This window comes from Microtus oregoni, unplaced genomic scaffold (genome assembly GCF_018167655.1).
Source record: "Microtus oregoni isolate MIOR12 unplaced genomic scaffold, Mior012 000016F_ref0000370, whole genome shotgun sequence".
Lineage (NCBI taxonomy): Eukaryota > Metazoa > Chordata > Mammalia > Rodentia > Cricetidae > Microtus > Microtus oregoni.
In genome coordinates this window covers 18,485,343-18,546,463 of record NW_024543075.1, presented here as the reverse complement: position 1 = coordinate 18,546,463, position 61,121 = coordinate 18,485,343, and the positions used below count along the sequence as shown (strand labels likewise).

At 47.9% G+C, this 61,121-nt stretch overlaps 3 protein-coding genes across 9 annotated transcripts in view; 1 reads left to right on the top strand and 2 right to left on the bottom strand.

Moving 5' to 3' along the window:
* The first annotated feature begins 21,716 nt into the window (after window positions 1-21,716).
* Window positions 21,717-37,688, top strand: Rabep2 (rabaptin, RAB GTPase binding effector protein 2). 2 transcript variants are annotated; one of them, XM_041666345.1, is made up of 13 exons: window positions 21,717-22,193; window positions 22,626-22,835; window positions 29,827-29,984; window positions 30,718-30,828; window positions 30,916-31,260; window positions 31,693-31,788; window positions 31,885-31,983; window positions 34,422-34,577; window positions 36,123-36,300; window positions 36,387-36,398; window positions 36,491-36,546; window positions 36,764-36,880; window positions 37,249-37,688. In XM_041666345.1, exons 1-13 carry the CDS (start codon window positions 22,166-22,168, stop codon window positions 37,348-37,350), a joined length of 1,668 nt encoding a protein of 555 aa, XP_041522279.1. In that variant the 5' UTR covers window positions 21,717-22,165; the 3' UTR covers window positions 37,351-37,688. The 2 variants fall into 2 exon arrangements, with proteins under 2 accessions (XP_041522279.1, XP_041522278.1); XM_041666344.1 differs by having other exon boundaries at window positions 21,717-22,226.
* A 105-nt stretch (window positions 37,689-37,793) lies between these two features.
* Atp2a1 (ATPase sarcoplasmic/endoplasmic reticulum Ca2+ transporting 1) lies at window positions 37,794-55,323 on the bottom strand. The gene is made up of 23 exons (XM_041666343.1): window positions 55,015-55,323; window positions 54,697-54,714; window positions 54,254-54,336; window positions 52,858-52,962; window positions 51,652-51,790; window positions 49,984-50,064; window positions 49,203-49,288; window positions 48,745-49,042; window positions 48,441-48,607; window positions 44,931-45,019; window positions 44,583-44,685; window positions 44,238-44,369; window positions 42,207-42,332; window positions 41,888-42,106; window positions 40,414-40,749; window positions 40,072-40,292; window positions 39,772-39,974; window positions 39,492-39,577; window positions 39,278-39,411; window positions 39,018-39,135; window positions 38,751-38,868; window positions 38,440-38,480; window positions 37,794-38,037 (listed from the first exon to the last, which is right to left on the bottom strand). Exons 1-22 carry the CDS (start codon window positions 55,130-55,132, stop codon window positions 38,476-38,478), a joined length of 2,985 nt encoding a protein of 994 aa, XP_041522277.1. The 5' UTR covers window positions 55,133-55,323; the 3' UTR covers window positions 37,794-38,037; window positions 38,440-38,475.
* Window positions 55,324-59,892: 4,569 nt separating this feature from the next.
* Window positions 59,893-61,121, bottom strand: part of Sh2b1 (SH2B adaptor protein 1) — an 8,132-nt gene continuing 6,903 nt past the window's right edge. For 3 of the 6 annotated variants that reach the window (XM_041666690.1, XM_041666688.1, XM_041666689.1), the window contains exon 9: window positions 59,893-60,660. In XM_041666690.1, the coding sequence (XP_041522624.1) occupies window positions 60,284-60,660 (377 nt within the window). In that variant the 3' untranslated portion in view covers window positions 59,893-60,283. Of the gene's footprint in view, window positions 60,661-60,836; window positions 60,937-61,121 lie in introns of all 6 variants that reach the window. The other 3 variants (XM_041666693.1, XM_041666692.1, XM_041666691.1) reach the window with 3 other exon arrangements.

Here is a 61,121-nt window from a genome sequence, read left to right as displayed (position 1 = left end):
GACTCCACAGGTGGCAGGGGCCCTCACTTCCCTTGTTTGAGCTGAGAGGCCAAGAGGGGAGAATGAGGCTTGGGAAGCAGAGGCTTCAACTGCCTAGCTCGCAGCAGCGCTTCTCCCCAGCTATCTCCTCCTTGTCACCCCTCGTAAAAGCCCCAGAAAGACTTCCAGGCCATGTGGGGAGGAAACGAGACCGTTTTGCCTTCGTAGGTCCACCATAGCGCACCGAGCATCTCCTACCCACAGGGCCTTTTTATATGCTTCTTTTCCACTTGGCTGCTTCCTTTCATCATTCCGCTCTCAGTTCAGATATTACTTCCTCAGAAAGGCCTGCCCAGACCTCCCAGGTACTTTTCTGACTTTACATCCTTGTTTTTTTTTTTTTCCTATCTAGCATTTACCCCACCCCCACCTCCCCACCCCCGTTTTAAATTACACTTGCTGTTAGTTAATCTCCTTATCTGCTTCTTGAACTAGAATAGACTGTTCCAGTCTTTTCTTACTGCCCTGGCAACCCAGGACGTCAAGCAAGTGGTGGGAGCCCTGTTTTTAAAGGAAGGACCCATAGCCCTAGGCTCTAGGAGCTAACAGAGATCTTCACTGTCCCTAGTGGAAAAAAGCTGGGAAGAATAAAGAACATCTTTCCTTGAGGTGGGGGAGGTAGCTTGCCTCAAAGCATGAGGACCTGAATTCAAGCCCCAGAATCTTGTATAAAAATGCCAGGCATGATCTGGGGAGATGACTTTGAGGGTAAAGGAGAAAAACCCCAAGTTGGGGGTTCCTCCGCCAATGCAATAAGACAGATCAAACCAAATTAATAAGACCAGATTTGATAAACAGAGCAAAGCAACTCCCAGATCATAAATACCCTGTAGGCATGGTCTCCAGCAGCTCCTGGGGAGGAACTGATTCTTAGCTGGCTTTCCGAGGGCAGGGTATGGAATGGGAGGAGAGGGGCCAAGTTCCCAACAGAACATCTGTACCAGGTTTGGAATGGAGGAGTGAGATTTGAGACTGGAGTGGAGATTCCCAACATTGAGGATCCCAGTTCAATCCCCAGAACCCCCTTAAATGCCAAAGTAATGCCAGCCTTCTCAGAGCAGCCCGACTAGCAAAGCTAGCCTTATTGATGTGCTCTGGGTTTGATTGAGAGATCCTGACTCATGAATAAGGTGAAGAGCAGGGGAGGATGACTCTGGACATCAGGACATCTACACGAATGCATCCTCACATCCTGAATGAAAAAAAAAAAGAAATAAAAAAGGAGGCTATGATTGTCTCTAGGGTACGGTAGAGAAGAAAGTTTATTGTAGATGTGAAGGAAAGCCTAGTCAGAGGCAGAGGCATCTGGGAAAGGCCAGAATGGGCATGACCCTGAGCCAGGTCATGTGAGAGGTGGAAGGGGAGAGCCAGGAGACCAAGAAGCCAAGAGAGTAAAAGATAAAAAGGACCACATAGCAAAAATGGTTGGGTTTTATAGGGAACAAGCTCTGGAGGAAGGACACCCAGGCCCTGGGCTGGTATGCTAGTCAAACCCTGTAACAGGTAGGGACTGGGGGATTCTGGGAAAACCTGATGGTTAAATAGGCACCTCAGCCGTTTGTCCTGGGTTTGAGACCTTTTTGTTGATAATAAATGATAAGGGGTGACATATAATCTACTCTATGACAATCTCCTGCTAGCATTGGGGGCATCATTATTGGGGACCCAAGGAAGCTGGAATTCAGGACAAGGCCAGGAGGAGAGAGAGTTCACTGCCCAAGCTCTGCCTGTGTAACCATCTGAGGCTTCAGAAGTGCAGGCCTCGCGGTAGCAGTCTATGATGCTGGACCCCCTGAGGCTAACCACTTTGGAGCCTTCTGGGATGCAGATTTCAAGGGAGCACCTGTGGCTGGCTGGGGAGTTGCTGGAGTGGTGGACAGTCAGTTTGAAATCAGCTGGGATAGATGGACTAGGGAGCAGAAGGTAAGGTTAAGGAGTTTAGGGGAAATTTTTAGCTTAGGTGTACATTTGAAACTTCCAGACCCAAGGGCCTGGTAGCTGGGGGAGGAGAATCCCGAGACCAGGGAGGGAGGGAGGGAGGGAGAAAGAGAGAGAGAGAGAGAGAGAGACCAGTCTCAGGAATAGGTAGAATAGGTGGGTGGGGAAACAGGCTGTTGATTGACACTACTTATGAGTTTATTTGATCTGCGAGAAGTGCATCCAAGTTGACTTGGTGGGGGGGGGGTCCTTCTGTCTATGTGTTGCTTTTATTGGTTAATGAATAAAGAAACTGTCTTGGCCTGTTGATAGGGAAGAACTTAGGTAGGCGGGGGGGGGGGGGTACTAAACTAAATGCTGGGAGGAAGAGGGATGACTTAGAGAGAAGTCATGGAGCTGCCATGGGAGATAGATGTGCTGAAACTTTGCTAGTTGGCCACGAAGACCTTGTGGTGATGCATAGATTAATGGAGATGGGTTAAATTAAGATGTAGGAGTTAGCCAATAAGAAGCTAGAGCTAATGGGCCAAGCAGCGATTTAGTTAATACAATTTCTGCATGATTATTTCGGTTCTGGGCAGCCGGGATGAACAAGCAGCCCCCTCCAACATTGACTCCCTGAAGCTTACAAGAATTTGTTTAAGTTCATAAAATGAGATAAAAGTTTTGGATATGGAGAAGGTGCCTGAACTGGCCTTGTCCCATAGTCAGACTGATGACTATCTTGACTATCACCATAGAACCTTCATCCGGCGGGCAATGGATGGAGACAGAGACAGAGACCCTCATCGGAGCACTGGACAGAGCTCCCAAGGTCCAGCTGAAGAGTGGAAGGAGGGAGAATATGAGCAAGGAAGTCAGGACCACGAAGGGTTGGTTCACCCACTGAGACAGTATGCCTGAGCTAATGGGAGCTCACCAAAGCCAGCTGGACTGGGACTGAACGAGCATGGGATCAAACTGGACCCTCTGAATGTGGTTGACAAATGGGGAAGACTGAGGGGCCAATGATAATGGCACTGGGATTTGTCTCTACTGCATGTACTGGCATTTTGGGAAAAAGATGAAAAAAAAGCAAGCAGGCTGAGCAAGCCATAAGGAGCAAGTCAGTAAGCAGCACCCCTCCATGGCTTCTGCACCAGCTGTAGCCTCCAGGTTCCTACCCTGCTTGAGTTCCTGTCCTGATTCATTTGATGGTAAACTGTGATGTAGAAGTGTAAGCTAACTAAGCCCTTTCCTTCCCCACTTCCTTTTGGTCATGGTGTTTCATGAGAACAACAGTAACCATTGTACTAGCATACTTGTAGGCAGGACCAATTACAGATGAAAGTGTTTGGAGCTGGGTTGTTTTTTTTTTTTTTTTTTTGGTTTTTTTAAGACAGGGTTTCTCTGTGGTTTGGAGCCTGTCCTGGAACTAGCTCTTGTAGACCAGGCTGGTCTCGAACTCACAGAGATCTGCCTGCCTTTGCCTCCAAGCCAAATGCTGGGATTAAAGGTGTGCACCACCACCGCCCGGCTTGTAGCTGGGTTGTGTTTATGTTTCTCCTTCAGTAGCTTGTACAGTACCTTCCTGTACAAGAGACGCCGGCATGTAAGGGTAAGGATCTACATAGGCACCAGCTTGACTTCTCCACGTTCAGTGAGTTGTGTAGATGTTGTCTTCAGCACAGGGGCCTAGCCATCAGTTTGGGGAGAGAAGCCTATAGTCTTGATCACAACCGAAGTTGTGTGGGATAAGACCTCAATGAGTGTAGCCCAAAAAAGTACTGAAAGCTTCATTTGGTGAGGTCCAGCTGGGACTCTGTCTTCCCTGTTAATTGGTAATTTCATTTAAACAGTATATATATATATATATATATATATATATATATATATATATATATAACAAAGCTTCTACGGTATTAGGTTTTTATACTATCCTTTGAAGGCCCTGAATTTTAGCTGTCTCTTTCCACATTCTCTCCCTCATCCCAGCCTTCATTCCACTCCTCATTTGACTCTCAGGCTCCAGTGCTCCACCATCCATTCATCCACAACTATCTATTATTGTATTTCCCTAGGGAGCTCTATCTGCACACACACACACACACACACACACACACACACACACACACACAGCTTCTGTGGCTCCATATTGTAGTTTAGTTATATTGACTTAACAGTTAATATCTACATATAAGCTAATACATACCCTGCTTGCCTTTCTCGGTCTGGGTTAACCTCACTCAGGATGGTATTTTTCTGATTCCTTACATTTTCCTGTAATTTTTTCTTTTCTTTTTGTTCATTGTGTTGTTGTTTGTTTGTTTTTGTTTTTTGAGTCAGGGTTTCTTTATGTAGCCCTGGCTGTCCTGGAACTAGTTCTATAGGCCAGGCTGGCCTCCAGCTCCCAGAGATCTGCCTTCCTCTGCCTCCCGAGTGCTGGGATTAAAGATGTGTGCACCACCACCTGACTATTATTTTATTTTTTGATGGCTGAGGAATATTCCATTGTGTAAATGCACCACATTTTCTTATCCATTAATCCATTGAGGGACATCTAGGTTGTTCCCAATTTCTGGCTATTATGAATAGAGCAGCAATGAACATGGTTGAGCAAGTGTCTCTGGGGTAGGATGAAGGTATATGTCCTTTGGGTATATGTGCAGGAATGGTATAGCTGGGTCTTGAGGCAGATCAATTCCCATCTTCATGAGAAACTGCCACGCTGATTTCCATACAGGCTGTGCAAGTTTGCACTCCCACAGCAATGGATGATTGCTTCCCTTACCCCACATCCTTGCCAGCATAATCTATCACTTGTTTTATTGATCTTGGCCATTCTGACAGTGTAAGATAAAATTTTGAAGTAGTTTTGATTTGTATTTTCCTAATTATTAGGAATGTTGAACATGTCTTTAAGTGTTTCTCAGCCATTTGAGTTACCTCTTTTGAGGATTCTGTTTAAGATTTGTACTCCATTTTTAATTTGGATTATTTGTTTTCTTGATATCTAGGGGTTTTTTTTTTTAGTTCTTTACGTATTTTGGATATTAGCCCTTTATCAGATATGTAATTTCTAAGTCTTTTCCTGCTCTGTAGGCTGCTGCTTTTTCCTGTGCAGAAGATTAGTGCTGCCAGGAGCAGATGTGTCTCATTGTCATGAAAATTCCTAAGTTCTTAAAACATTTTAAATGCCATATTCTGTTAGTCTTTGGAAGGTTTGAAGAATAACTATTCATCTGAAATATATCTCTGTACATCTAGAAAACCTAACTAACATGACTACAAGCTTGACTATTATAGGTAATTATCTATTAACCTGTATGTCTTAATTATTCATTACAATTTTTTTAAGATTTATTTATTATGTATACAGTGTTCTTTCTGCATGTATGCCTGTAGGCCAGAAGAGGGCACCAGATCTCATTACAGATGGTTGTGACTTACTATGTGGTTGCTGGGAATTGCACTCGGGACCTCTGGAAGAGCAACCAGTGCTCTTAACCTCTGAGCCACCTCTCCAGTCCTATATACATTACAATTTTAAGTGAGCTGCACAAACACAATACCTTAAACAAGATATTTATATAACAAAATTAACCTTAAATTTGTATCAATAAACCAAGATCCATACCAATGCAAAGTATTAATCTCTATATCATATGCCCCTTTAAATGTAAACGAACATTTATAAACAATCATTTAGAGAATTTGGATGTTGTTCTCTTCAAACTGCTTCCTGTTTTTGTTGGGTGAAGTAATTTTAGGGGTTTACAGAGACCTTTCAGGGGGTCTTGTTCCATTGAACAACATTAGTCTGGAAGGAATCCACAGGTTCTCATCCTCTGTGGAAACAAAAGCAGAACCTCTTTTCCAAAGCAGCATATCCTTAGACACAAATTTTGAAGCCAAGATACCTTTAAAATATATATGTTGGTTTTACTTGGCAGCTCCCAGAATCAAATCTCTCTGTACTTAGCTCATTCACAGTCAAAAAGTTCAAAGAAAACAAAATAATATATATAATCCAGACTCTCTGTGTATATTCCATCTTTACATGGCTTATTTTTCTTTACTCCTTTAATCTATGTCTATACTCTGTCTCTTTAAAGACTTTATTTTATTTTTTTAAAACCATTTACTTCCTTTTATAACTGTCTATATTCTTTTTCCTCTCTCTCAAGCCTATGTACATTTATTCAACACTATAACCCATTTGAAGGTCTTTTCCATCTGAATTTGTCTTTATTGCATATCTGTAATAATTTTCTGACTAGGATTGCTTCTTAAAATACTAAGCAGCTTGACTAGGACTAAGGCTGCTTTTGCCACCCAGTCCAACATGGCAGAGGTCTGTTCACCACTGGCTCTGGGACTGCTGGCTGGGAGCCGTCCTCATCACCTCAACTCTGAGTAGCACCGTGAAGCATATAAACCTTTTTTATCTGAGTAATAGCTAAATCTGCCATGCAGCACATTGCATGACCTGGAAATATCTCTGTGTATGGTGGCAGTAATCTGCCATGCTCTTCTGCCTGTGCACTCCTAGCAGACCAGATCCAGCCACTTGCCCAGGCCAGGGTGCTGAGTTACAGGCATGCTCTCAGCTACTTTCCTCCTAACCCTGAGTGGGCATACAAGCACCCAGACCCGAAGTGTGTGGCTTGCCACGCAGGTTAGCCCCAGTCGTTCAGGTGCCATTCTGTTGGCAGGGACTCTTTGTTCATTTCCTGGCCACCCAGACCCAAATTAATCACACAGAAACTGTATTGTGGCAGGCGGATCTCTGTGAGTTCGAGACCAGCCTGGTCTGCAAAAGCTAGTTCCAGGACAGGCTCCAAAACCACAGAGAAACCCTCTCTCGAAAAACAAAAACAAAACAAAACAAAACAAAAAAAAGAAACTGTATTGTTACAACACTGCTTGGCCTATTAGCTCACTCTTCTTATTGACTAGCTTCAATATCTTAAATTAACCCATTTCTATTAATCTGTGTACCTGGTTTTATGTTGGAGTCTTTGATCTATTTGGATTTGCATTTTGTGCAGAAAGATAAATATGAATCTATTTGGATTCCTTTACACACAGATATCTAATTTGACCAGCACCATTTGTTGAAGATGCCCTTTTTTCCCTAGTGTGTATTTCTGGCTTATCACAACTCAGGTATCCATAGATATATAAATTTATGTATGGGTCTTCAATTCAATTCCATTGATTGATATATATATTTTTATGTCAGTACCATGCTGCTTTTATTACTATAGCTCTGCAGTACAGTTTGAGATCAGGGATAGCAATACTTTCAGCATTTCTTTTATTAATTACTCAGGATAATTTTAGCTATCCTGGGTTCTTTGTGTTTCCACATGAAGCTGAAAATTGTCTTTGCAATATCTTTAAAGAATTGTGTTGGAATTTTGATATTGGATTGCATATTTGATTTAGGATTAAAATTCTAGATTGCTTTTGGTAAAATAACCATTTTTACAATATTAATCCTATTAATCAATGAGCATGGGAGATCTTTCCATCTTCTTATGCTGAGAGAAAAGACCTGTATTTGGTTATAGCCATGTTAGTCACAAATTAAGTAAGATATTTACCTCTATAGGGCAAGTTCCAGACCCTTATCTCCCCCCCCGCTTTACATGTCCTTTTATGAGTTTCTTTTCTTTTTTTTTTTTTGGTTTTTCGAGACAGGGTTTCTCTGTGGTTTTGGAGCCTGTCCTGGAACTAGCTCTTTTTTTTTTAAAATATTTATTTATTTATTATGTATAATAATATTCTGTCTGTATGTCTGCCTGCAGGCCAGAAGAGGACACCAGACCTCATTACAGATGGTTGTGAGCCACCATGTGGTTGCCGGGAATTGAACTCAGGACCTTTGGAAGAGCAGACAGTGCTCTTAACCGCTGAGCCATCTCTCCAGCCCTGGAACTAGCTCTTGTAGACCAGGCTGGTCTTGAACTAACAGAGATCTGCCTGCCTCTGCCTCCCAAGTGCTAGGTTTAAAGGCATGCGCCACCACCGCCCAGCTATAAGTTTCTTTTCTGAATTTTGTAACAAGGAAAGCTATAACTATAACTCTCTAGTCTTTAACTACATCAGAGACCTGAGAAGGATATAATATTACATTTAAACAGGAAGTACAGAGCAGGCAATTTCCAAAGCCATAGAAATGACAGAAACAACTGGCTGCCTGGACAGTCACTCAAAGTTCCTCTTTAATGTTGGGTCATCCATCTTTGACTTACAATCCTAGGATGTCTGAAAGATTTCCTGTAAATCAGGAATTTTGAAGGACTGTTTCTCCTTGTCTTCAAATATCATCAGTCATTTTCTTTTGTGTCCTGCTTGTCCAATTTGAACAGCATACTACCAGAAGTTAAAATAAAGGTAGTTTCTTGTTTAATGGCTAGCTTTTGCCACAAAGAAAAAAAAAACTCCATATGGACGTTCCTTGATGGCCATCATCTTCTCTGAAGTAGATTGGTACTGCCAGGAGCAAATGTGTCTCATTGTCATGAAAAGCCTGATTTATTAAATCATCTTAAATGTCATATTCTGTAGGTCTCTGAACTATTTGAAGACCACCTGTCTATCTAAACATAACTGTTCAATCTTAAAAACATATCTAACAAAACTACAAGTTTGATTGTTATAGGTGACTAATTACTAATCTTCATTTCTTTTTTGGTTTTTTTTTGTTTTGTTTTGTTTTGTTTTTCCGAGACAGGATTTCTCTGTAGCTTTGGTGCCTATCCTGGAACTAGCTCTTGTAGACCAGGCTGGCCTTGAACTCACAGAGATCCACCTGCCTCTACCACCACCCGGCTTTTTTTCTTCATTTCTTTGTTATCCTATGTTTGACTATTATAAATAACTGCCTATAAATCTTTAATTTTAAATTATATATTACATTTTAAATGATCTGTATGAAAATAACACTTTAAACAATAGTACAAATATACATATAACAGAATTGACCTTAAATTTGTATCAATAAACCAAAATCCATACCAATGTATTTATTTCTTTTTTTTGTTATCTGCTGAATTCTTTTTTTCCCCTTTTTTATTTATTTATTTATTTATTTATTAAAGATTTCTGTCTCTTCCCCGCCACCGCCTCCAATTTCCCTCCCCTCCCCCAATTGAGTCCCCTCCCCCTCCTCAGCCCGAAAAGCAATCAGGGTTTCCTGTCCTGTAGGAAGTCCAAGCAACCCCCACCTCCATCCAGGTCTAGCAAGTTGAGCATCCAAACTGCCTAGGCTCCCACAAAGCCAGTGCGTGCAGTAGGATCAGAAACCCATTGCCATTGTTCTTGAGTTCTCAGTAGTCCTCATTGTCAGCTATGTTCAGAGAGTCCGGTTTTATCCCAGGCTTTTCCAGACCCAGGCCAGCTGGCCTTGGTGAGTTCCCAGTAGAACATCCCCATTGTCTCAGTGTGTGGGTGCACCCCTTGCGGTCCTGAGTTCCTTGCTCGTGCTCTCTCTCCTTCTGCTCCTGATTTGGACCTTGAGATTTCTGTCCGGTGCTCCAATGTGGGTCTCTGTCTCTGTCTCCTTTCATCGCTTGCTAAAGGTTAATATTCAGGAGGATGCCTATATGTTTTTCTTTGGGTCAATGTATTTATTTCTATATCATATCCCCTTTTTTTCTTTAGAAAGACCTTGACTGTGACCATTAACTACTTCTAATCAACCCCCTTTAAATGAAAATAAACATTTATAAACAATACTTGGGAATTTGGGCATAGTTTTTAGACTACTTCCTGCTGACTGGGGATGCAATTAATCAGGTCCTGTGTGATGTTGAACCCTGGGCCAACAGTTCAGGGGGTCTTGTTTGATCAAACCATATAAGCTTGTATGGAATCCATAGCTTTCTATCCTGGTGGAAAATAAGTAGAATTTCTTTTCCAAAGTAACATGTCCATCGACTTATATTTTGAAGTCATAAAATATATATGTTGGTTTAGCTTAGCAGTCCATACAATGAAATGTCTCTCTGTAGTTAACTCATTCACAGTCAAAACACAATAATATACATAATCCAGGCTCTTTGTATATTTTTCATCTTTACATGACTTTTTTACTGTATTTTTAATTTTTGCCTTTTTGAGACAAAGTTTCTCTGTGTGTCTTTGGCTCTCCTGGGTCTCACTCTGTAGACCAGGCTGGCTTTGTACTCACATAAATCTGCCTGTTTCTCCCTCCCAAGTGCTGGGATTAAAGGCATGTGTCACTGGGCCCAGCTACTTATTTTTTAATAAGGAATTTCTTTATCTTTTTTTCTCTCCTAAGCCTAAGTACAATGTTAAGCATACTGTAAAGTGTTTGGAGGTTTTTGTTGTTGTTTTCCATCTGAATCTGTCTTTACTGCATATCTCTATCTTTCTCTGAATGCATGAGTCTTTAATCTGGTTAGCAATATAGCTAGGATCAAAGCTGTGGCTTTGGTGGCTGACTCCACCCAATTCCTTAGCTTTGTGAGAGTCTAGCTTCATGGAGGAGGCACTTGTGGGAGTCAGATTTATTGCCACAACTCTGTAGAGTTTCTAGGTCTTTGGTACCACCATGAAGCTTGTTGCTGGCTGTTCATGAACATCATTTAAGTGTTTGGTGGCAGAGCCTCTTAAAAGAGCTGTAAGGTTTTTAGCACTAACATTGAGTTAGGAAGCCTCTCTTAAAGGAGCCAAACCTCTGTTCAACACCAGCAGACACAGGCTACCAGAGAAAAGTTTACCAGTGTCTTGGTAACCAGACACAGGTTACCAAGAAGTTGCACTTGACTCTGTTCTTGTCTGTCTAGAATACATTTTTTAAAGCTTTCTCAGGCTTTGCGTGGAAATTCTTGCCAAATGTTTGGGTACCCTTTGTAGACAAAGACTGTACTTTCATTTCTTGTTTGCCCAGACCCAAATAATCACACAGAAACTATATTAATTACAATACTGTTTGACCAATGGCTCAGGTATATCCCTAGCTAGCTCTTACATATTAAATTAACACATTTATATTAATTTACATATCACCACCAGGGCGTGGCTTACAGGTAATATTTTGGAAGCTTCCTTCTTTGGCAACTACATGGCACATCTTTGACTCTGCCTAATCTCAATATATTTCTGTTCAGATTTCCTACCTGGCTTTACTTTGCTAAGCCATTGGCCAAAAGAGCTTTATTCATCAACCAAGAAAAGCAACACATATACATAAGCATATCCCACATCACCCTTGCTATTGACATGAGGCTTCTAGCACATTTCCTACCAATAGCTGTTCAATTTAATCATTGCCTTGTATTAAAAGGCCTGATAAACCTGTATGGGATCTGATATGTGTTATATACAAGGGATAATTTTTATTCCTAATTATTTCTTATAATTGGATAAATAACAAAGTTAATTTTGACACAGCTGGAATAAGTTTAGTAGTTTCAATATGTAAAACAACTCTTTCTGTGTATTGATTGTCGGTAACTCTCTTAAGTGATTCCAGAAAATCTAGTAATACCATGGATATAGCATATAATCCTGACTTTTCAATAGAATCATAAGGACTTTGAGCCATTTTACTGAAATTTCCTGAATTATAACCTGCCTTTCCTGATTTATTTACATCAGTACAGAATGTGAGGGCGCCAGAAATTGGTGTTCCTCTTAATATGAAGATGGATCCAATTAGTTCTTTGTATAAGCTGAACTCTCTTGCTTTAGGGATATTTGTTGGTATTCTCTTCCAAGAAATTACTGCAAGCTCTTTGCCAATGTTTCTGTCCATAATGAGGAAATTTCAGCATTAATAAAAGGTACCACAATTTCTGCTGGGTCTACTGCTGCTAACTGACAAAGTCTCAATTTTCCTTTCAAAATCAATTCAGAAACCTTTTCTACGTAGGTCTTTAACTTTTTAAATTCATTAGATATTATCTTCTCTCTGTATAAGAATTTTTATAGGAGCCAGGCAGTGGTGGTGCACATCTTTAATCCCAGCACTCAGGAAGCAGAGGCAGGAGGATCTCTGTGAGTCTGAGGACAGCCTGGTCTACAAGATCTAGTTTCTGGACAAGCTCCAAAGCTACAGAGAAACCTGTTTTGAAAGAAAATGAAACAAACCAAATTCCTACAGAAGAAAGGTAAAATAATAAAGCTCTGGATCCAAACAATTCACATGTATATCCTGTATTTTCTTTTTTACCAAAGTCAACTCTCTCAGCCTCAGATGATAATTTTCTTGGACTATTAAAGTCCTTATTACCTTGTAATGTTTGAAATTAATTACTTAGTTCATGAGTTGTCAATCTAACTGTGGACCGTAGCCAGTTAATATCTCTCAGCAATTTTTGAAAATCATTACAAGATCGTAATTGATTTCTCCTGATCTGTACTTTCTGTGGTTGAATTTTTTTTTATATTTATTATTTGTTGTTATCGTATGTAGTTGTATTTGGTCTAGTTCCGTCTTATTTAGACAAAAAGGGGAGATGTAGGGATGTGGTTGAATTTTTAAACAATCTATCTTATATCCTAGGTAATTAATAGAATCGCCTCTTTTTATTTTTTCAGGAGCAATTTGTTATCCCCAGTAGGGCAAAATTTTCTTTTCTTCTTCAAACATTTTCTCTAAGGTATCTGCATTTGAATCACCTAATAAGATGTCACCCATATAATAGATATTATTGATTGAGGAAAGTGTTTATGAATTATTTCCAATGGTGGTTGTACAAAGTATTGATACAAGGTAGGGCTGTTTAATATTCCTTGTGGAAGAATTTTCCACTGATGTCTTTTAGCAGACTGGGACTGTGAAGGCAAATTTTTATCTACCCATTTCTTGTAAAGTTATTGTTTAAAAAATCAGTCTTTTAAATCAATCACTATAAGCCGGGCGGTGGTGGCGCACGCCTTTAATCCCAGCACTTGGGAGGCAGAGGCAGGCGGATCTCTGTGAGTTCAAAACCAACCTGGTCTACAAGAGCTAGTTCCAGGACAGGCTCCAAAACCACAGAGAAACCCTGTCTCGAAAAACCAAAAAAAAAAAAAAATCAATCACTATAATAGACCATCATTTAGGTAATAGAGAAGGCAAGGGAATTCCAGGATGTAAAGAGCCCATTGGCTGAATCACCTTATTAATAGTTCTTAGATCTGTACCATTCTTGATTTTCCAAATTTCTTTTTAAATACAAATATAGGAAAATTCCAAGGACTGGTAAATTCTTCAAGATACTGAACAGCTGTTCTAATGCCTGTAATTTTTCTGATGTCAAAGGCCATTATTCCACCCAGATGGATTTGTCAGTTGTTGGTACCTTTCAAAGATCATCAGCTATTGTGTCCTACTTATGTACAACCCGAATTGTCAGTAACTCTTCTTAATTATACTTTCTAATATTTTTAACAAGAGCATATGTTAGTTTTTGGTTTGTTTCTGAGATCAGAGGAATGCTAATCTGGGTTTTACATTGCTGTAATGAATAACATCACCATAAATTTATTGCTATCTTAGCCATGTATGGTTTTAATTTTCCTACCTGTCATTCTGGCTCTATACACGCAATCCATCTTGCATTAAGTTTTATCTGAGATAAAATTCCAACTCCTAGAAACTGAATATTTACCTCCCAAAGAGGACAATTTATATGCCAAGATTTTGGTGCAATATTGTGACATCTGCACCTGTGTCTATCAAACCCTCAATTTCAATGTCATTTATCTGTATTTTTAACTTTGGTCTTTGATAATTCATTGAAGTTTGCCAAAATACTTCTTTCATGGTCTTTCCTGAAAATTTTGTTTTTTCAAATGAAGTGTGTTCTGTCATCTAAAACAGTATGCTTTTCTACAACAGGCATTAAACCTTCTGAGTTTCCCCAATGTTGACAGGAAATGATTAAGCCAAACTTGACACAGGGGCCTATGAGAGGTATCCTAAGGCATTTCCCAATTGCAAAGGGTTACCTTGCTTTTCCCATGTTGATCTGCATTCATTAATTCAATTCCAGCCTTTGTCACTTCTTCTGCATATTCCAGAAGGCTGGGGCCTTCTACTTGGACTATCTCTAGAAAAAAACATTGTTCCTAGGAACACCTTTCTTATAATCCCTGTTCAGATGACCTGGATTACCACAATTAAAATATCTACCCTTTTGATTTTTTCTAAAAATTTTAGAAACCACTTTTCCTATACAAGTAACTTCATAAGTGTGAAGTCCAATATCAGCTGTATTTCAGATCTATTCATTTATTGGTGCTGATCTTGCCTTGAAAGACCTAATCACCCTTTACATTCTGAATTAGCATATTCAAAAGTCAAAGATTTGATTAATGTTTAACTTCTGGATCTGATATTGTTCTACTTACAACTGAAGTCAATCTTTGTAAAAATAAAATCAATGAAGACTTCTTTTGGGCCTTGTATAATTTTAGTAAATGACTTAGTCATATTTCATGATTCTTCGATCTTGTCCCAAGCATTTAAAGCTGCTCTACAATATAATGCAAAGGTATGATTATCAAATGTAATCTGCCTTTGCAAATCAGCAAACTGGGCCTCACCATGAAACTGTTCTTAGGAGATTTCTATACCTGTAGCCCTACTTTGTTGTTCTACAACCCTAACTTCATCTCTTCACCATGTTTTCCACTGTAACTAAGGACCAGCTTCTAATACTGCTGTAACTAAATGTTTCCAGTCTTGTGGAATAATTCTGTTCCAAGTGGTCAATGATTTAGCATCTACTTCACAAAAGGTGAATACATACTATATGAAACAACTTCTTCCTTAAATCTCCTCATATCTAACATTTCTATAGAATCCCAGCGAACTATGAATAGCATTAACTCTTTTTTTGACTTCTGGTAGAATTCCGAGATAAAATCTTCTGGCCCTGGACTTTTTGTTTTGTTGTTTGGTTGTTTGGTTTGTTGTTTGGTTTTGGTTGGAAGACTTTTCATTAGTGTTTCTATTTTACTAGGGGTTACAGTTCTAATTAAATTGCTTATTCAATCTTGATTTAACTTAGGTAGGTATGTGTTGAGAAAATTGTCCCTTTTAGATTTTCCAATTTGGTGAAATAACAGATTTTAAAGTATATCCTTATGGTTCTCTGGATTTCCTCTGTGTGTATTGTTATGTCCCCATATTCATCTCTACATTTTGTCAATTTGAATCCTCTCTCTATCTTTAGTTAATTTTATAAGAGTTTGTCAATCTTATTGATTTTCTTAAAGAATCAATTCTTTGTTTTATTGATTCCTTGTTTTTTGTTGTTTGTTTCTTCCTATTTTATTGATTTCACCCCTGAGTTTGATTAGTTCTTACTGTCTACTCCTCTTTTGGGTGTCATTTCTTCTTCTTTTTTTTCTAGAACTTTCAGGTATACTCTGTTAGTATGAGATATCTCCAGTTTTGTTTTTTTTTTGTGTGTGTGTGTGTAAGCATTTAGTGCTATGAGCTTGCCTCTTAGAACCATGTTATTGTGTCCTGTAAGTTTGTGTATTTATATTTATTCAATTCTAGAATGTAAAGTCTTTAATTTCTTTCTTAATTCCTGCCTTGATTTTCATCCAGTAGTGATTTGCCCAGTTTCCATGAGTTTGTAAGTTTTCCATTGTTCCTGTTGTGGTTGATATGTATGTAGCTGTAGCTTTAATCATGATGGTCAGATAAGATACAGGATGTTATTTCAATTTTCTTGTATCTGTTGAGTCTTGCTTTGTGTCTGAGTATGTGGACAATTTTGGAGAAAGTTCCATGAGCTGCTTAGCAGAGTTATATTCTTTTGTTAGGGGCTCCCAGCAGGTATCACAGTCAGCAAAGAAACAATTCTCAAAGAGGAGAGAATAATAGCTCAGTTCAGTTTGACTTCATCAAACTGGATCAAACGTCTAAAAACTCTGATGCCAAGTAAGGAAGAGTTTGGAATAAATATTCTGGGGACTTTGGGTGAGGTCTGTCTCTACAGAAAGCAAAAGTTTACCCGGTCACTAACAATACCGACTCTCAACTTTCTGGGTAGAATACAGAGGTATTTTATCTTCTCCATTGAAGAGACACCTCTAGGTGTCTAACATTCCTGGTTTCCTTAGTGCTTTTCTGAGAATATAAGGACCTTCCGCCCTCTGCGTTTTCTGTTTGGATGAATGTTCTGTAAATTTATGCAAGGTTCTTTCATTGATAATATCAGTCATCTCTAGCATTTTTCTGTTTAGTTTTTGTCTGGATGGCCTGTCTGTTGGTGAGAGTGGGGTATTGAAGTTTTCTCTATCAGTGTGCAAGGGGTCAGTATGCGATGAACTGGATACCTTGTGTTTTGTGAACACTTGTTAAGAATTGCGATGTTCTCCTGGTGAATTTTTTTCCTTTGATGAGTATGTAATGTCCTTTCCTATCTTCTCTTATTAGTTTTGGTTTAAAGATATTAAAGTGGTTACACCAGCTTGCTTTTTAGACTCATTTTCTTGGACATAATTTTTTCCATCCCTTTACCCTGGGGTGATGTCTAACCTTGACATTAAGGTGTGTTTCTTGGATGTAGCAGCAAGATGCATCCTGTTTTCACGTTCATTCTGTTAATCTATGCCTTTTTATTAGGAAATTAAGATCACTGCTATTGAAAGATATCAATGAGCAGCGTTTTTTTGATTCCTGTTGTTTTGTTGGTTGTGTATGTATGCATGTGTGTGTTTTCCGTTTTGAATTGTTGGTCTGGGATTATTTATTCCTTTTGTTTCCTTGGGTGTGGTTAACTTCTTTATGTTGGAGTTTTCCTTTTTTGCTTTCTGTAGGCCTGGATTGGTAGATAGTTATTGCTTAAATTTGGTTTTTTATCATGGAATACCTTATTTTCTCCATCTATTGTGATTGAAAGCTTTCTTTGATGTAGTAGTCTTGGCTGTCATCTGTGGTCTCATAAGAGTCTATAGAATCCTTTTGGCTTTAGTCTCCACTGAGAAGTAAATATTATTCTGCTAGGTCTGCCATTACATGTTACTTGTTTTTTTTCCCTTATGGCTTTTAATGTTCTTTCTTTGTTTGTATGCTTGAAGTTTTGATTGTGAGCCAAGGGGAATTTCTTTTCTTGTGCAGTCTATTTGGTGTTCTTACACTTCCTGTGCTTTGATAGAGATTTCCTTCTTCAGGTTAGGAAAATATTTTTCTATGGTTTTGTTGGAAATAATTTTTGAGGGCTGGAGCAATGGCTGAATAGTTAAGATCACTGGCTGCTCTTGCAGAGGACCCAGATTCATTCCCAGCGCCCACATGGAGGCACACAACTGTCTGTAACTCTGATTTCAGAAGATCTGACTCCCTCTTCTTATCTCCTTGGGCACTAGATATGGTTCATATATGTACATGCAGGCAAAAGCACACATATAAAGTAAAAAAAAAAATTAAAAAGCCTAAACTGTGGTGCAGATGCTTTCATCCCAGCACTCAGGAGCCAGAGGTAGGCAGATCTCTGAGCTCTAGAACTCAAGGCCAACCTGGTCTACAGAGTGAATTAGTTCTGCTGTGGGATAATGCTCTTATACACCGTAAAACTCTTATTGGTTTAATAAAACGCTGATTGGCCAATAGCCAGGCAGGAAATATAGTTGGGGCAACCAGACTAGGAGAATTCTGGGAATAGGAAAGGCAGAGACACAGTCACCAGCCAGACACAAAGGAAGCAAGATGAGAATGCCTCACTAAGAAAAGGTACCAAGCCATATGGCTAAACATAGATAAGAATTATGGGTTAATCTAAGTTGTAAGAGGCCAAGCAGTTTATTATTAGTATAAGCCTCTGTGTGTTTCTTAGGGACTGAACAGCTGTGGGACTGGACAGGACAGACACTTCCATCTACAGAGTTCTAGAACAGCCAGGGCTACACAGAGAAACCTTGTCTCATGAAAACAAACAAACAAAAACCTCTTCATGATCTTTCTACTTCCTCTACTCCTTTATTCTTAGATTTAGTCTTTTTATAGTGTCACAGATTCCCTGGACGTTTTGCACCAGAATTTTTTTTTTTTTTAGATTTAACATTTTCTTTGACTGACGTATCCATTTCTTCTAATACATCTCTAATGCCTGAGATTTTCTCTTCTGTCTCTTGTATTCTGTTGGTGAAGCTTGTCTCTGAGGTTCCTGTTCAAGTTCCTAAATTTTCATTTTCAGATTTCCCTCAGTTTAAGTTTTATTTATTAATTCTACTTCCACTTGCATTTCTGGAACTGATTTGTTTCCTTCCACTGTTTGTTTGTGTTTTCATAGATTCCTTTAAGAGATTTATTCATTTATTATTTAAGGACCTCTATCATATTCATAGACTGTCTTAAGGTCTTTGTTTTGTACTTCAGCTATGTTGCCATTTTTTTCAAGGCCCACTATGGTAGGGCTGCTGGACTCTGATGGAGTCACATTGTCCTAGCTGCTAGTAATTGTATTTTTTTAATTATTCATTTTTATTTTTTCTGCATTGGTGTTTTGCCTGTATTTATGTCTGTGTGGGGGTATCAAGATTTTGGAATTAGAAACAGTTGTTAGATGCCATGTGTGCGCTGGGAACTGAACCCTGGTACTCTGGAAGAGCACTCAGTACTCTCAATTGCTGAGCCATCTCTCCAGCCCAATTGTATTTTTAATGATTGTATCTAGGCATCTGTGTTTGGGAAGAATGTAATTCTAGATACTGATATCTGGTTGTGTGTGTGTGTGTGTGTGTGTGTGTGTTTTTATTTTCCAGACAGGGTTTCTCTGTAGCTTTTTGGTTCCTGTCCTGGAACTAGCTCTTGTAGACCAGGCTGGCCTCAAACTCACAGAGATCCACCTGCCTCTGCCTCCTGAGTACTGGATTAAAGGCGTGCGCCACCACCGCCCGGCTCTAATATCTGGTTTTGTCTTTGTTGGGAGGGCATTTTATTCCTTGGTTTCTGTTGCCTCCTCTGATTCTTAGAAGGTTGTGGTGTGTGTGTGTATGTGTGCGTGTGTGTGTGTGTGTGTGTGTGTTGCCTGGTGGGTAATTTTCTGGGCTCCTACTAGGTGTGGCCTCTGGGGATTCTGGGTAAAATGTGTTTCTATGGATTGGGAGCTGACAATGAGGAATGGAGATGGACTAGGAGGGCTGAGTGGGTACACAGGACTGAAGAAAGCAGGGTGTTCCAGAAGATCTGTTTAGCCCCTGGCAATGGGGACCGGCAGTGAGGAAAAGTCACAACAGGTAGTCTGGCGATGAGACTGGGGGAACGGAGCTGGAGGAAAGGAGGGATGAGGATCTGCAGTCAGCCTACCAGTTTCCCTGGCCAGAGTGGCCTGCAGGTTCCCCGGGAATGCCTGCTGGAGTTGAGGGCTGGGATAACAGGATGAGGGGGGAAGGAAGTTTAGAGGGGAAGATCTGTGAGATCCACTGGAGATGGGAGAAGCAGGAAGGGGAAGCTGCAGTAGGCAGGTGGCCTGCTACAAAGCTGGGGATGAGGCTGGGAGTGGAGCTGGAGGAGAGGAGGGAGCAGGAAATATAGCCCAACTACTTCTCTCTCTCTCTCTCTCTCTCTCTCTCTCTCTCTCTCTATATATATATATATATATATATATATATATTTTTTTTTTTTTTTTTAAAGTTGGGTCTGATATAGCTCATGTTGGCCTCAAACTTGCTATATTCTGAGAGTGACCTTGCTATACTCTGAGAGTGACCTTGCTATATTCTGAGAGTGACCTTGCTATACTCTGAGAGTGACCTTGCTATATTCTGAGAGTGACCTTGCTATACTCTGAGAGTGACCTTGCTATATTCTGAGAGTGACCTTGGGTTTTTGAATCCTCTGATTCTCAGTCTCCCAAGAGGTAGACTTAATTCTTCGTTGTTGTAGTTCTTATGGGTTTGGGCTGTTTTTGTTGAAGGTGGTGGTCTTTGGTTTTTTACTTTTTGAGGCAGTGTCTTATTCTGTAGCCCAGGCTGTTTTAGAACTCATTATGTAGCCCAAGATAGCTTCAAACACAGCAATTCTCCTGCCTCTGTTTCCCATGTGCTTAGATTGTAGAATAAGGCAACAGACCTTGCACTGTTTTTTGGCTCGTTTGGATTTTTTTGAGACAGTCTTATGTAGTAACTCAGGCTGACCCCAGACTCTCTAAATAGTTCATCATGACCTTGGAATCTGGATCCTCACACCCCCATCTTTCAAGTGCTGGGCTTACAGGCCTGAGCTACTAAACTTTGGGGCTTAGGGAGTGTTGTTTTTGAGACAGGATCCTGCTATGTAGCACAGGCTGGATCAGAACTTCCGATTCTCCTGTGGCAGCTTTCCAAGTGGGATCTTACATTCCTACACCACTATATCTGCTGGCAAATTTCCTTTAACATGAAATAGTTTAATTTTTTTTTTGAGGCAGTGACTATGTAGCTCTGGCTAGCCTGGAACACTCTTAATGTAGATCAGGTTAGACTGGGATTCAAAGAAATCTACCTGGCTCTCAAAGATTAGATGAGAGGCCTCTCAGCCATGTCTGGCTTTTCTGCGGGTGCTGATGCTATGCACCCAGGACTTCTGGCTTTCGCAGCAAGTGCTTCTACCCACTGAGCTGTCTCCCCAACCGCTCAAGCTGCCTTCCTTAAAGACTGCCACGCCCTTTCCCCTGGAATGGCTGCACCGTTCCACACTCCCACTATCTGTACTCCACATCTTCAGCAGCATTTGATGTCATTACTCTTCTATTCCGAGGGGACTCTAGCGATATCTCGCTTTATCTTCATTTGCATTTCTGTAATCACCAGTGATTAAAAAAAAATTGCTCAGTCCCTTTTCATGAGAATCTTTGCCACCTGTGACATCAGTGAACAAGGGTGTGCCCCTCTAACATTTTTAACCTAGACTAGTCTAAGCCAGGACAAGACTTGATTCGTGCGTTAGCAGGATCACTTCGGCTACATTTAAAATTAGCTAAAGGGGCCAATGTGGCAGTGTAAGGCAGTGCAAAGGTTCCTCTATCTTGTATTCTTGCTGAGGCTATTTTAGGTCTTACTAGAATTTGATTTCCTTGATGGGAAGCCCTGTGGAAAGTTAATCAACACTATTTTAGGAACCCAAGGCCAAGATGCCCCCAGTTAACTTAGCTTCAGTTAAACTGCCTGCTTGTGCAAGTCCCCCTAGCTAACTGCTTATCTTAGATTCTGTCAAATCAATTGTTTGTTTAACCCCCCCCCCCCTGCAGCTGCAGGCACTCTTGCTCTAAACGCTTGGAACGCTTGGTACTACCCGTGGGTCCTGAGTGTAGTCCCAGCCTGCCGGAGTAGACTTTCTTTGGGCTAAATCCACCAGTAGGTACATTGGGAGGAGGGATGAGAGTTATCTTGTCAGTTGAGGAGAGGTGATGGGTTTTACGACTAGCGTTGACGCTGGAGAACTGAAGAAACTAGCCTGGTATAAGTACAGCGGCGTTACTTTACTGGACTTCGAAGGAGGTCACAAAGAGTCAAGGACTTACAGGTTCAAGCGCCCTTTATACAAAACCGGTTTGGAGGCAGGGGAATCCAGTCTCCGTACTTATTTTTGAAGTGCTGTGACTCTCCAAGGCGAGAGAGAGGTCACACATAATGAGAGATTGACCTAGACCCAGGCTGCAGAGGAAAGATTTACAGCTCTGGGAGTGGAGAAGGGGATTTGCAGGAAGCCGTATGAAATGGGGGTGGAGACACGCAGGTTTTGCACCTCTGCCACCGACTGCGCCAGGCTTCAGAACGCCGACCCAGCCCTGGCCCGCGGGGCGGAGGTGCTGGGAGGGCTGGGCAGCGTTTCGCTGTAACGCGATCCGGGCTACGGCGGAAGGGCGGCCGAGCGGAGGGAAGGGGGAGGCCGCGCGCCGCGTCCTCCAGGGCTACGGCCGGGCGTTCCAGGACGTAGGCTCCAGTGGAGCAGTGACAGACACGCGGGCTTCAGAGAAGACTGCCGCAGATCCCGAGCCGTCGTGCTTCCTGAGAGCGAGGACGCGCGGGAACGCGGACGCGCGGCCCGAGAGAGAGAGGCGGGACCCGAGCCCCGCAGCCACTCGAACGCCTTCGGCACGGCTCGGCAATACCCCCACCACCTCCACCACCGCGGCCCCTCAGCCCCCGATCCGGAAACAGCCGAGCGGATCCGGAAACAGCCGAGCGGACCCGGAAGCGGGAGTGCCATCACCAGGGAGTGCGGGAATCCGCTGTTTGGGCTGAGACGATGGCAGCAGCTGCACCGGCAGCCCTAGGTGAGGACCGGCGGCGCCGGCGGCCAGTGGTCGGTGCGTGAGGGCGCCGCCGAGCACGTGGGGAGTAGGGGGCTGGGGGCGGGGCCTAATGCGGCGGCGGGCGGCAGCCGGCCAGCGCGGAGGCTTGGGAAGGGGGCGGGGCACACCAAAGACCCAGGGTGGGCGGGGTCTGTGTCGTGGGCGGGGCCTGAGGGTCTGGCAGGTAAGAAGTGGGGGAGGAGCGGAAGAGGGGGCGGGGCCACTGGAAGGGATTGGATTGTAGTGCGGTACACTACAGTACACTGCGGGAGGCGGGAAGGGGCTGGGCCAGGTGAGTGGGTTGAGACCAGTGCAGATGGAGTCTGGGACTGGGTGACCGGACTGCTGGGTCTTCTGAGGTGCTAAGAGACCTACGAACCATGGGAAGAAAGGTTGGTCCCTGTCCCCCCACAGCGTCGAATCCCCAGCCCCAAGATGGGCAAAAGGATGCATCCGAGTCCAGTGAGCTCGGACGGCTTCGTGCTGAATTGGCGGGTGCCCTGGCAGAAATGGAAACCATGAAGGCTGTAGCGGAGGTGAGCGAGAGCACCAAGGCAGAGGCGGTGGCTGCGGTGCAGAGACAGTGTCAAGAGGAGGTGGCTTCCCTGCAGGCCATCCTGAAAGGTGAGGAAGCCGCCCCCAAACACACCCACCTTCCAGACTATCAACCTCCATCCCTCTAACACAAGATGCAGGATGAGAAATTCAGGTGAGCTTCATGTCGCTTAGCAGAGAGAAGTCTGTGTCCCAGTCTGAGGAGAAACACAAGTGTTGTCATCAACTCTTGTCAGTCACCGCTAAGTGTAGCACTCATTTTTACCCATTCCCTCACGGTTGTCATTTCTCGTCCTTGATGATGTCAAATCAGCCCTGAATACGAGCCAGAAACTTGTCATTTCCCTCAGCCTGTTCTCAAGATCTTGAGTTTTGTCCTGTGGTTTCCTTCCTTCCGAAGGCCCCCCCCCCACCCCCACCCCAGCACCCTATACAAACACATGCTTCTCCTTCCTTCTCTTCCTCTGCCTCATGGCCTCTGGATTGATAGACAGCAGCTTTCCTGGTTCCAGGTCTCCCACCTTTCCCTATTCTCTGCCCTTCTCTGAGCAGAGACTAGAGTCTCTTCAAGGATGGCAGATCTGCCCTTCTTCTGTGTCCTGGCAGCAGCATTGCTTTAGCCAGCTCTATTGAGCTACTGCCCCAGCCTGACAGATCTCCCTCTGTGGTCTGCCCTTGACCTTGGCTTCCATAGTAAACTGCCTAAAATTTCCATCTCACCTTACCAGGCATGGAGGTTTATTGTAATCCCAGCTCTGGTGGTTGGAGATTGACATATCCCTAGGAGCTTGCTGGCCAGACAGTCTAGCTGAGATGGAGAGCTCCAAGGTCAGCAAGAAACCCTCTCTCAAAAGGAAGGCAGAGAGCAACTAAGGGAAATACCTGATATTGCCCTCTGGCTTGTGTGAGTGTGCACACCGTGAGCATTGCGGCCTGGACAGAAAGTATCCTGGCTGTCCGGGGCCAAGGAATACCACAGTCACTGTAAGCAGAGCAATTTACAGCTCTGCTCCAGGGAAAGGTTTCCCCAGTGCAAGTGTAACAACTCTTCGCTGGCAGGGGAAGGTTTCTGCAGGGAAATTTGTTTGTTTGTTTGTTTTTGCATTTTCGAGACAGGGTTTCTCCCGTAGCTTTTGGTTCCTGTCCTGGAACTAGCTCTTGTAGATCCTCCTGCCTCTGCCTCCCGAGTGCTGGGATTAAAGGCTTGCGCCTGGCTTGCAGAGAAGTTTTTACAGCTCTGCTAGCTAAGAGGCAAAAATGTTACAGCAATGCTCTGTGCTCCGAAAGATCCCAGAGTGTAACAACTCTGCTCCTCTAGGGGAAAGTTTCCCCGGAAAAAGTGTTACAGCAATGAGCTGTGCTCCAAAAGTTGTTACAGTTCTGCTCAGATCCCGGAATGTAACAACTGTACTCTGCTAAGGGAAAGTTCTGGGTGAAAGTGTTACAGTTCAGCTCAGATCCAGGAGTATAACAACTCTGCTCCCTAGGGGAACATTTCCCGAGTGAAAGTGTTACAGCAATGCTCTGCTCCGAAAGTTGTTACAGTTCTGCTCAGATCCGGGACGTTTCCCTGGTGAAAGTATTATAGTTCAGCTCAGATTCCAGAGTGTTGCAACTCTGCCCAGCTATGGGAAACTTTCTCCAGTGAAAGTATTACAGTTCCCCTCTCAGGAAAGTTGTTACAGCTGGGCTCCGCTTCAGGGAAAATGTCACACTGCACAGCAGACCTCACTCGAGGTTTATTGGGAAGGAAGAATCCAGGAGGTTATATGCCTGGGTGAGAACAGTAGCAAACTGAACAGGGTATAGACGTTACATAGGATTTCTTGCAGGGGTGGGGGGATGGGGGGCTTTCCAGGGTGCCTTGGGACTGGTGGATTTTTGTGGCCTGATTCAGCCCAAGCTCAGGCATTGGTGGGATTTCAACCCCTGGTCCTGGGGTAAAGACAGAGTTAGGGTGTTTCTCCTTGACCCAGGTCTCCAGGTCTAGACAGAGGCAGGGCATTTTTTCCCCTTGGCTCCTTTTTACCCTACACGCACACCAAAGAAAAAGGTGTATCCTAAATTATAACAATGGCTTCTCTTTATTGAGCACGGACCATATTCCAGACACAGAGCTAAATGCTCTATAAAGTATTCTTTTTATTTTATTTTATTTTTATTCATTAATTAGGCTTTGGGTTTTCAAGATAGAGTTTATCTATATAGCCTTGGCTGTCCTGGAACTCGCTTTGTAGACCAGGCTAGCCTCAAACTCACAGAGATTCACCTGTTTCTGCCTCCTGCGTGCTGGGATTAAAGGATTGCGCCACCACCACCTGACTCATTAATTTTATGAGACAAGGCTCAAGCTGGCTTCAAACTGTATGTGAACTTCCACATTTTTTCAATTTAGAATTAGGCGTGTGTATGTGTGTGTGTGTGTGCGTGTGCGTGTGTGTGTGTGTGTGAAAGAGGGAGCCGTGGGGCTGTCATGAATGCTGTGCTACTCATGTTGGCCCATAGGACACCTTTATAGATTCAGTTCTCTCCATCCACCTTTATGTGAGTTCTAGATACTGAACTTGGATCATTGGGCTTTCATGACAAGCCCCTTTAACAGCTGAACTATCTTGATGGCCTTAAACTTGTGATCTTCATCCTGCATGTGCTGGGATTAAAGCATGCAGCACCACCCCTGGTTTTATGCAGTATGGGACTCTGACCCAGGGTCTATTTGTGCCAGGGGAGCACACCACTCACCAAGCCTCATCCCCAGCCCCATTTTTTTTTTTTTTGTTTTGTTTGGTTTTGGTTTTTGTTCTATTTTTTGTTTTTGTTTTTTAAAAACAAGGTTACTCTGTAGCTTTTTGGTACTTGTCCTGGAACTAGCTCTTGTAGACCAGGCTGGCCTTGAACTCACAGAGATCCCACCCCCCCATCCCCCCCACCTCCCCCACCCCCCACCCCCACCTCTGCCTCCCAAGTGCTGGGATTAAAGGCGTGTGCCACCACCGCCCGGCTGGTTTTGGTTTTTGAGGACAGGATTTTGCTGTAGCTTTGGAGCATGTCCTGGAACTAGCTCTTGTAGACCAGGCTGGCCTCGAACTCACAGAGAGTTGCCTATATCTGCCTCCCGAGTGCTGGGATTAAAGGCATGTGCAACCATCGCCCAGCCCCAGCCCTATTTTTTTTGTTTTTGTTTTTGTTTTTTTTCCATCAGGATCTTACACTGTAACCTAAGCTAGACTAGGACTCATTTTCTAGTATAGCCTCGAATTCAAAGTAACCTGTAGTATGAGACTGCTTATTCATTTCCTTGCTGCCCAGACTCCCAAAATAACCATACAGAAACTGTATTAATTAAATCACTGCTTGGCCTATTAGCTCTAACTTCTTTTTTTTAAAAAAAAATATTTATTTATTTATTGTGTATACATACAACATTCTGCCTCCATGTATGTCTACATGCCAGAAGAGGGCGCCAGATCTCATTACAGATGTTTGTGAAGCACCATGTGGTTGCTGGGAATTGAACTCATGACCTCTGGAAGAGCAGCCAGTGCTCTTAACCATTGAGCCATCTCTCCAGCCCCTAGCTCTAACTTCTTATTGACTAGCTTTTACATCTTAAGCCACTTCCATTATTTTATATTTTACCATGAGGATCATGGCCTACTAGCAAGGTTCCAACCATATCTGTCTCCGGCAACTCCATGGCTTCTCCCTGACTCTGCCTCCTTTCTCCCAGCATTCAGTTCAGTTTTCTCTGCCTAGCTCTATTCTACCCTATCATGGGCTCAAGACAATTCCTTTATTAACCAGTGGTATTCACAGCATACAAAGGGGAATCCCATATTAGTAACCTTCCTGCTTCAGCCTCCTAGGTACTAGAGTTTTGGATATGAGCTACCATCCTTGGCTATGTTTAATCTTTTTTAAAAAATATTTATTTATTTATTATGTATACAATATTCTGTCTGTGTGCATGTCTGCAGGCCAGAAGAGGGCACCAGACCTCTTTACAGATGGTTGTGAGCCACCTTTCCAGCCTGGCTATGTTTAATCTTAACAAACTCTTTGAAGCAGGGGTTATTATCTGACTGTTTACAGGAAAAGCATAGAATCACAAACAGGTTCACTTGCATGCCTGTGAGTGAGTGATACAGCCACATAGCAGCAAATTTTAACCCATACAGTTTGTCAACTTTCTTTTATTTTCTTTCTTTCTTTCTTTCTTCCTTTCTTTCTTTCTTTCTTTTGGTTTTTTGAGACAGGGTTTCTCTGTAGCTTTGGAGCCTGTGTCCTGGAACTAGCTCTTGTAGACCAGGCTGGCCTTGAACTCACAGAGATCCGCCTGCCTCTGCCTCCCAAGTGCTGGGAATAAAAGTGTGCGCCGCCACCACCACCTGGCATAACTTTAGTACATGTTAAGATAAAACTTGGACTGGAGATAGCTCTGCAGGTAAAGCGTGATGGTTTGAGTAGAATTCCCAGAACCCACAGGGTGGAAGGAGAAAGTCAGCTCCCCAGGTTGTACTCTGACCTCTACCCCTTACAGCAGAAACCAGAGAACCTGCCTGAACATGGTAGAAGGCCAGAACCTAGCCCTGAATATTATCCTTCTAACTACCACATGTAATTTGGCACATGATTACATGCAATTACATAATAATTTAAAATTTTTTATTGTATTTATTGTGTGTGTGTGTGTGTGTGTCTGTGATGGAGTACTTGTGGGAATTGATTCCTTTTACCAAGTGGATCCCAGAGATGGACCTCAGATTTTCAGGCATGCTAGTGCATGCCTTTAGTTCCAGTACTCAGGAGGCAGAGCCAGGGGGATATCTCTGAGTTCCAAGCCATCCTGGTCTATATAGTGAATTCCAGGGCTGCACAGTCAGACACTATTTCAAAAAAAATAAACACTGGGAAGTCATGGTAATGCACACCTGTATTCCCAGCATGATAAAACACGCCTGTAGTACCAGCATGATAGCGCACACCTCTGATAGCACACACCTGTAATCCCAGCATAGTAAAACATGCCTGTAATCCAAGCATGATAAAACACGCCTGTAGTACCAGCATGGTAACGCACACCTCTGATAGCACACACCTGTAATCACAGCATGGTAACACACACCTGTAATCCCAGCATGGTAACCCACACCTGTAATCTCAGAATGGTAACTCACACCTCGGTAGCACACACCTGTAACCCCAGCATGGTAACACATGCCTGTAATCCCAGCACGTAGAAAACAGAGTCTGAACTGTCTCAAGTTTCAGGCCTGCTTTGAAAAAAGCAAAATAAATGAATAAACAACTGAGGAAAGACAAAATATTAATGTCTGTTTAACACCCCTTCTACTAGCAATCTAGAGCTTAATTTCCAAACCCCTTAGCTTGGCATTCAAAGCCTTAAGAGCCATGTCCATCACTTTTGCACCCTTCCCTGAATCCTTTGTGTACCCTTACATTTGGGCCAGACACACCAGCCCATGGTGATCCTGTCACCCTATCTTCCCTTCCTGGCCAGGCTCACAAGGCACTGTTCCTTCCTTTGGGATCCATATTTGGGGAGTAGGCCTTCTCACCCCACATCCTTACCACTTGCCTCTGTCTTCTGAATACTGGGGTTAAAGGGTGTATCACCATGCCCAGCTCTCTGCTACCATAATTGGTTCTTCAGTGGTACAGTTTACCCCTGTGCATAAGTCGCAGAGAAAGTGACAACTTCCATAATAAGAATTCTAGCTCACATGGGGGCTGGAGAGATGGCTCAGAGGTTAAGAGCACTGGCTGTACTTCCAGAGGTCCTGAGTTCAATTCCCAGTAACCATATGGTAGCTCACAACCATCTTAATGATATCTGGTGCCCGCTTCCTCTTCTGACCTGCAGGCAGACATGCAAACAGAACATCATATATTAAATAAATAAATAATTTTTTAAAAAAAATTCCAAATTGCTGGGTGGTATCACCTTTAATCCCAGACTCAGGAGGCAGAGGCAGGTGGATCTCTGTGAGTTCGAGGCCAGCCTGGTCTACAGAGTGAGTTCTAGGACAGTCAGAGCTACACAAAGAAACCCTACCTAATAAATAAGTTAATTAATTACTATTCCAGCTCATACTGCAGTCTACCTGCAGCGCCTTGGACTGTATTTGGCTTATCTTAGAGTCCAGGTCCTGTTTTAGCCACAATATCAAGATAATGTCACACTGTGCTTGAGAAAGGGAACTGGGCATTTGGGGACCGTAGATACACCCATCAGCCTGCTGGTGGCTATTTGGAAATTGTCAGTGACCATTCTGCTCAACTTGGTTATCTTTTGCTTGGTTTTGTTTATTGAGACAGATTTTCTCTGTAACTTTGAAGCCTGTCCTGAAACTCACTCTGTAGACCAGGCTGGCCTCGAATTCACAGAGATCCGCCTGCCTCTGCCTCCCGAGTGCTGGGTTTAAAGACCTGCACCACCACGGCGCTGCCCAATTTGTCAGTCTTCCAAGACATCATTTATCCAGCTCTCCCTTCACGCTGACCTGCACACTACACCTGTCTGTGGCTTCCACCATGCCAAAGAATCTATTCCTTTGTCAAGGTACCTCCTGGCAAAATGGAGGACTCATATTTGAGACAGTTTATGTCTTATGAATGATTTGAAAGAAATACTTTCAATTTTTTTTTCTGCATATACAAAACAGTCTCCTATGAAGTGACTTTTCAGCTTGGGATTTTGGGGATTTGGGTTTGTTATGTTTGCTGTGCTGGAATGGCAGGGGGCTCAGTTTTTGGTCTTAGCCCTTATGATATTTTGCTTCCTTTGTTTTTACTAATAGGCCTCATACTTGCCTGGTTTTAGTAAAAATATCCTGGGGCCAGTTCCGCAGCTGGACTGTATCTGAGCAGCACACGGTATGCCAAATGATTGACACTTTACTCGTCATCCTGACACTTGCTCCTGAGGACTAGTGCACAGAGGTGCTGCGGTCTTGCCCGGCTCCATTACCATGGTAACTGCTGCAGCTGCTCACCTGGGAGAGGGCAGGCACCAAGCACCCATCCTTCCTGCCCACAGACTCCATCAGCAGCTACGAGACCCAGATTGCAGCTCTGAAACAGGAGCGGCAGCGGCAGCAGCAGGACTCTGAGGAGAAGGATCGAGAGCTGGGCCACCTCAAACAGCTGCTGGCCCGGGCCCACCCCCTGGACTCCTTGGAGAAGCAAATGGAAAAGGTTGGGGTGGGATGGACTGCCCTATCCCTGGGGGTTGGGACAGTAGTGATTGTTGGTATCTCATTGCCTGTCACTGGACACAGTAACGACTCCAGGTAGAACACAGAATGCTTAGCAGGATCCTTGCTAGACGTGACCAAGGTTATTTACCTCTAGAAACAAGGTCAGATCCACATTCCAGTCAGCAAGGAGTTATAAAGCAAGGCACATCTTCCTGTAAGGAGCTGGCCTGTAAATTCACATACTGCACATGTGCTTACATCCCATTAGCTAGAACTAAGTTGTGTGATAGCCTTTAGCTCCAGAGCAGCCAAGAGATGCAGGCGATGCTAGAGAACCAAGACCACGTGCCCCGTTAAAAACCGGAGGTCCTGCTGGGCGGTGGTGGCGCACACCTTTAATCCCAGCACTCGGGAGGCAGAGGCAGGCGGATCTCTGTGAGTTCGAGGCCAGCCTGGTCTACAAGAGCTAGTTCCAGGACAGGAACCAAAAAGCTACGGAGAAACCCTGTCTCGAAAATTAAAAAAAAACAAAACAAACCGGAGGTCCTGTAATATTAAAAGGTGCATGTCGGGACGAAGCTAGTCTTGGCCTCGGCCCCTTTCCCTGGGAGTACTTAGCGCGGGTGTTCTGGAGTCTTGCTGGTGGGCATAACCTTCAGGGAGGATTAGAACAGTTGGTGGCTCTCACTCGAGAGGGAGGGGCTGTCACTGCCCAATGCCCATCCCTCCAGGCTCACGAAGACTCCGAGAAGCTTCGGGAGATTGTATTACCCATGGAGCAGGAGATTGCAGAGCTGAAAGGAAAGCTGCTGCGGGCGGAAGAGCTGATCCAAGAGATCCAGGTGAGGAGAAGAGGGGACGTCGGGTTCTGAGGGAAGGGGGGTGCCCGAGACCCTGGCTTTCAGCCTCTTCCCTGCAATGTTCCCTAGAGACGACCAAGGCAGCCGGCCTCCCTGCACGGCTCCACCGAGCTGCTTCCGCTGTCAAGGAACCCCTCACCTCCACTGGAAGCCTTGGAGGAGCCAGGTGGAGACGCAGGCTCAGCTGCGGAGGCCTTTGCCCACAACTGTGACGACAGTGCCTCCATCTCTTCCTTCTCCCTCGGTGGGGCAGCCAGTACTGCCTCCCTGCGAGGCTCCCAGGGCCTAAGCCCTGAACAGGAAGAGACGGCTTCTCTGGTGTCCACTGGCACTCTGGTTCCTGAGGGTATCTACCTACCCCCTCCTGGGTACCAGCTTGTTCCAGATAGCCAGTGGGAGCAGCTGCAGGTAGAGGTGAGTGGACTGAGCTAGGGCCTGTGGATGTACCTACCTCCCGCGGTTATGTATGGTGCTTGCACTAAAGCTGCAGTGGAGAGGCCAGTAAGAGAGAGAAAGGTCTCCTCCCAGCAGGGGAAGTTGGGCGTAGCGTGAGTAGGGATGCTATAGAAAATAATGTTATGGTGAGAAATGCCCAGAACAAAACTGAAAAGGGGCGGGGTGTGGCTCAGGGGTGGAGCGCTTCTAGCCTGTGTAAGTCCCCAACAGTGGGGAAGAAAAGAAGAAATTGTAAGTAGCCCAGAAGATGGCAGCAGATATGGCAAGAAGTAAAAGGTATCTTTCCACTTTAGAGAAGCAGCAGGACCTACTGAGGGATGGAGGGGGAGAGTAGGAATGAACCCCTGCCAGCAGAGCTGAAAAAATAAGTCTGAGGTATGGGTCTGGCAGGGGAAGCAGCTACAGAAGGACCTGGAGAGTGTCAGCCGGGAGCGGGACGAGCTGCAGGAGGGCCTGAGACGGAGCAATGAGGACTGTGCCAAGCAAGTAAGTTCAGCCTCATTTCTGGAACCCACAGGACCCTCTGGCCACCTGCCGCCCCCGCCCCAACATCCCTCTCATTTTACCCTCTTTCCTCCTTAGATGCAGGTGCTCCTAGCCCAGGTCCAGAACTCAGAGCAGCTGCTTCGAACTCTGCAGGGGACCGTGAGCCAGGCCCAAGAACGCGTGCAGCTGCAGATGGTGAGTGCCGCATCGAGGCTGAGAGGTCAGGACCACTGGGGGCGCTAGAGGGCGTGGGAAGCCAAGCGTCAGCCCTGCCCCCATCCAGCTGCTCTCACTAGGTGAGTGAAGACATTGAGGGCGGCCTGGCTGTGGCCAGAGCTGTGTAATTTTGAACTAACCCCACCACCTTGGAGTGTACTGGTTACCATTTGTAAACTGAGCTAATGCCATCGAGTCTGCAGAATCAGGAGGACTGAAAACAGATCAGCACTGATCAGTTCCACCCCGAAGTGTGTGAGTGGCCAGGTGTCCTGCTTTTAAAGAGAAGCCAGAGATCTGGAAATGTATATATTGCCTCCCAGTTTTAAAGTTGGCAACTACTTGAGGCTGGAGAGATGACTCAGTGGTTAAGAGCACTAGCTATTCTTCCATAGGCCCTGAGATCAGTTCCCAGCAACCACATGGTGGCTCATAAACATCTATAGTGGGATCTGATGTCCTCTTCTGACATAAAGGCATTCATAAAGATAGAACTCTCATACATAAGTCAATCTTTAATAAAATGAAATAAAGTTGGCAGTTACGTCGGCGCTTAAAAAAGCATGCTTCAGGGGCTAGCGAGATGGCTCAAGTGGGTAGAAGCACTTGCCACAAAGCCTGATGACCTGAGTTTGACATCCGGGACCCATATGGAATGAGAACTGATTTAGCAGGTTGTCCTCTGATCTCCACACATGCTTGTGAATGCACATTCTTTTTTTTTTTTAATGTGTACAGTGTTCTGCCTGCATGTATGCCTGCAAGGCAGGAGAGAGTACCAGATCTCACTATAGATGGTTATGAGCTATCGTGTGGTTGCTGAGAATTGAACTCAGGACCTCTAGAAGGGCAGCCAGTGCTCTTAACCTCTGAGCCATCTCTTCAGTCCTGTATGTACATGCACATTCTAAATCAGGTGTGATCCCAGCACACAGGAGTTTGAGACAGGAGGATCATGAGTTTGAGGTTAGCCCGGACTATAGCAAGATGATACACTACACAATACACACACATATGTGTGTGTGCACACATATGTACAAACACCTAATGCATGGGCACCAACACACACGCACATATAGTATAGTAAAAATAAATTTTAAAAACACGTTGTGCTTGTCTGGCATGCACAGAGCCCTGGGTTCAGTCCCTAGCACCATGTAAACTGATTACATACTCCTGCATGTAATCCCAGCACTCAGGAGACGGAGGCAGAGGGGCCTGGAGAAATAGCTCATGGTTAAGGACGTTTGCTTGTCTTCCAGAAGACATGGGTTCAGTACCTTCATGGTGGCTCTCTTCTATAACCCAGTTCCAGGGTATCCAGTGCCCTCCTGTGGCCTCAGGTGCCAGGACACACATGATACACACACCACATGAAGGCGAACGTTCATGCTTATAAATTTCTTTTAAAGAAGTTTGGAGTCGGGGGCTGGAGAGATGACTTAGTGGTTAAGAGCCCTGACTGTTCTTCCAGAGGTTCTGAGTTCAATTCCTAGCAACCACATGGTGGCTCATCACCACCTGTAATAAGATCTGGTGCCCTCTTATGGCCTGCAAGGACTCATGCAGGCAGAACACTGCATACATAATAAATAAATATTCAAAAAAAAAGTTTAAAGTCATCCTTGACTGCCACAAGTTTGAGGCCAGCCTGGGCTTTAAAAGCAGGAACATGTGTTGTGGGCAGGTATAGCACTCAGAAGGCCGAGACAGAAGGATCACTAGTTCAGGCCAGCCTTGACACATAGTGAGACTCTGTCTAAAGAAGGAAGGGGGCAGCTGGAGAGATGGCTTAGTGGCTAAAAGCACTGACTGCTTCTTTCACGGGACCCAGATTTAGTTCTCAGCACCCATGTGGTAGCTCACAACCATCTGTAAGTACAGTTCCGAGAGATCTGACATCCCCTTCTGGACGGGACCCAGGTTTAGTTCTCAGCACCCATGTGGTAGCTCACAACCATCTGTAAGTACAGTTCCGAGAGATCTGACATCCCCTTCTGGCCTCCATGGGCCCCATGTGGTGTGTGGCTGCACATGAATACATAGGCAAATGCTCATACACTTGAAATAAATCTTTTTTTTTTAAATGCCATCTAAATGAAATACCCACAGTGGGCTATGGCTGCTGGTGTCAGCAGGGACAGAATCTGAAGAGGTTAGAGCCAGAGAGAGCAATAGTTTCTGCCTAGGCCAGTCAGTAACAGCACACACCATTAATCCCTTGAGGCCAGCCTGGACTACAGAGCAAGTTCCAGGACAGCCAGGGCTATACAGAGAAACCTTCTGTCTTGAAAAGAGGAGCGGGGGAAGGTCAGGAGGCCAGGACTTTCCAGATATCAGGCTACCAGGGGCTCTGGGTTTAGCTGCAGGGACTAGAGACAGTCCTCTGATCGCCTTATACTTTGGTATGTCGCCAGGCAGAGTTGGCCACTTCTCACAAGTGCCTGTACCATGAGGTTAAAAGACTGAACGAAGAAAACCAAGGGCTTCGGGCCGAGCAGCTGCCATCCTCCACCCTCCAGGGCCCAGAGCAGTGGGAGAACGAGGGCGAGGCCCTGCCCAGCTCCATACAGGTAAACGGCACCAGAGCACCTGATGCCAGCCTGCGGCTGTCTCCTCCCAAGGACCCTGGCCCTCGTGTATTAGCTGTGTCTAAGACTCGTTTTCTTCATCTGATAAATGGAACCACACCAGCTTTCCACGGTTGGCATGAAAATAAAGAATTAAAAGTGTTGGCCACAAGGAAGGGAACGGCGATTATGATTGCCATTTTTTACCACACCCCATGCTGCTCGCACTGCCCTCACTGCAAGGGGTTAACTGCAGCCCCAAGCAGGCTGGACAGTATTGTACCACTAAAGCAGACCTTGAACCCTTGATGTTGTTTGTTGGGTTTTTTTTTTTTTTTTATTTTTCGAGACAGGGTTTCTCTGTAGCTTTTTGGTTCTAGAATCACAGGCCCTGCCGCACCAGGTGCTGTTTGCTTTTTTTTTTTTTTTTTGAGACAGGTTTTCTCTGTAGCTTTGGAGCCTGTCCTGGAGCTATCTCTTGTAGACCAGGCTGGCCTCGAACTCACAGAGATCCACCTGCCTCTACCTTCTGAGTGCTAGGATTAAAGGCGTCCACCTCTGCCACCACTGCCTGACTACTGTTTGCTATTTTTAAGTGACCTTGGGTCTTTAAGATTAAAAGTCTTTGAACCTGTCCTCCGTGTTGGTCTGTGTTGATTTTAGTTTATAAACAATTTGTTCATGAACTAAAGGTCACCTGGTTGTTCTCTCTACCCTGAAGATTATCGCTAGTGTTCACTTTCACTTCAGTGAAACTGCCCCACAGTCTTTGATTTTCAATTTCTCCATTTCCTGGGGTTTTTTTTATTTTTGTTTTTTTTTGTTTTGTTTGTTTGTTTGGGGGTTTTTTGGTGTTTTGAGACAGGGTTTCTCTGTGTTGCTTTGGAGCCGGTCCTGGAACTCAGACCAGGCTGGCCTCAAACTCACAGAGCTCCACCTGCCTTTGCCTCCCTAGTGCTGGAATTAAAGACGTGCACCACCAGCACCCTGGCACCATCCTCGGGTTTTTTTTGTTTTGTTTTGTTTTGTTTTCTAGACAGGGTTTCTCTGTGGTTTTGGTGCCTGTCCTGGAACTAGCTCTTGTAGACCAGGCTGGTCTCGAACTCACAGAGATCTGCCTGCCTCTGCCTCCCAAGTGCTGGGATTAAAGGCGTGCGCCACCACCGCCCAGCAGGACCTCTGGTTTTTATACAGCACTGGAGATCAAACCTTGGGCTTATGCCTGCTAGATGAGCACCCATCAACTGAGCCAGACCCCCCGGCCCTCCCTGCTCTCCTTTTATTGTAGTTTTCATCATGTACATAATGGAGAACTTGAGTCGATTGGAAGCTTATAGGTATTCTGGAACTTTCCACAGTTGTTGGAAGTCCTCCGTAGCATGAGCAGTCGTGATCTCCCATTTCTTCATCTCACTGTATCTCTGCAGCTTGCTCACCGCTCTGACTGTGGTGTTTGGCTCCTCCCTCCCGTCCCTACACTCTCCATACAGCCAGCAGTCCCTGCCGTCCTCTCTGCCCTTTGCCCAGCAGACCCCTTGTGTCTTGCAGGAGCTTCATCTGCTGGTGCGGCAAACCCGGCAACAGGCACAAGCCAGGCAACAGGCACAGGAGCATGAGGCCGAGCGCCTGCGCATTGAAATCGTGAAGCTGCGGGAGGCGCTAGACGAGGAGACAGCAGCCAGGGCCAGCCTGGAGGGACAGCTGAGGGTGCAACGAGAAGAGACAGGTAGGGTCCCCTGAGTCAGGCATGGGCGTCAGGAGGTACAGTGGAGATCCAGCTTTGACCCCTCTCTCTCTGTCTTACCCCCGCAGATGTGCTACAGGGTGAGTAAGGGTCAATGCCTTGTGGAGGGCTGTGCCAGCAGGGCTGGGACCACTGAGCCTGACTTCAGTCTCCCTGCTCCTTGACTTCCCAGCCTCCCTGTGCAGCCTGAGGACAGAGACAGAGCGGGTCCAGCAAGAGCAGCGCAAGGTGAGTGGCACCCGGTGCCATGGCTTGGCTAATGCAGCTGTGTGGTTATGCCACCCGCACAGCCTTCCTGTCTCCCTCAGACCAGGAAGCCCAGAGGAGGCCAGAGTCTGGTGGTATTGAAGGGACACCAGTGAGGGTCATCCCGTGGCTCTGGCCGTCCACCCTCTCGCTTAGCCAAAGAAGAGTCAGGCCCCAGCTCCGCATCTTGTCCCTGCAGGCCCAGCTCACAGACCTCCTCTCTGAGCAGAGGGCCAAGGCACTGCGGCTGCAAGCCGAGCTGGAGACCAGTGAACAGGTGCAAAGGGACTTTGTACGGCTATCCCAGGCCCTACAGGTATGTCCTGGCCTTTCCTACCTGGTTGGTTTGCTATGGGTGACTTGTCCTGGGTCTCACAAGGGCAGCCCCCAATTAGGAGAGGTCCTTTTTCTAGACCTGGCGTGATCTTTCCCCCTAAGCTGTTGCTCAAAAACATGGAAGTTCTCTTGCACACCTCAGCTGCATGACAGCTTCATGTTGTCAGTCACACGAATGGCCAACAATACCCAGACTTCCTTAGGCCAAGCTCCTGGGTGGGACCTGTTCTTTCCCTTGACCCCATCTGAACACATTGCCTCTGCAGAGCTGACCCCTGAGAGGCTGGCTGGTCAGCCAGGGGCTGTTTCCTTGGTGGGGCTTCCCATATCTCCCACCCAACCACACAGGTACGCCTGGAGCGGATTCGCCAAGCAGAGACTCTGGAGCAAGTACACAGCATCCTGGATGAGGCACCCCTCAGGGATATCAAGGACATCAAGGACTCCTGAGGGGCCAGGCAAGAAGCTTCCGTGCTGGGGAAGCCCCCTCTTTCTCTACCAGAACTGTGAGACAAGGACAGGTCTCAGAATGGAGCCCACCCACTCCAGGTCTGGATGGTGGTGTTACCAGGGCCGCTACTTCCAGCCATGGTGGCTGGACCTGCTCTCAGGGATGACACCTGGATGAGGGTCCCAAGCCTCCTTCCAGAACCAAAGTACAGGCTGAGCCCTGTAGCTTTCAGGCTACCATGCTGCCTCATGGATCCTGCCTATCTGCCCTGCCACCTCTAGCCAGAAGCCTGTCCGGGTCTGAGGCACGCTTAGCTTGTGGCTAGACGCTGTTGTCATCAGCGGATTCCTCACTCAGAGACCCTGGGACACGCAGCTGCTTTCTGGACTGTACGACACTAAGGTATCTGTCCACAGGCACCGGAAATATACAGAGGCAAGGGCAGACTTTTCTGTCATTTATTTTGAATAAATAGGCAGCGCGGCTCGGTCAGCCGCCTTGTCCCTGCAAGCCCCATGAGGCTGGGAGGGGAGTTACAAGGTTCAGAGGGTCAGGGAACTTTGTTTATAAACAGAATTGGGGGAGAAAAAGGGTCTGTGTCTCAGCTCTGGCTGAAGATGCATTGCTATGAGGGTGGGGGCGGCAGGGCGAAAGGGCTGTTTACTTCCTTCTTTCATCTTCTGGATCTGGAAGAAGAAAGGAAGGGGATGGAGCAGGCGTGCACACGAGGGGGAGCTGTGTCTCCTTGTGCCTTGTGCATCTCCATCACACTCACCTGGAGGGGCCTGTGGCCCCCTTCCCTACTCACCTGTGTGTGCCAGACCCTAGCCCGCCCCCAGCCACCACCACCCCAGCAGCAGAGACAGCCAGCGCAACGCAGCGCAGCCCAGCAGACTGGAAGGCCAGGATGCAGCCTCACAGCTGCCAGTGCCCACAGGAAGGGCATGGCCCTCCTGTGGAAGCGGGCAGTGGCAACAGCAGCAGTGGCTCCAGGGAGAGCTGTGAGCGCAAGTGACCGCAGGGGTGCGCGTGGGCTGGTGGGCGAGCGGCAGGGTACAGCAGCTGGGGCAAGGTGTGTAGGGAAATACCTGTGACACGTTCAAAGACATGGAGGAGGGGGACGGTTATCCTATGGCCAGAGAGGACAGAGAGAGGCCGTTATCAAGGGGGAAGGAGGCCCACGGGGCCAGAGGGCTGAGCAGGCTGGGGGAAAACCCGGCCAGTCATGGAATGGGACAGAGCTTGGGCTGCCCTCCCTGGGGACACTGGTCCTGCCAGGGCCTAAGAGAACTTACCCACCTGCAAAGGAAGAAGGTGTGAGGTGTGGCGCGTATTCGCAGCGCAAGAGGGCAGGGGCTCTGCTCAGGACTGGGTACCAGGGAAAAGGGGTGTCTCTTACCCTCCAGATAGTTCCGAGCAATGAACTTGAGAAGCTCGTCTAGCCCGATGACTGGAAGTGAGATCTTGAGGACCATGAGCCACTGGGTAAAGTCCAGGGCCCGGAGCTTGAAGATCATCTGGGGTGGAGACAACAGTCATCAGGAAAGACAAAGGGTTTTCTCAGAAAGAAAAGAAAAACCAGGGTGCTGTGAACTGCCCTCCTCTATGGTCACAAGTTCTGCTTGGGCTCCCTAGAGTCGGGGAGGGGTGGTAACAGAAGGCTCACCGGCAGGGGGTCAACATAGAGGATGAGGAAGTGGAGGGACATGGACAGGCAGATGGAACCCAGCAGCCAGATGTTCACCCAGGGCGGCATCCGCAGCAGGGACTGGTTCTCAGACAGGCTGTGGCAAAGGCCAGGCACATGGAAGGACAGGGATACACAGAAAGATGTGGTGAGGCAGAGTGGCGGGAGAAGAGAGGTGGAGGGCAAGAGAACAGCCTCGGGAAGGCGTAGCAGGGTCCACCCAAGTGGACAGGACCTACCTGTTGAGAGCATTGCACATTTCAATAGTCACCAACACCGACAGGGCCATGGTCATGGGCTCAGGGGCCTCGAAGACTTCACAGTCCAAGCCATCGAATTCAGGGTTGTGCTCAGTGCACTGCATGAAGTGAGTCTGTAAAGGAAGAGACAGAAGTCTGAGATCCACAACAGCCTTCAGGATGCCTCCCAGTCCCCATTGCTCCATCTTCTTACCAGCTGATGGTAGGTGACGTGAGGCCCATCGTCTGCATACAAGAACCACCAGGCAGCTGCTCCCACAGTGGCTGCACCCACATAGCCTGTGTTGGGGAGAAGAGGGGGGCTGGGGTCAGGGCTGAGGAGGTGGGAGGTATCAGGCGGGCCTTACACAGCTGGAGACAGCTGGCTAAGGAAGGGGGGGCCCCTTTGAGCAGCTTGACTTGGGAGAAGCTGGGATCAGGGACAAGGTCAGTCCCAAGGGCTCAGAAGGGTTGTTGAGTCCCTTTCTACTCACCCCCAATTGCCATGTAGCGGAAGAAGAGCCAGCCGCTGATGAGAGGTTCCTTGGGACTCCTGGGGGGACGGTCCATGATGTCCAGGTCAGGTGGGTTGAAGCCCAGAGCAGTAGCAGGGAGCCCATCGGTCACCAGGTTCACCCATAGCAGCTGCACAGGGATCAGGGCCTCAGGCAGCCCCAGGGCGGCTGTCAGGAAGATGCTGCCAGAGGAAGGAGGTCATACGTTGGTCCTGCTCCAAGTCCCATGATCGCCCCTTTCAGCCCTGTTTTTTCTGGATGCCCGCCCCCGCTACTTACCAGACCACCTCGCCCACGTTGGAGGAAATGAGGTAGCGGATGAACTGCTTCATGTTGTTGTAGATGGCGCGGCCCTCCTCCACAGCAGCCACGATGGTGGAGAAGTTATCATCAGCCAGCACCATCTCGGAGGCTGTCTTAGCCACAGCAGTTCCAGAGCCCATGGCAATGCCAATCTCAGCCTTTTTCAGGGCAGGGGCATCATTGACACCATCCCCTGTCTGAAGGCGAAAGGAGAAAGAGAGAAACTCAAAATTCCAGACGCCTTATGTTCCCCTCCCCAAGACTCCATGCATGGGGACACTCAGAGCTTTGGCCCAGATGGCCTCTGGAACTTCTTACCATGGCTGTGATCTCATCATAGGACTGCAGGTACTCCACAATCTTGGACTTGTGTGACGGCTCCACACGGGCGAAGCAGCAGGCGCGTCTGCAGGCTTCCCGCTGCTCAGCCAGGGGCAGATCGTCAAACTCACGGCCAGTGTAGGCACGGTCTGTCACCTCCTCGTTCTCCGAAAAGATGCCAATTCGTCGGCAGATGGCAATGGCTGTCCCCTTGTTGTCCCCGGTGATCATGATCACTCGGATCCCAGCATCGCGGCACAGCTGGATAGAGCCTGTGACTTCCTTGCGGGGTGGATCCAGCATGCCCACAACACCAACAAATGTCAGGTCCATCTGGAAAAGGCGGTAACAGGACAAAGAGGTATTGAGGACAAATAGGAGGAAGTTCAGAGGGAGATAGGCAGCAACACTGAGAAAACCAGAGCATGCTGCCTTGAGGCCTGGTGTTAAGACATCAGCAGGGCCTTGGAAGCACAGGCAGGAGACATTTCTCCTTCCTTAACTCCTGCCTATCCTGGCAATGCCAAGGCCTGCTGCAAAAAGGAGAGCTGAAGCTGGGCATGGTTGGTAACCTGTGATTCCAGCGCCCAGGAGGTAAAGAGAAGATCATGAGTGAGTTCCGGGACAGGCTACATAAGAAGACACTGTCTCAACAAGAAGAAAAAAGGAGGACAAGAAAAGAAAAAGAAGGCCGGGCGGTGGTGGCGCACGCCTTTAATCCCAGCACTCGGGAGGCAGAGGCAGGTGGATCTCTGTGAGTTCGAGACCAGCCTGGTCTACAAGAGCTAGTTTCAGGACAGGCTCCAAAACCACAGAGAAACCCTGTCTCAAAAAAAAAACAAAAAAAAAAACAAAAGAAAAAAAAAAGAAAAGAAAAAGAAAAACTACATGGTAGCATCTCCTTTTAGCAAACCTGTCGCTGGCCCATCACATCTGAGCACATCCCCAGTAGCTGGCAGGCCAGAGTCTCCACCCCACCCCCATAAATGCAGACAGTGAGCTTTTGGGGTTGTTGAGAGTCCACAGCAAGAGAGAAGCCTATATCGGGAAGTGCATTCATTGCCTGAAACGCTGCACAGGTGACAAAGAGTCCCCTCTGGTAAGTACCAGCTCTGCTCCACAGAGTACAGTTAACACGGGCTGTGGCTGCAGATGCAGCTAGGGCACCACACACCTGTCTGCCCTGGGTGCCCGTCCCAGCCCCTCACAAAGACAGTACTGGGCTAAGTGGTTCTCTTCTCTTGACTTCTGTTTTCGCGGTTGTTTGTGTGGTGGAAGCTGGCCTACCTCCATCTCCTGAGGGCTGGGTTAGATCCGATTCATAAAACTGTCACACCTTAGTGTCCCGTGAGCTGGGGATTCATAGTACACAACTATCGACTAGATGCAGGATGGTGGCAGGGAAGATGGAGCCATCGGGAAACTCACCTCGACACAATTCCCCAATGAAAAGAGACCTTTGCCAGCTCACCTCGTACTCCATGAACTTGGCTGAGTCATCTAGAACCATCTCCTCTCGTTTAGGGGGGGTGTCCCGGGTGGCTAGGGCCAGGCAGCGTAGGGTGTCTCGACCGGTCCCCCACTCCTTGATCACTGACATGATCTTTTCCTTCACCGGGCCTGTCAGTGGCACACGGGTTGTGCCAACACGCACATAGTTACAGCGGTCGATGACCCCCTCAGGGGCACCCTAGAAAACCAGAACAGCATGAGAGACCCTTGCTGCCTTCTCGAATACAGAGGGCAGGCACAGGAAAGAGCCCCAACGTTAGAGAGAGAAGGCTTCTGACCTTGACAAACATCTTGTTTCCTACAGCAGCCCGAGAAGACTTAGCTGGGGAACAGTAAACAGACATAGACTTCCTGTCGCGGGAGAATTCCAGGGTGAATTCCTTCTTCATCAGTTGGCGGATCACCTGGGAGGTAAAAACCAGACCCCTTTAAAACAGTCCGAAAGGATCTGGATGTCAGAGTAGAGACTGTGTCAGCCTGAGACTACAGCAAAGCCTGGCACCCACGTGACAAACAGAAACTCCAGAGCTGGTGTGCTCCACTGCCACCGTGGGCCATTGGATTTTCAGTTTTGTAGTACTGAGGATACAACTCATGGCTCTCACATGCTAGGCAAGTGCTCAACCACCAAGCCACACAAAGTTCGGGCGTCCAGCTTAAAGCACAACAGAAACAGAGTGGCCTTGCATGCTGCTACCCAATAGAACCCTCGGGGACCGAAGAAATGTAGTCTGCACCACCCGATGTGGTGCCCGTGGGAAACAGCCAGTATGACCAAGGCTCTTTTTGAAACAGGGTCTCTCGCTATAGTTCAGGTTGGTATTGAGCTTACAGTAATTCTCCTGCCTCTGCTTCCCAAGTACCTCTAATTTGAATATAAATAACACATAGCCTAGTGCCCAGCATGCAGTGAAAACTAAATGAGAGCCACAGCCAAGATGAGCTATGCCTGTAATCCCAGCACTTGCAGACTAACGCTGGAGCACTGCTGTGAGCTCAAGACCAGTCTGGGCTGTGCACAAGGCTTTATCCCAAAAAAAGAAAAAAGAGGAGGAGAAGGAGAAGAAGAGCCTTTATTTACCAACTACACTGTGGATGGGACCAAGGCTTTACTTAGTGGTAAAGCACAAACCTAGCATGTGAGGAGCTGGGGCTCAGTCCCAGCACTATATACAAATAAACCTAAGAGCTAGGGGGGTGGCAGTGAAAGAGCATTTGCCCAGCAGGCGTGAAGCCTCAAACTCAATCCTTAACACTGAAAAAAAAATTAGTTTTACCTTTTTGTTATTATTAAATAAAGCAGATGCTCAGTGGGTAAAAGCACTTGCCACGCAAACCTGATGACCATACAAGCCTGAGTTTGATTCTGAAACCCATGATGAAAAACAAGAACCAACTCCCCAACATACAGTACACTCAGCGCCCCGTTACACATCACACGCCCTCACCACGCACAAAGACATAATAAACAAAGCAGCAGTGTGTAGTTTGCACATACAGAGAGGAAAAATTTAAAGAAGCAATAAAAAAAAATTTTTAAGCCAGGCGGTGGTGCCACACACCTTTAATCCCAGCATTTGGGATTAAAGTCAGAGGCAGGCGGATCTCTGTGAGTTCGGGGCCAGCCTGGTCTGTAAGAGCTAGTTCCAGGACAGGCTCCAAAGCTACAGAGAAACCCTGTCTTGAGAAACAAAAAAAAAAAAAAAAGAAAAAGAAAAAAGAAAGAAAGAAATATTTGTGTAGCACATGTAAGTTTCTGGGTTGCACTTCCTATAGGAAGAGATGAAGGAAAGCCAGCCATGATGACACTGTTAATGTCAGCAGTGGGGAAACTGAGGCAGCAGGATGTCGAGAAAGAGCGATATAAGTAACTAATACTCAGAAACCAGCAAGTGTTCACAGCTAGAGCCCACTGAGTGGCAGCGCCGGCTTTGTCCCCCGGAGAAGACCTCAACTCGTGGGATCAATGGCTGCACAGTCCAGACCCCCGAACAAGACCTGAGATCTGATGGAAACCAAAGCACTATAGCTAAACTCAGGGCCAACCCTGCAGGCGACACCATGGTTTCTGTCCAGCTCTGCCCAACCTTGGGTCACAAAAGAAAATGACCTCCCACGATATTATGGCCGGACAACAGAAACCATATCACTATGGAGAGGAGGAGTTTTACCAGCATTCAGCCTGGCTTGGAAAAGCTGTGGGTGAAGCCACCGCCAACCTAGTTGGGGTCCCTGCACAAACACAAGGCTCTGTCTGGCTGGGTCTGGCTGGATCTGGGTTCCAGGCCTGCGGAGGGCACCCAACTCACCGAGTTGCAGGCATTAGCCCGCTCCACTTTCGAGAGGCTTCTCACTTCAGTGTTGAACACATTCATCTTCTCCACCAAGGTAGTGAGGGCTGTCTCCGTGGCCTCGCCTACCTTCTCGTAAACACCTTTGGTCTAAAATAAACAGAGGAGGATGAGGAAGTGTGTCCTGGATCTCCCGTCCTCACCCAACACCCCCATCTTCATCTGGATGGAACAAGAAGAAGCCAACTGCTTCCTTCCCTAGAATGTATGTTCGCTTCCTAAGACCCCTTCCTCCTGGAATGCCCAGGAAGCACAGACCGAGCCACAGGAATAGAAGGGGTAACTTTGTGGGTGGAAGGTTACCTCATTAAAGTCCAAGGAGGAGTCATTGCAGAGGGCACAGATGGTGGCCAGCTCCACCAGCCCATCATACTGCCCTGCTCGGATTGGCTTATCATTCTTCAAACTGGCAGCAAGGTAGGAAGGAAGGCAGGAGAGAAACGGTGGAGAACAGAATGTGAGATGCAGACAGCACAGAGAAACAGACAGGTATCGGAAAGGAGAGGAGATGGCGATGAACTTGGAAGATTGGATGGGAGAGAACAGGTTGGGAAAGAAGGGAGTGAAAAGGAAGGGGGGACTTGCAGGAGATCCCAAGTGAGGGAGGTAGGGGTACGCACACGGCACGGGGGAGACTCCTGGAAGACTTACACCTCTCCTTCAGGAGCATACGTGGAGCCAGTGATGGAGAACTCATTCAGCGAGCAGACATCCCCATCCACCCGGTCAATAATGAACATCTGTGGGGGAGAAGGACCACACGATATTCCACATCCACATCCCTGAGAGCAGGCGTCCTCAAGTTCAGACTAAGTGAATGCCCCAGCACTACCCCCCCCCCCCCCCAGTTCTCTTCTTGATCTGTGCTGGTCCCTGTCACTCCAGGGTTTTACAGTGATTCCATGTTCCTTATCAGTGGCCTTACAAAACACTTATTGAGGGCTATGCTAGGCTTTCTCCAGATCAGTTCACAGATGTGTACAGCAGGATGTGGTGGGGACTGGGCCAATGAACCCGCGAGCAGCGGCTCCATCTTCATCTCCAGCAATGGTGCTGCAGCTTCCTGACTCCTTTTCCTATGACATTGTCATTTTTATAGGGAGACAGGAGCCACGTCCTGCAAGACTGTGTTCTAGCTGTGAAGCCTGTGTGTTAGAGAGAAGCGAAGGACATGATGCTCAGGACAGCGACTCACTCTGCCTACATGGTCCACTTCATCTCGATCCCACCTCAAATTCTTTGTTCTTCTGAGCATGATTTTTTAATTTTTATTCATTTACTTATTTTTGTTCAATTTTTGGGGGGAGTGGGGTTTTTTTATGTTGTTGGTTTTTTTGGTTTGGTTTGGTTTTTGGTTTTTCAACACAGGGTATCCAGTGTAGCCCTTGCTGTCCTGGCTCTGTTCCAGGCCAGCCTCGAACTCAGAACTCAGAGATCCACCTGCTTCTGTCTCCCACATGCTGGGATTAGAGGCATGTGCCACCACTGCTCAGCATTCACTTACTTTTGCAAACAAGATCTCACTATGGGGCCCAGGTTCTCCTGGAACTCATAAGGCTGGTTTTAAACTCCTGGCAATCCTCCTGTGTCAGGCATGATTACTTACACCAGGCATTGATCCATTCAATCATTCATTCCTCCGGTGCTGGGGCTAAGACAGGGTCTCGTGCATGCTAGGCTAGCGCTCTGCCACTGAGCTGTGTCTTCAGCCCGACAGAAAAGTCATTCTATATTAGAGTCACAATATTCCACAGATCTCTGCTTAGGACAGGTAGGGCCATCAGTGGCTAAAACCTAAAAGAGCCCAGGAAGCTAAGCACGGTAGCATAGGTCTGCAATCACAGCTCTTGAAAGTTGGAGGCAAGAGAATCAGGAGTTCAATGCCAGCCTCAGCCTGGACTACATGAGAGAGAGGTGGACATTCTTAGAGGACAAATAAATAAATAAAAAATTAAAAAATTCAAATAGGCCTCTTTTTTTTCCTGACATGTAGCATTTCCTTCTAGTTATGAACACAGTGGACAGATCACATCAGAATTAGTACCACCTGTGGCTTTGGGTTAAATGGGGTGGTACAGGCCTGTAGGCCCAGTTATTGGGGGCCAAAAGTGGGAGGATCACTTGAAACCAGCAGGTCAAGACAACCTTGGAAGACAAACCAACCCCAAGTGATTCTGATGGGATGCTGGCATCTACAAAACTTAATTCAGCCATTTCTCCTTAAAAACAACATGAAAAAATCTTAAACAAAAAAACAAAACTCTAAACCCAGGCTGTGGCTTTATAGGACAGGACCACAGACACCTGTCTGTCACCCTGGCTTTCCTGAGTCCTCATACTGGGTGGCACTCAGACACTAGACCCACTGCAGGGGCTTGTTCTGAATAAAGAAACAGATAGTGCTAAATTAAAAATATTTTGATAGCTGTATTTCAATCTTATCTGTTTTTCCAGTTTTAAGAAAGAATACTGGCTGGGTATTATGACACACGCCTTTAGTCCCAGCACTCAGGAGGCAGAGGCAGGAAAGCTCTGTGAGTCTGAGGCCAGCCTGGACCACAGAGCAAGTTCCAGGCCAGCCAAGGCCACATAAAGAGACCCTGCCTTGAAAAAGGGAAGGGCTGACTGGCTGTTTAGGGGCCAGTTAAGTGGCTCAGTGGGTAGAGGCACTTGCCACCAAGCCAGATGACCTGAGTTCAATCCCCGAAACGTGCATGGTGAGAGGAGAGAATGAATACACACTCACTCTCTCTGAAATAAATAATAAATACTTTTAAACTTCCTAAAGAGATGCTGCTCAGGACCAGTACAGCCAGGCTGGCTGGCCCCGTCATGAAGTGGCCACTTGCGGAGTATGAGCCACACAACAGAAGCTACAGAGCCGTGGGTTCTTGAGTTTGGAACTCAATTCTGCTACTAATTTTTTTTTTTTTTCGTCAAAATCTCACAGTTCCTTGAACTCCTCAGTGGAAGTAATCTTTGTATCCCAACTTCCCAAGTAGTTGAGACTCCAGACTCCATGAGGCAGGGCCTCGTTGGCCTTAAAGTACACAGCCAAGACAGGCCTCACATTCATAATGTCCCCACCTTCACCTCTTGAGTACAAGGATAGCAGACAGACACCACTATGTTTGGCTCCGCTGTTTATAAACTTGGTATCTTTTGGTAAACCCCTAAATCTCCCTAAGCCTTGGTTTACTTTCTGGAAAGGTGAGGTTAAAGAGAAATGTCCCTGAATTGGCTAGTGTAGAGGATCAGAGAGAAACACAGCCCAGGGGTGAGGACTGGGATGTTCCTGTTGTCATCATTGTTGTTGTTGACCTGACACAATTAGAGTTACCTGGGAAGAGAGACTGCCTCCTTCAGATTAGCATAGGGACATTTTCTCAACTAATGATTGATGTGCAAAGGCCTAAGCCACCATAGGCAGGTGATCCTGGGGTGTATAAGAAAGCAGGCTATGCCAGGCGGTGGTGATGTCACCTTTAATCCCAGCACTCAGAAGACAGAGGCAGGTGGATCTCTGTGAGTTCAAGGCCAGCCTGGTCTATGGAGCAAGTTCCAGGACAGGCTCCAAAGCTACACAGAGAAACCCTATCTCGAAAAAAATCAAAGAAAAAAAAAGGGAAAAGAGAGAGAGACAGAAACAGAGAGAGAGAGAGAGAGAGAGAGAGAGAGAGAGAGAGAGCGCAGACTAAGCAAAGCAGAGGGAGCAAGCCAGTAAGCAGCCTTCCTCTGCTCCTCCGTGGTCTTTGCTTCAGGTTCCTTAGCTTGAGTTTCTGCCTTGGCTTCCCTCAGTGATGCACTGAAGCTACAGAGGAAACGAAGCGTCTCCTCCCAGAGTTGCTTTTGGTCATGCTGTTTATCAGGGCAACAGAAAGCAGGCTGGCAAGCTGCTTCCTCCATGGTTCTGGTCTCTGATCCTGCTTGAGTTCCTGTCCTGGCTTCCCTCACTGATGGACGGTGATAGGGACACACCAGCCAACTCAACCCTCTCCTCCCCAAGGTGGTTTTAGCGAGGGTTTTATGACAGAAAGAGAAAGCAAACTAACATGGCTCTTGGCTTGATCTAAGGGTGGCACTCAATCTCCCTTAGAGTAGTTCCCAGGCCACACCAGTACAGAAGCCGGCTCCTGTCGCCCCGCCTGTGCATCTCCTCACCTTGCAGACCGACATCTGGTTGGTGGTGAGGGTCCCTGTTTTGTCAGAACAGATGACAGAGGTACAGCCCAGGGTCTCCACAGAGGGCAAGCTCCTCACGATGGCGTTCTTCTTTGCCATCCGGCGGGTACCCAAGGCCAAGCAGGTGGTGATGACAGCAGGAAGCCCTATGGGGATAGAGCTGGTGTAAGCAAACCAGGAGGAGGGAGACCAAGTGTGGCTGCTACATCACAGCCACCAAAGCTATCGGGACCTTCTCCATGGCCCGTCAGTGTTACTTTATCTTGAAACATTGTTGCCTTACCTTCTGGGATGGCTGCCACAGCCAAAGCCACAGCAATCTTGAAGTAGTAAATGGCCCCCCGGAACCAGGAGCCCCCATGGACAGGGTCGTTGAAGTGACCAATGTTGATAAGCCAGACAGCCACACAGATGAGGGAGATGACCTTGGACAGCTGCTCCCCGAACTCGTCAAGCTTCTGCTGCAGCGGGGTCTTGTCCTGCTCAGTAGCAGCCATCTGGTCTCGGATCTTGCCAATCTCAGTACTCACACCAGTGGTGGCCACAATACCCACGGCTTTGCCGGCTGCAATGTTGGTACCCTGAGAAGGTGAGGAAGGAGCAGGGTCAGGCAAGAGATGTTCCTTATGCCACAGGCTAGGGGCCTCATCTCTTCTTCCGCTGCCATGATTCCCTCCACACCCAAGCTCCTCTGACTGATCATGTGACTGCTTACTGAGAAGTGGTCATGTGACTGCTTACTGAGAAGAGCATGTTCTTCTTGTCCTGGTTGACGGCTCGGGGGTCAGGGACAGGATCTGTGTGCTTGATGACAGATACAGACTCTCCTATGGAGGAAGGACCAGAGCGTTTTCAGATGACATCATGTCTCTGTCCCTAACATTCTGACAGTCCGCAATCAGCGTGCAAACACTCTGGCAGTCTTGCCTCTAGAGGAAGGTGACTGGGCAAGTGGGAAGTCCATTGCCTCTAGAGTTAAAAGACACCGACCAGGCCTAGTGTGTGACTTCGATCGCTTCACTTCCATCTGTTCCCCATGTCCCGGTGAAAACCAAACAAACCAGCGGCTGTGAGGCATTTATCACCTGCACAGCCCATTCCTAAGGGCCGACCAGTGTGGAGTCCTCACCCAGGACAAAGGCTTAGGCCCTCCTGCTGTGGGTCCAGTTTACACTGTCTCCCTCCCAGAGTTTAAAGGGTCCAAAGCCCCCACCCTATCTTAGAATCCCTCATTTGAGGACTTCTCAGGATGCTGGGGAGGACAGGACAATTTGCGGTAGGGGGCGAGTTCCTGTGTCCACGCAGAAGGTGTAGGGCAAAGACTATACGGAAATAGTCACAGACATCCTCTCTCATGCCCCTTGTGACAGAATGGAGACTGAGCCACACAGATGATGTGTGGCTCTCTCAGAACTAAAGAGAGGCCCTACTGCGGATGCCCTTCTTCATCCACTGGAAACCTTCCCTCTGGCTGCCAGTCTGGCTCCTCCCTCGCTATGCCTTCCCATCTGCGCCAGCCTACCTGTCAAGATGGACTGGTCGACCCGGAGGGTGGTGGATTTGATGGAGAGGATGCGGATATCTGCCGGGACTTTGTCCCCCACTGTAGAGAGAGGAGCAAGCTCAGCGGGGAATGGAGCTTCCTTCCTTCCTTCCCAGTCTCTCCCTCCCTCACACCATCCATCCTTCAGTCCCTACAGTATTCGGCTGCTCATAGACCTTCAGCACAAGACTCCCCACTCCGTCCCCACCCCAGAGATACTATCCTGGTGTTCCCCCACTAAATGCTTCTCTTCCCACTGGCTGCAAGCCTGCGAAGGGAGGCTCCCAAGATTCCTGGAGTGTAGTGTGTGCTCATTAAATGTATTCTTGGTAACTGAGATGAAAACTGGGGACAAGCCAGCTAAAACTGAGAAAGGGAAACAAGAGAAAGGTAAAGAAGGACACAGAATGATGTAACTCAGAGAAAAAGAGGGTGACTGGGAGGATCGGAGAGCAAGGTGGATGCTGGGAAAATCCAGGCCAAGCGAGACCGAGAGTGGGGCATGAAGAATGGTCGGGAGGAGTGTGAGGGTGCATTCCTGACCGTGGGAAGTGGGAAGTCAGACTGTGAAAGCACCCTGGCAGGGGCTGAGGAAGACTCTGCCAGACTAGAGACCCTTTAAGGGACAGATGCGCACCTCCTCGGGCCTCGGCCTAAAGCCACCTTGGTCTCAAGGGTGGAACTGGGGCGAAGTTCACTCGCTTTCCTTTCTCTTGGTTTCTAAGGTCCCTCCGCCAGTACCAGAGGAAGCAGGAGGAGGGAGGGGGTCAGCAACGGAGTCAGGCAGACACCCTTGTCACCGAAGCCTGAGTGGTATTTATAGACATTCATGGCACTGACCCCAAACTGTCACCATAGCAGGACTGCCCTGGGACAGGGCTATGGGGCCTCCAGACCACCAGCTCTCCACCCTGGGCTTCTCCTGGTGGTAACATGGTATAGAGGGTGACATGGTACGACATACACATTCACCAAACTAGGTGCCTAAGGAGGTGGAAAGGCCTGCTAGGGGCAAATATAAAAAGCGCTGAAGGGGGCAGAATCCCAGTAATCTTAGCTAGCCAGCCCCACCCCTCCCTGAGTCGGCATTAAGTGTCCCTGAGGGGGCAGGGCCCTCCTTGAGCGCCCTCCTCTCAGGTCCCGTGCTCTAAGCTGGTGGAGGACTAGGAGTTACCTTACATGGTGGTGGGAGTAGTCGTCCACCCCCCTCCCACTCCACCCCCACTCCCTTCTACTCCCATTCCTTCCCCCTTTGAGAAGCCTCAAGGGCACTAAGGGGTCAAGACTGAAAGCTGACCAAGCTTGTGGTGGGTGGAAGGAGAGGGGAGCCAGGCTCGGGAAGGGGTGGAGATGGGGCCATTGGCAGGGATTGGCTTCCACCTGTCGCTTGCAAGTGTTGGCCGAGGGGAGGGGGGACGGGGGTCTGTCTGCTGCCTCAGGGACAGGACTAGCTGTTCCTATTGAGACTCTAGCAGGGAGGGGTGCTGTGGCCTGAATGTCCTGGAGTGACCCCTGAGGAGTCCAGGAAGGAGAAGCAAAGACACCACCATCCTCAGAGATCCAGGATCGGGGCTGTCAGGTCCCCTGTTCTCTTCTTGGCCTCAGACCCAAGGCTGCTCCCCTTGAAGCACCCATTCCAGCCCTTACCAGCCACCTCGACGATATCCCCAGGGACGATGTCCCTAGCCTTGATCCTTTGCACTGACTTTCGGTCAGCCCGATAGACCTTCCCCATCTCAGGTTCATACTCTTTAAGTGCCTCGATGGCGTTCTCTGCATTCCGTTCCTGAGGAGGACAGCAGACGAGAGCAGAGTCAGAGAGGGAGGAAGGTCCTGGACCCGCAGGAGGCTGGTCTGGGTCATGCAGGAAGGGTGAGGGACATGCAGATGGAGGAACCGGAATTGGGATCCTAGCAGAGAGAAGGACATTGCAGAAAAGACTGGCTCATGCAGGTCCAGTGAGCACAAGAGGTAAACAGAGGAACCCGTCAGCACAGCAGGGATGTGTCTGTTCTAGAAAACATCGCCAGTGGCTAAAAACAGGGTTTGGACCAAGAAGAAAGGAATTTGTAAAAGCAAAAACAAAACAACATCAACAACAAAACAAACAAACACAGAAAGCAAGGGACAAGGAAAGTAAACCGGCAATGTCAGAGTAAGAAAGAAATCAAACTAGTATTTATTGAGTGCCTACTATGGGCCATGAACCTTCATGTTCTTTTTCAATTGCATCAAGCCTGAGGAACACAGTTATTAGTCTTGTTTCCTTTTCTCTCTCTCTCTCTCTCTCTCTCTCTCTCTCTCTCTTTCTTTTCTTTTCTTTTCTTTTCAAAATGGGCTCACTATGTAGCCCTGCCTGGCCTGGGATTCTCTATGTAGACCAGGCTAGCTTAAAACTCAGACATCCACCAGCCTCTACCCCTGCAACTGTGGGATTAAAGGCGGTGTATCACCGTATCTGACCTCACCCCCTTTTCATCCTTCCTTCTTGTAGTAGGATTACAAGTGTGTTCAACCTTGCATAGCTTTTGTTTTCTTTTAAAGACAGAATTTCACACTGTAGTCCAGGCTAGCCTAGGACTCCTGCGTCTGCCTCTGGAGTGCTGTAGGTGTGTGCCAGCACACCTAGCTTACTATTCCTAGTTTACAGGTGAGGAAACAGGCTTCAGAAATGGAGAATTTCCTCGGGGTCACGCAGTAAACATGAGTTTTTCTGGCTTATTCCCAACTGAATGAAAAGACCAGAGGAGTGGGCACAGTCAGGGGAGATGATGGAGAAGGAGGGGATGGGAAGGAGGTCTGGCCCCTTGCCCAGTGCTGAGACCCAAGCGGGGAGAAGGAGTCAGAACTAACCTGCCAAACCCCCACGATAGCATTGGCAATGAGGATCAAGAGAATGACAAAAGGTTCCACAAAGGCGGTGACAGTTTCTTCGCCTTCCTCGAACCAGGCCAGCACCTGAGAGGGAAGGGGGAACCACAAAGGCCCCAGTGACTAAAGAAAGAAATGGGAAGGCTTTTGAAGAACGCTGCAGAGCTCAGATGATGTATAGGAGTGTAAGGACTCTGCAGCACTCTGAACACACATTCCCAGCCATCCTTGTGATGCTGTGCAAATAGGCAGTGCAGACACACACGCGTGTGCACGCACACACACACTAACCGGGAAAGCTTTCAGGTATCCCTGACCAAACTGTTGGCTTGTAAGCAAACCTTCCCAGGACACCCAGGGTCAACTACCCCTTCAGCCATATCCATCCCACAGGGACCCAAGCCCAATAGGAAAATCTCTATGGTCCTCGAAGGGCCCAGCCCACATACAGCCCTCCCTTAGCAAGGCATGGAAGCTCCAATTTCATGAGAGAACAGGAGGGGAGTAGGGTTACAGGCCTCCAGCACCCACCCCACCCCAGCTGTTGCCACTGCCAGGCAGCAGCCACAGGCAAATGTCAAGGAGCAAATCTGAGGAGAGAGAAGGGAGGCTGCCAGCTTAGACGCAAGGGTGCGTGGGGCCTCCATGGATGCTTTATGCTTTTTGCCTCCTAGGCTTTGTTTTCCAGCTAAGATGCTAAAGAAATTCTAAAATGCAAGATGGACTGCTGGACCAGTGGGTGACAGGAGCCAGCAGCAGGGGCTGTGAACACTGGAGATGTTCCCAAGGAGATGGGATATAGCAAAGGCTCTGAGGGGTTGGTGACACCAAGAGGTAAGGATGAATCAGGCTGGGTAAAGAGAAGTAGGCGCCACGTGCCAGCCCCTAATGGAAGCAGGATGTGGTAAAGTGTGGAGACAGTTGAGGGATGGGTGTGTAGAGGGTCGAAGGTTACCACTGTACCAGCAACACCTTCCCCACTTCTCCAAGCAAGCCTTTCTTTTGGCCAATCAGCATCACAAGCTGGAGAGGGCGGGGCAGGACTGGAGAAGCAGAGTGAGGACCAACCAGGACAGGCAGGGAGTGCTAGTGGCCCCCACAGTGGATGCTGCATCCCACATCGAAGCTAGGAGCCCTGTGCTTAGGGGGTAACCTGAGCCCTTGAAGCCCTTGAAGCAGGGAGGGTTCGGGTTAGGGAGGGTGGCTTAGCTTCAGTGTTTTGGCTGAGAACGCTCTCAGGGCTTAAAATAAAACTTCTCTGCAGGGGAGGAAGCAAATCAGCACCCCGCCCCCAGTTCCAGCCTGGAAAATAGGGTGTTCAGGGCTTGGCCCAGGGCATCTAGGATGGTCAGAGCCCCCAAATGCCCTCGGCACTCACGAAGGAGATGCAGGCCGCCAGGAGAAGAATCCGCACCAGCAGGTCTTCAAACTGCTCCACCACTAACTCCCACAGGGACTTGCCTGGGGGAGGGCGAGAAGAGAAGTCCCAGGGCTTACAATCTAAAATTGATGAGCGTCTATGGCTCTGGATGGGCTTTGGTCCAGAGTCTAGTCTGCCCTGAACCTCTAGGCTGATCGGCAGCCTCGCTTGATGTGAGAGAAAGATGAAACAGCCAAAAAGGCTCTTCAGATCTGTGGCAATTGTTCAAGGCTGGGAAGTCTCAAGGAAAAAGCATCTGGAGATGTCTGACACTGAGCTCTAGGGAAGAGATCTGCCTTTTGGGTAATGCTGCGGGTCTCAGAAAGGAGAAGGCAGGGAGCTGGGGATGGGGCACACACCAGGGGTGTCTTTAGCAGGGGCTCAAGGCTCAGATAACTTACCTTCCTCAGCAGGGAGCTCTATTCAGGGGGGAAAAAGAAAAGGACAAATTTAGTAGGGGTTCAGCCTCATGTCCCCCACAGCCAGAACTTCGCGGCTAAGAGACTCAGGCTATCAAAATGGCATCTGAAGTTCAAGGTCACCCAGTAAAACCTCCCCAAACTCCAGATGGCAAAACTGTTTTCTTTAGTATCCTGCCCCTCCTGCAAGAAGCCAACAACTGCCCCGCTCATCCATGTAGACCCCGGAGGAAGCAGTTCCCACTAGCGGGGGTGGGAGGGCAGCCATGCTCGCCTCTCCTCTGAGGGTTTAAAACTTACCATTGGGGCCGTATTTTTCCAGATGCCGCTTAACTTGGTCTGGGGTAAGGCCTGTGGTCTCGCTCACCCCAAAAAAGGACAAACATTCCTCTGTGGACTTGGAGTGTGCGGCCTCCATTGTGCTCCCTTCTTGGGGCCCAGGGGGCGATGTATTCCTTCTTAGGGGCCTCTCACTGGAGGGGGAACGTCTTCCGTGTGTCCACCTGCCTGTTGATCTGGGCTCCTTCCTTTTTCTCGCCTGCCCCCCCCAGATTCTTCCTCCTTCCACAAAGTTCTGACCCCAGTCCCACTTGCAGCAGCCGGCCACCCCCCCAGCCCCCAGCTGGTCCTTATGAGGGAGTGGGGGGGCCAGGCTCCCCCTTCCCCCAGATCAGGGATTGGCTGGCTGAGACCCCAGCAGGAGGGGTCAGAAGAGAGAGAGATTTCTGCTGACAGAGAAGAACAGTGGGCCTGCAGCCTGGGATGTCACTCATAAGGGTGGCCCCAACCCCAGGGAAGGGGGGGGCAGGGAATAAAGCCATTTTTCTGTTATCTGCTACTGACCCTGCCCCCCAGGTGCCTCAGCTTCCCCAGTTACATTAAATGCCCAACTCCAAGCTCACCCTGAGCACACCCCTCTGCCCTCAGGTCTCATGGCCCCTCAGACCTCTCCTATCTTGGCCATCCTGAGCCCCTTCCCACAGTCAGTCCTCTTCCCTGCCTATTGTGTGCAGAGGACAGAAGAAGTGCTCCAAGGGGATTCAAAGGAGAGGGGAGAGCATCTTTGGGGGGCAGAGGAAGTGGTTTTAGAGAGATAAGGGGAAGTAGGGAAGGGAGGTGGTCAAGGGGACTGGGCAGAAGATGGTAACCTTACCCTAGGGAGGGGTTGCTGCCGCCATCAACAAGGGATTTAGTGTCCAGGCCCTGGCGAGCAAAGCCAGGACCGTCTGCGTCTCCTACACTCCCCCCCGCCACGGTAGCTCAGCCTCTGGGAACACAGCCTGTAGCTCCCCCTTGAAACTGGCAGGGAATCCCCCCCTGAAGAAAATGGGACACCCAGGCAGCCAGGTAACCCAAGAGGCTACAGAATGTGCTGATGGCAGAGGGGGAGGGATAAGTGTTTCAGGGTGAGGCAGGGGAATGAGGATTTCCTCATCCCACACTGGCCTTTAATCCCAGAGGTGTAGGGGTCTCAGCAGCTCTGGCCCTGATGCAACAGTCCACAGAGGGAGTGAGGATCAGGCCTGGTGGTAGGAGTGCTTTGGAGCCGGGCCTGTCCCATGCCACAGTGCCCGGGCACAGGACCCCTGAAGCTGGATGAAGTAGACGCTCCAGAGAGGGAGGGAGGGGTAGAGATGAAGGAGCACAGAACTGAGGTGAGAGCAGAGGTGGCCCAGACTAGTCTGAGGAGAAGAGGGAAAAGAAACAGCAGGGTGCTGGCAGTGGCAGTCTGGTGGGCGTGGCCCCGGGGGCTGGGTGCAAAGCCACAAGTTGTTGCTGTAGGGCTGGTCTGGGTGTCAGCTTCCCCTGATAAAGCAGCTGCTCTGCACCACCCTTCCCAACCCCAGTTCACCACTGGGGCATTTTTTGGTTTCCACCAAGGCAACTGCTGGAGGAGCAGGCAAGGTACATAAGCCAGGATGCAAGCAGGATGGAAACTGAGGCAGAGAAGTTTCCATGGGAATCGGTGAGGGCCGACAGCATTGCAGCCCTAGAGCACAGGTCCCACGTCTACCCAGGCCTCAGTTTCCCTGAAAAGAACCAATAAGCACTTCCCACACCAGGGCTCCAGCACACAAACAATGATACAAGAAGCAGAGCCCGGAAGAACAAGAAGCTCCACTTGTTTGGGGCCGGGGTGGCCAACATGAATAGAAAGAAATGAAGGACTGAACCTCAGCTCCATCCTGCCTTCTGCCCAGACTGGGGGAAGGGTGAAATGAGGACAAGGTGTTCCTTCCCGCCCTCTTTTCACAGTTCCCACAAGCCCCTCCCCTGAAGTAGAGTCCTGCTGTGACCTGAGGTGGAGGGGCTTAGACAATGGGGTGGGAATATAGGGGGTCACATCCACGGGCATCTCCACCTGGCCCAGGACCCTCCATCTCCAGCCAGAGGCAGGCCGAGCAGCCATGGAGGCTGGGGCCCTCGCTGGCTTCTCCCCAGCAGCAGCTGGAGGAACGACAGGAGCCACAGGGCCACTGTCCTCCAGCAGCAGGAATGCCCAAACATGGAGTGGGGGAGTAGGGACGTGAGAGCTTCAAAGGAGTTGACTGAGGGAAGAAGGCAGGCTTTACAGGACACTCCTGCCAAAGAGGCTCTTTGAGGTTATTCGTGTCTGCCTCTTCCAGCTTCCCAGATAGATAAATGAAGGCCAGAGAGAAAGCTACCAGTCCAGAGCTCCAGGGATACCTACCTCACCGCACTGTGACCTGAGGTGGAAAGGGAGCAGATGAGGCCATTCCAGACCACACTCCACTACACCAAGACTGAAGGTGTTCTTGTTCCTGAGTTGGAGGAGAGGTGGAGGAGAGGGAGCGGGCAGGTTGTGAAGGGCATGAAGACAGAGCCTGGCCCATCCTTGTCCACAAATACCTAGAGGCATCTCATTGTCTCTTGGGCTCTTGTAACCAGGACATGGCAGTCTGGGGGTGTCTTTCTGCCCACCCCAGGATGGCAAGTCCCTGAAGGTGGCAGGGCATGGGGGTGGGAAGCATCTGAACACCAGTTGCCATGGATTAGAGGAGGATCAGACCTTCCCACTCTGAGGTGTTACAGGCCTCACTGGCCATTGGCTGTCTAACAGTCTCTCTTGGAGAACACAGCACAGGTCTAAAGCTGCCCTCTGCCCAACCTCCACAACAGGCCAATTCAATCCCTATTCAAGGCCAAGATTTGGGGAGCCCCAGGGATGAGGTAAAACAAAACAAGAGCCAGCAGGCTTCCCCCTACCAACCCCCACTCTAGATAGCCTATGAGCTCAGCTGTCTCCTGTCCATCTCCCCACAGAACCAACACAGGGCTCAGAATAGCAAGGTCATGAGCGTGGGTAGGGCCTCTTGGAGGTGGGGCACAGGCTGAGGGACAGAAGATGGGCCACTCCACTTTCCCAGGGGAGGGGGCGAGACAATGGTGAGGTGGGAGGGAGGGTAGCAAGCAGGTGGGAGGGGAGAGGGAGGATAACACAGCAAGTGGGGGAGGGAGGGAGGGTAGCACAGTAGGTAGGGGAGGGGTGAGACAGTGGTGAGGTGGGAGGGAGGGTAGCACAGCAGGTGGGGGAGGGGTGAGACAGTGGTGAGGTGGGAGGGAGGGTAGCACAGCAGGTGGGGGAGGGGCGACAGTGGTGAGGTGGGGAGGGAGGAAGGGTAACAGTCTTCAGATCCTACTTTCCTTCTAGCACCCCTGCCCCCACCTCTAAACTGGGATGCCAGGGCACCCCTGCTGGAGAGCATAGATGCGGTGCTGAAAGATGTATTCAGGGCAGGGTCTATAGTAAAAACTGGGAGTTTGGTGGTGGCGGTAGTAATTGTAAACCCCATGCCAACAGCTGGACCTCACGGAAGAGAACTAGTAGGGATGGGGAATATGTAGAAGCTATACCCAGATAACTGGAACTTGTGACTTTAGTTCTTAATTCTCTTCTTTTTGGGTTTTTTTTTTTTTTTTTTTTTTTTTTTGAGACAAGGTTTCTGTCACCCTGGCTGTCCCAGAATTCACTCTGTAGACCAGGCTGGCCTTGAACAGAGATTCACCTGCCTCTGTCTCCCAAGTGCTAGGTTTAAAGGTGTGCACCACCATTGCCCGGCTTGGAACCTGTGATTTTCAAGGAATGCCTTGAGACGTGTATAAACTCAGAGACAAATATTTCGCCAAGTCATGTCAGCAGTACCAACTAAGATGAAATTTCACATCTCGTGGAGGATGCCAAGGCCCAGAGTCACTTGCCTTGCCCCCAGGTCCATATAGCAAACGAGAGGCAGCACCAGGACCCAGAGCCAGGACTGTCATCCAGGCTCTAACAAAGGAGCCTCTGCAGTCAGCCGTGGGCTGCTACAGTAAGTTCTTCCAGCTGTGTGACTCCAGCGCCTTCTACCTACTTTCTTCCTAGGATGGGAGCTTTCACTCAAAAACTTCAGCACAGCAAAGGCCTTGGGTGAGCAGAAATCCATCTTTCACTGTCTCACCCCATTAAAGAACAAGCCGCAGGTGTGGCAGTGTGATCCATTCAGCTCCAGGTGGCTGAGGTGGGGGATCACAAGTTCTGGTTACATAAAGAGACACTGTCTTCAAAGAAACCTTCACCCCTAAAAGAAAACACACTGGACCCCCCAAGAACTGTTGAGCTCTGCAAACCAAGTGAACTATAGAGATGTGGTTCCAAAGGCCTTAGAATAGAGTGAAAAGGACTGGGCCCAGGCCAGCTCTGTGAGCTCAGAAGACGCCTCATCCACTTGACACAGATTTTGGGGTTTGGTTTTTTTTTTTTTTTTTTTGGTTTTTCAAGATAGGGTTTCTCTGTAGCTTTGGAGCTTGTCCTGGAACTCATTCTGTAGACCGTTCTGTAGTTCTTTTTTTTTTTTTTTTTTTTTTTGATTTTTCGAGACAGGGTTTCTCTGTAGCTTTTTGGTTCCTGTCCTGGAACTAGCTCTTGTAGACCAGGCTGGCCTCGAACTCACAGAGATCCGCCTGCCTCTGCCTCCCGAGTGCTGGGATTAAAGGCGTGCGCCACCGCCGCCGCCCGGCCCGTTCTGTAGTTCTTGAACTCATAGAGATCCACCTGTCTCTGCTTCCCGAGTGCTGGGATTAAAGGCGTGCGCCACCACTGCCTGGCCACTGGAGACAATTTTATTCACCTGTCCCAGGTCCCACTCCAAACACTAGCCACAGCCATCATGATGGAACTAAGATAAACCCTTTATTTATTTATGCTTTTCCATTTTGTTTAAAACAACAACAACAACCTTAATATAACTGACAGCCCTTCCCCCTCACCCTTGCTTGGGTTGGGGGTTATTAGTGGGGAAATAGCCCCCAAGGATGGGGCTGACCATGAGAGCCCCTCAGGGAGGTAATGGAGCCCAAGTCCTTGGCCTCGGGGCAAGGGCACCTGTAGTGTAATAACTGGGGACTTAACAGGGCTCTTGAACCTCTACTTGTACCAACATATATGCCCTTGGATGACAAGGGTCAGGAAGCATGTGGGGAGGGGACTCCCACTTTCCTCAGTGTCCCTACCCAGCCCAGTCTCACAACTTAAGGCTGGGAGCAGGAAAATGGAGGGTGGGCAGGTATCTCACACAAAGGAGTACTGATTATTAATGGCTCGGGGGTGGCCCCCTTCTTCTCCATTGCCCCCTAGTGGTAGCTGCTGGAGCTGCACCATTAGGGACACCCCCAAGTCTCCACCAGTGCCAGCGCCACCCTGAGCCTCAGTGCCAGGTGCTATGGCCTCTTCCAATTCAACCATGGGGACCAGCTCAGCCATGGGGACCAGCTCTTCCTGGACCCCTCCACCGCCCGCTTTCTCTTTCTCTTGCCTCTCTTTGGCTGCTGCGGCTGTGGTGGCCGCCACTTCTGGCGCCCCCGACGCCTCTTCTGCCCCAGGATGTGGGGGATCTGTCCATGGAGGGGGTTCAGGGGGCTGGGTTGGGTCACGGGAGGTGTTCCGTTCTGGATAGGAATGGTAAGAAGACACATTGATTGTGGAAGGAAGTGAGTTCTTGTGGTGGCCTCCCCTTTGCTTGTCCTCCCCAAGGAGCCATGTGCTATCTCCCATATCCCATCTCCTGAGCAACCCCCCTCCATGGAAGATGAATCATGGGCGGCGGTGAGAGGACCACACTTACACACAGTCACTCGCTCCGAAGGGCAGGAGGGTGGAGGAGGCATCGGGGTAGCATCGGTCGCCCTCGCACACCCCTGCATGGCTCCCAGCCTGCTCCCGGCCTGGGGGGGGGGGGCAACGTGGGGATAGATGGGATGGTGGGGTGGGGGAAAGTGAGAGATCAGACAGGGACATCAGACATCAAGGGAGGAAGGAGGGGGAACAGACCACGAATCCCCCAAAAGGTCAAAGACAAGGCCAAGGAGGATGGGTGAAGGAGACAGACAATGATGGAGCGGGAGGATCC

Coding starts and splice junctions, on each gene's coding strand:
- Atp2a1 (XM_041666343.1), bottom strand. CDS start 55,132: ATGGAGGCCGCACACTCCAAGTCCACAGAGGAATGTTTGTCCTTTTTT. Junction 50,065..51,651: donor GGATATCGTCGAGGTGGCTG/GTAAGGGCTGGA, acceptor CTCTCTCTACAG/TGGGGGACAAAGTCCCGGCA. Junction 39,578..39,771: donor CCGCTACATGGCAATTGGGG/GTGAGTAGAAAG, acceptor TCCCCAACACAG/GCTATGTGGGTGCAGCCACT.
- Rabep2 (XM_041666344.1), top strand. CDS start 22,166: ATGGCAGCAGCTGCACCGGCAGCCCTAGGTGAGGACCGGCGGCGCCGG. Junction 22,227..22,625: donor GCGCCGGCGGCCAGTGGTCG/GTGCGTGAGGGC, acceptor GTCCCCCCACAG/CGTCGAATCCCCAGCCCCAA. Junction 36,547..36,763: donor TCCAGCAAGAGCAGCGCAAG/GTGAGTGGCACC, acceptor TTGTCCCTGCAG/GCCCAGCTCACAGACCTCCT.